Here is a 72,089-nt window from a genome sequence, read left to right on the forward strand (position 1 = left end):
ATTATCTCGAGTTGGAATGCAATATAATTTAACGTTCACGTTTATTCGTATCACATGTTATCCTCTTAAATAATTGTGGCCAGTGACGTACCTAGGCAAAGTGCCACCCTTAAGCAGACGAAAATTGCCGTCCCCTTTCATTTTTTGTTTCAAATAGTCTGAAAACACACTAGGTACTCTATAATGTTTGAGATTTTCACGGATGTTTTTTTATCGTAATAGATTCTTGAATTGTTGGAAATAGGTGCGAGTCGTGGACGCTAAATATCAAAGCAGCTGAAATGGTAGATTGCTTTGAGAGAAAGATCCTGAGGCGGATATACGGACACATGAATGATGGTAGGGAGTGGAGAATTAGGTACAACACTGAACTATACACCAATCTAATAACATGTCCAGCGCATGGCTGAGTCACGGATACCGAAGAAGATCCTCGAAGGAAACCCAGGGGGGAAAAAGCCGGTGGGAAAGCCACGTACACGATGGGGTGATAACGTTACAAAAGATGCCAACCAGCTTCTAAAAATCAGGAACTGGAAAAGACGTGCGGAGGACCGTACCGGCTGGAGGACGTTAGTGGAGGAGGCCAGGGCTCGACTTGAGCTGTAGCGCCATCGAAGAAGAAGAAGAAGTGTGTTCTATACATTTCGGATTTTAAAAGCCTTCCTCCGCCCTTCGTCACTGCTATCTTCAACATACACCTTTCGCCACTGGTTTCTTCTCATCATCTCCGTCAAAGAAAATCGCTGCTGACTGGCTGGTGCAGAACTTACCTGAATATTATCAAAAATCATAGCCTGAGTATAATAACTGACGATGATGTATTGTGAATATTTTTCTTTAAAACGTCTCCCTTTAAAGATCGTTAAAAAGCTGTAGGAGGCACTTCTATTCAACGAACATTGAATATTTATTTTACTAAAAAAAAACAAATTGAAAAACTCGATCTTTTCAATTTTCTCACTCGCAATATTGAAGTAGTGTTCATTCCGTTGACACCTGTGCCATTAATCATCCAGTATAATCCTCTAAGAAAATTGAAACAATTCATAATACATAATATACAAAATAAAGATTCTAAATTTAATATTAGGTATCCTAAAAACATACCCTACACTAGGGAATCCAATCCCGAGCAGAGTTTTCGATCCCGGGATGTCGGGATTACGATTTGACGATCCGTCAGATGTCCCGGGATTGGCATTAATTTTTATATATACAAATAACGTTGATAAAATCGGTCAAAAATAAATCTAGTATAATTTATACTATTTAAGACATTTATTGTTAATATTGTATACGTTCAATCTTTGAAATACATAATTTTAATGGAGTAAATAATATTGTAATATAAATAATAATATGAAAGTAAAAAAGTTTTATTTATTTATGAAAAGATGACAAATACAAGTTCAATTAAAATAAAAAATGACAAATGCATTAAAAACCTGGTGGAATCAATTTGTTAAAAATGCGAAACATTGTTTTTTCCAATCTTTCTCATTTTTATTAATTTATGTGAAAAAATAAAATGAATTGGCGACACATGGGCAATAAATCAAACACCATTCAAACTCAGTTTATTTCTAATGTAGTTGTATGTTATTAAAAGTATTTTTTCTGTTATAGTTTTGTTTTTATTTTATTTTCCATAAAAATTGATAAAAAAACTCAATCCCGAAAGTTTCGGGATTATGTTTACCAATCCCGGGATTCATATATATCGAAAACAGTTCGGGATCTCGGGATTGGAATCCCTACTCTACACCAGTACTTCCCAAACACATGGGGAAATGTTTCAGCAGCAAATATTTCATCAGCATCATCATCAGCCTGAATTTATCCACTGCTAGATGAAAGACTCTCCAAGCTGAATCCACTTCTCTCGGTCCTGTGCGTTGCGTTGCCACGTACTTCCGAAGAACTTAATCATTTCATCGATCCAGCGGTCTCTAAGTCTACCATATCTATAGCTATCTGTATATCGTACGCAGAATATCTGTAGCTATTAGAGAAGGGTGCAAGGCGAAACTCTGGCGCCGAAAAACGAGAGACCGTTTGGCTACGGGAAGGAACACCCATACAATCCGTTTGTACAGCGTGGTGTGTTATGTCCAAAATATTTAAACGAAATGAAATATTCTAAAACCCGGCCCTCATTCTCCGGAGGCCAACCTGACACTGGTCACGGCAGCTATCGGCGAAGGATGGCAGAGGGTGCTTACATAATATATTTATTTACGAATATTATAATATAAGAGTGTATTTATTATATTTAAAATTTTCAGATGAAAACACGATCATTTATTACATGGGTAGCTGAAGAAGAATAATTTTTGGTCGATAACAGATCGGAGAATTTGTTTTACGTGGAATTAAATACTGAAAAGTATTTTATAATTTCATATAGGGCGATAATAAGAATTTATTCATCTATTTCAAAAGCAACATTGGTAACACGATTTCTTTTGCGATATTATATCTATACAAAACATCATGACTAGGGCCCGGATTTGTATGCGCCAAAAAACATGAATATATGCATGCACATAATGCGCTTAAAATCATTAAAATATGCACTAAAAACTAAAAAATATGCACTTAAAAATTGACAGTTTTTTATGGAAAAAAAATCTAGATACCCTCTATACATATCATGACTCATGACTCATAATAGAGAATACACACAGGTCATGCCTTTCAACACCGGATACTTTGGAAGATTCGCTTGTGAATTACAATTTCTAGCATTGAACCCGATACGTAAAAACATGCAACCGCATCCCTCCCATTAAACTGTTTTATAGGCTTCACGTATAATTTATTTTTCGGTGGAGAAAGGGGGGGGGGGGCGTAATATGAAAAAGTTTGGGAAGCACTGCAATACACCAATGTTTCCCAACTACAGGTCTGCGGAAATTTTCTAGCGGTCCGCAAATAATGTAATATAAATAATAAAACTAAATAATATTACTAGCTTAAATTTCAAAGGTTCTATTATCAACAATTTATTTATTGATCTCTAATTATTACTTCTCTTAACAATATAATTTTGATGGTGTTAATTAATTGAATGATCTTTACAATCATCACTGCTGGATGAAGGCCTCCCGATGCTCTCTTCTCTGTCCGTAGATCTTTGCTGCCTCTTAAATCCATCGAACTTTATAAACTCATCATTCAGCTGGCTTTAGGACGTCCCTGTCAACGTTTGGCGGCATTTGTCCAGCGATTATACACTCCCCGAGCGACATGTCCAGCCCATTTCTAGCATGCACCTTTCCATGCCACATTGCGCTACTCGTAATTTTTGAATTTCTCTTGCATTGAGAGTTTATATCATTTCACATGCATACGTGAGCGTTGGTAGCACACATTGGTTGAATACTTTACGCTTAAAGCACAATGGGTGGTCAATTTTGAAGATACTATTCAGGGACCAAATGCACTCTATGGTAGTTTGGTTCTGCATCTCGTCATATATATTATTATATACCACCGTCAATTGGCATTTGTTGCCCAAGATAGACGTAGTTGTTGACTCGTTCGATTTGAGTGCCATTAATGAGGATTGGTTTTGATTCAGCAAAGCAGTTTATCTTTACCTTTGTCTCTGAGACATTAATCTTTAAACCTGCTTTGCGGCTAAATACTATGTAAATAATACTTTTTATTTTGCGCCAGCGGTCCACGAAACATTTGTCGTATTTTCACCGATCTGCAGGTATAAAACGGTTGGAAAACACTGGTTTAGACAACATCATACCTAAGATGACGTTTATAATAAATGTTGGAATTGTTGACATGTGTATTTCGTGCGACAACGAATTGCTGTAGATAACTGCAATCTGCAAGTGGATAATATTAATATTCGCTTACAAGATGTTAGTTTCCAGTTTCGTGAAAGCTGTGAAAAAACGTTACCTAATATTTATTATGTTAAAGTTTTTTTCCAGATCTACGATATACATGCAAATATTCAGATTTACTCAAGGTATAGTCAAAACTCTTTAATAATTATATGCTTATTCTTCTTATTGTGCCATCCCCTAGCGGAGGTCGGCCACCATCAATTCGATCTTATCTTTGTCGAATGCTACCCGAAACAGTTCAGTGGAGCTGCACTCGTACCAATCACGGAGGTTCTTAAGCCACAAAATGCGGCGCCGTCCTCTGCTACGCTTCTCATTGATCGTTCCTTGAATGACAAGTTGGGGAATGCTGTATGTTTGTCCTCTCATAATGTGGCCGAGGTACTGTAGTTTCCTGGTTTTGATACTACGTAGAACTTCTCGGTCCTTCCCCATTCGATTGAGAACTTAAATAATTGTCACTCGGTCAGTCCAAGGAATTTTGGGGATGCGTCTATACAGTCACATTTCGAAAGCTTCAAGTCTCCGTGACGCCGAGACGTGGCCCGAGGTCCTTTCTGCTTTCACCGGAGAATCTCCACTGCCCAACCATTATCTAAATCACAGATCTAAGGGATGGGCGCACTTTCACGCTCGGAAGGCGCGGTATGCAAGAGGTGTGGGGCGGGTTATTTGTCGCAGCTTCGAACTGTAAATTTGGGCGCGAATAAGCCGGAGGCCCTTCTTAGAAATCATCGGTCAAGCGATAACACCTTCTCGCGCGGCAGGGAAACCAAACATTTGGTCGGGGCCCTCTTAGTGAGGACTTTGATTAGATTGTGGATTTGGAATTTGAAACTGTCGCGGGCCAGGGATTTTTTCGTTTGGCAAAAGTACACTGTTAATGACAAAATTTGTGTTGGTGTCTGGTGTCGCTATTTTTGATACTAGTAATAGTTTTATTTTCTTGAGGTTCATTTTTAAACCATGAGAATTACTGACGTTATTAACATTTTCTACTAGTTTATGTAAACTCTTAAGCCTTAAATGGAGATGGGCTGGACACATAGCTCGAAGAAGAGACAATCGTTGGACAAATCTAGTCATCCAGTGGTATCCAAGAAGTACAAAACGTCCACAAGGTAGACCTAGAGGCCGCTGGATCGATGAAATGATAAAGTTCTGCGGAAGTACGTGGCAACGCAATGCACAGGACCGAGAGAAGTGGAAGCAACTTGAAGAGGCCTTCATCCAGCAGTGGATAGATTCAGGCTGATGATGATGATGATGTAAACTCTTAAAACTATCATCAATCAGCACAGTATCATCGGCATATCGTATATTGTTAATATGTTTGCCATTAACCAAAATACCCACCGATTCACCTTGTTTGGCTTCCTTGAAAATAGCTTCTGAGTACATGTTAAATAGCAAAGGTGACAATATACACCCCTGTCTTACACCGCGAAGAATTTTTACCTCTCCACTGATTTCATTTTCTATCTTAATTATCGCTGATCGCTATCAGTTGAATGTCTCTTGCATCGATGCCTTTCTCCTGTAAGAGTTCGAGAAGTGTAGGATGCCTAACAGTATCGAACGCTTTCACCTAATCGATGAAACACAATATATAAAAATCAACATTAACATCTAGGCATCTTTGCACTAGAACATTCAAGCTGAAAAGTGCTTTGCGAGTGCTCAAATCAATTTTGAAGCCAAATTGTGTTTCATCCATGCCTTCTTGTTCTTGTCTTGTTCACGTTCATTAAAAGTATAGCCAATAGGTCCCTTATCATCATCAAACAGATTTTCAATATATGTCTTGAAACGAATCAGCTTCTTTTCTATATCTAATATAATACGCCCATCTTCGTCTTTCAAGATAGTTGATGAGGTTCCTCTCGTAATTCCTAATGTTTCCTTTATCTTCTTTTACATATTAAAGGAATCATATTTTCGTTGGAGATTTTCAATTTCTTTGCATTGGTTAGACATCCAGTCTTCTTTAGCTGTACGAATTTTTCTTTCTATGGTATTATGAATTCTCCTATATTGAGTCATTTTTATTTTTCCATTTTCTTCTTTCGTCCATTAAAGACAGAATCTCATCTGTAATCCATTTTTTGCTTCTTAGCTGTTCTTTTATATTCTAATTGATTATTAGATATGGAGGAGAACACATCTTTTATCCTGTCCCACTTGTCTGTTATGTCAGAGGATGTAATGACTGAAGTTTTTATTTGTTCTATTTTTGTGTTCAGTGCACTTTTCACTTGTAGTTTGACTTCGGGATCTTTAAGTTGATAAATGTCAACACGTTGGGTTGCGCGTGGTTCTCTCAGTAATCTTTTTATTTTTTTAATTGTTTTTAATAATTTTTACTGTGGCTACAACAGGATTGTGATCAGATGAGAATTCAGTTCCTGGATAAGTTTTAGTAGATGTTGCGCTATTTCTGTAACGATTGCGAATTAATATATAGTCTATTTGATTATTGCCATCATCTTGTAGGGATTTTCATATATAATCGCCTTGCTGTAAGTTTGAATAATGTGCTACAAACAACCACACTCTGTTCCTGGCAAAATTGTAGTTATCTTTCTCCTCGATTATTTCTTTGTTCTAGACCAAATTATCCTACTAACTCTCTACTTTTACCTTTACCAATCTTTGCGGTGAAATCTCCTATAATCAAGGTAACTTCATTATCTTTCATCGATTTTAGAATTTCATTTATCTGTTCATAGAATTCTTCTATAACATCGTCATCTTTGTCGGCAGTTAGAGCGTACACCTGTATTATATTAACATTACCCATCCATGATTTGAGTTGTAATAGCATTACTCTGTCAGAGTAGGGAACAAAACTATTGAACGATCTGTTAATTTTATCGGTCACTATGATACCCACTCCATTTCGATGGTGGTTATCATCATTTCCCGAGTAATACAAGGTGCCGTTGTAAGTTTTAAATCTGCCATTTCCCTTCCACTTCACTTCGCTGTTACCAAGGATATCAACCGATTCATTTCCATAATAACGTTTTGCAATTTTCCACTTTTAAACATTGATCGCACATTCCAGGTCGCAATCTTCATAGCCGGCCCGGGGATTCTTAGCACCCTTTGACCATTTGAGGCCTGCCGGGGACTGAGGGCCATGCAATTTGATTTTCCAGCCATGATGGTTACTAGGGATATAGTTAATGTGGTAGTTTCCCGTTGCTTTCCACATCGCAGTGTCAAAGCCATTAAAGCCGTTGCGACCATGCCTTCAGTTATCTAAATGTAATCTGTACCGAAGTCCATCCTCTCCACCTTACATCAGTACTGGTAATTGCTGCTACCCAATACCAGGGATATTTATTGACTTCCCAGTCTAGATCCGCTGTGTTCTGCGATACCAGGGTCACCTCTAGGAGAATGTGGTGCTGGCACCACGCATAGACGGTCTCGGTAAGGGAGAGGCTAATGATCTGCTTTAGATCTATATTACGCATCCACTTGCCTTGTGGGACAGCGAGGACCAGTGTCTGGTTAACTCAGAACAAAGGTACTACCTCTGCAGTCCAACTTAACCCTATACTTACTATATAATATATAGTAGTAAAATTAATATAACCAATATATACAAATAGCAGTAAATGGTATGTATACTATATTATAAAAATATACATACCTACATGTTTTAAAAAGAATACAATTTAATTTAAATAGCGTTATTAAAAAGTATTAGCAATAACGTTATATGCAAACATTTAACATAAATTGTGTGAATCACCTTGTGGTTTTACTATTATTTAAATAAATTATATTGAGCAAAATTCATAACAAAAATAATTCACAATAATATTAAACAATGTCCTTCATTCATTTAGCTACTTATCAATATTTGAGCTTAAAATATATTATATTATTTGGTACATAGTATAAATAATTATACATATCCACTAGCTTATATTATTATAATCGTCACTAAAAATACGATTAGAAAAATCGAGCTGCATTGTGTAATATCTAAAAGACAAAAAAATAATGTACATAAGCACATTTTTTTATAACATTGTTTATGTAATATGCTTCCAAAAAATTCCAATTTGACTGAATGTTCTGTTTCCACTCACTCACCGCTGGTTCTTTGTTCAAAATATGTTTTTTGTCAAGAAATAACGTGAAATTTTATTAACATAATTATTACGAGTATTATATAGGTATAATTTATTATATGCACGTTTGTATATAATTTATTATATGCACGTTTGTATATAATTTATTATATGCACGTTTGTATATAATTTATTATATGCACGTTTGTATATAATAGTTGACCAATTTAATCCCGGCATTGTTCCATGACGAGCGCATGACGCGTTCTGCAACCTCCAAGATGGATGACAAATGGGCGCGAAATTTAATATCTCACTGATTGATGTGAAATCGAGACGGACATTTCGATTCGAGTTCGCGAGGCAAGTGATTCGTATGTAGGTATCGACTGTCAACAGAAATCAATAAAAAATAATGTGACTTAGATTTTAATACAATTTACGTACTGTGAACAAAAATTATGACGTATGCTATTTGTTTGATTCAGTGCTCGAAACATAATAAATTACAAACCGGAGCGCTCAAACGTATGTCATTTTTTTCTTGTTATAGGTATAGATACCTACCAACCTTGGATCTATAAAAACAGAAACTAAAAACCTGACACAAAAATATACTGAAAATATGGAGAGCCAACGGCATCCAGCGCAGCACCGCAGGCGAAAAAGGTCTACGACTGTCAAAATTTGGTTAACACGCGTTCATGTAACAACATCTGTTCGCTCAATACTATTGATTGTAAAAATGGGGCATATAAAATGATATATATTTTCTACCGTGCGTCCGACAGTTTTCGGATTTAATTTGTAAATAAACATGTGTTGTTTCCTTAAGTCCATTCCGGTTAGTTTTGACTTGAGTAACTAGGTTTAAACATAATATTTGCGTATTTTAAATTCTGTAAGGGTATGATTGTCCTTACAGAATAACCTACATGTACTCAGCATAACATTTCAAAATTGCAATCATACCCTTACAGAATAAGAAATATTCAAATATGATGTTTGAACCTAGTTTACTGAAAACTAACTACCCAGAATGGACTTGGGTTACTTGGTTTGTGTAACTTTTATTTGTAACTTTTAGACGATACGGAACGGCAGTTTCGATGATTTCGAAACCGAAAGTGTGATCTGGTGCGCTCCGGTTCATTTCAAACGTTGGTTTGATAATTGATCGCAGTGGCGAAGGGTGGAGGTAGGCTGTTAAGATCCGCCATAAATAGTGCACTCTAAACTTTGTCAGTCATACGTATTTTCATTGAAATAAGACTACAATTTACGATGGTGTTGGGTAGTTTTTAAAATTCAATAAAACCCTGCAAAACCAAGCCAAAATAGATAATAGTAAGAAATACTCGTCTATCTACAGATAATGTATCTTAAATTATGCAATTAAATCTACATAACTTTGAATATTTTATAGATAGAATAATATTTTTTATCTATTATAATTATATTATAGTGTGGTTTAGGCAGAGCTTAGTGAATTTAAAAAAAATGAACAAATAATATTATGTATACTATGTATTCTTAATCCAGCGAAAATAAATAAATATGAATGAAAAAGTATGCATAAATTTGTTGTATCGCCTAAAATATACAAAAACTATCATGGGTTGGTTTAGGCAGGGCTTAATTGATTTTTAAAAACTAACCAATATCATCTGTAAATTGTAGTCATAGTTCAATAAAAACAAATACGTAAGACTAACAAAGTTTAATGTGCACTATTTATGGCGGATCTTAACAGCCTACCTCCACCCTTCGTTACTGATTGATCGCATTATATATTAGCCGAATTTAGGTTGGCGGAATGTGGCTCCATCTGAAAGAAAATTCAACATTGTTCATTATAATAAAGTGTTGATAATACTATTTTGAAATAACTTTATATTATTATAAAATATTTAGGGGTATAAATAATCCGGCTAAAGCATAAGTTTGCGATTTGTTATTGGAAATACGTCGGAAGCTGTCTATAGTTGTATACCCGATTCTTGAATAAACAAAGCGTGGTTTTTCCGGAAACGAGAAACAAATAAACAGGGAAAACCCTTACTAAAATGGTATTTACTCTCTTCCCGTATTATTGAGGAATCCGTCTAAAGAATTTGAGCTTATTGTGCCAATAAATGATTATTATGTCAAAGGATCACGTTGATAAATTAATGCCTTGTGAAAATATTGCACAGTCCTCGTGACAACATCATGCGTAGTTTTTGAAGTTATATTTCTTTTGGCGCGTTTTGGAAAACAGATCAGAGTGTATTTTTGGCGTGTGACGAAGTTGCGCGCGCCGATGTAACACGTTTGGCGTGTGACGGAAGATGCGCGCGCCGTTGCAACACATAATTTATTTTTATGATTATATTCATTTCGGTCTCAGGGGTACATGCGCATGCGCATAGTGTCATTTAGTTAGTCGTTCAATACAACCAAGTAAACAGCACGTGTTGAAAATATAACCAATATTGTGTCATAATAAATATATATGTTTATAAACAAATTTATGGAGACTAACATTCTACACTGTTAATTTATATTCATAAAACTGTATTTATATTGGAGTGTATATTTATTTTTCATTGTAAAGACTGTGTATCAAGATTTGAGGCTATGTTTACGTAAGTATTATTTATGAATAAAATTATATATCAATAAATAAATAAATTTTGTTAATGTTGAGTTGGTAAAAAATTCAAAAAATATATTAAAATTTGATTTTTTATTAATTCATCATGGGCACTTCAGAATCGATTATAACCGCTGTATGGCAAAGATGAGTTTTGGTCCAATACAATAATTAAATTACAATTATCATGTGCTATATGAGACACAGATGAATCGCGTACGTTTTCATCAACCTAATCCACTGTAGTATTAATAGACTCAGGTAACGGCTTATTTTGTTTGGTTACGCCAAATAAGTATAACTTCTATCGCGCCATGGTCCTCGAAAGATTTCGACAACCCGTGCACATTTCAGGCCTTATTTTTTGAAATATCTAGAGTTAATTATTATAATATTGTTACTATTTTTTCGGAATCTCGACTTCAATATTTAGTATATTGCAGTCAGATAAACAGTAAGCTGCGATCTAAAAATATGCCCACTTGAAAGCGATACCATCTCACTTTCAACACAACGGGGAGTCTGCTGAAAAGGAGTATTTTACAGATCAATATGTTTCTTGAAGCCTGGTCGGCTAACAAAGGCCTGATTTATTCCTCCTTGGGCATCCCGCAAACAATGAAACTGTCGGATTTGTTGAAATTTCGCATCAACGAACATTTCTTTTGGATAACCGATCTGCGGGCGAATATTATGAATAGGATATGAGGGGGACTCCGCTGAAATTTCTCACTCCGGCGGGTATTTACCGGAAACGGAAATGTCGTTTTATATTGTAGGTTTGACGCGGATTTAAATGATAAAACCTGAACAAAAATGATTCGCACTTAGTGAATGTACGTTCTGACACCAAAAGATGTCTTCAAGAATCCTTGTTACTCGGTCTTGAGGAAGCTGACAATACGTCTTATGAAGCAGCGTCAAAGACCTGGAAACGAAAGTGGGATGCATCCTCAGAGCAATAACACCAAGGGCCGTATGTATGCGATTCCCAAATTATTTATAAGCTTTTTAACCGATTTTCCACCATATAGCGTATAGCATTGTTTGTGATGTAAGCAATCTGACGTCACACGCCATTCAAAATGGCTGTTTCATCTGTCACTTTCAAACGTCATTTTAATAATGCATTCATTACAACAAACGTTTGCTTGAGGCCCTCGTTCATTTTGTAGACTCTGTAAAACATTTGCGAACTTTAAAAACAGTTCCTAGTCGTGCTGTTTACAAAATACGTATAGTTTCGATCTATAGTCTATAATCTAGATAGTAGGATGGTAGATAGATAGATAGTAGGATAACATGGATTAACATAAGATTAAGATAAAATACCTCCGCTAAACGACCGCAAAGATAGGTACCTACTGGTGTATCTGTATAATATTATACAGAGATCATTACATTACATTCTAAACTAAATCCATTTTCATTTTTGTCATTACTTATTCCGTTTTGACATCTCATAATAATATAAGTGATTGAAGTGAAGTTAGTCATAATATAATTGTATGTATTGCCGGGAATACTTTATCCTTTCTTACTGTATAATGTTATAAAATAAATGTGATAACAAAACTGATAAATTATTTAAAGTTCATAATAATTATTCATGTATAATTATTAAATTTATATGGTACCGTTCGCACACTTTCAGACACATTTACAATTTCAAAATTTTAAATTAATGGTTGGGGAATGAAATTTTATAAGTTTGTCATTATTTGCACGCTATGGCACATTATGACGTCACATCGTGACGTCGCTAAACGACGAATTACATCTGCACTCATGCATACAAATGGGTAGTATAATATTATATAGCCTATAAAGTATTTGTGAATCTCATGTATACGACCCTAAAGAGATAGGGTATAGTCCGGCGTATCAAGCCGTTTTTGGCGCATATTATCTCAACTTTATTATTATGAAACATTATACGAACATCGTGTATATCAGTACAGCTACCAAAAATAAATATATTACAGTTATTACGAGTACCTTCTATTACCTATTACATTCTAAATTCATTAAAAATATTGACCTATATATTATTTTGTATTCCTGGTTTTGTCGTAAGCACATTGGTCAAACCAGTATTTACCGGCGTCATGTCTAGTATCACTAAATCATTTATTCATATATCTCCTATCGTACTCTAACATATATTGCGGATATTATAAGTATGCCGAATGCTTTCTCGCTTGTGGTGATTTTTTTTAAGCCTTAGATGCATCAAACATGCGCAGGTACACAATTGTTTTTCCCTAATGTTCAATGGCGATTGGCGATAACCGCTTTGACCATGGTGGATTTGTTGCCAAGCTTGGAATTGTTACTCGACCAACATTGGATGCACACCACATCATTTAAGAATAAGCTGAAATGTGTATTGCAAGGGAAGGGATGCTCAAGTTGGTCCAACCAGCTATTAGGCTCATTGGGCTATGCTATCCGAATCGGTCACCACAAATGCCAATTTTATTTTTTGATCAATTATTTGCCAATTTTATTGCTTAAAAATGCAGCTCGTCAGCAGGAAGACATGAATATCTCTTTACCTAGAATATTCGTCAAAGTTGAATAGTTATGTTTGTATTCCCTTATTTATATAATTATTTATAAGTTGTATTTTTGTTAGTTCATCTCTCACATGGGCACATTTTGATAAATAAGTCAATTTAAGCTCAGTCAAAGCACATTTAAGTACGTGGAGACCTTAGCCTTGTGTAACTAGTCCTGAGATATTACCAAGCGTAAAAAAACTGTTGATAATTCACATTCATTCGGAGCAATTCCATTAACAATGCGGTCATCTACAATAATTGATAGCACAGTTAAAGAGATAAAAAAGTCCAATTGGAGATTCTAATATGATGTATTTGAAATCAAGTAACACGTGTTAACTGTGTTACTAAACGTGGGCGGCTGCGTTAAAAAATATCACGCGTTAACTTCCCGGGATAATTAATTGCCTGCATACAACGTATCCAGGTAACACAAAATTTATGGAAACTGGCATACCCTACTGGGTGTGGTATAACCAGGGGGATGAAAGTTCCATACAGCGAACGTGACCACCTAATACTCAGTTTTCAGAATAGATGGTAGCACGGTCACACACGAAGTCGCATGATACAAGGCCATTTCAATGACCAATCAGAGCTCACCCATGGTCCAGCCAATCAACATTCGAGCTTTCGATCAGTCTTTTCAAATTTCATGTCAATTCTACATGATATTTTCAAAACAAAAGCAGTCGTCCAAGTGTCAAGTGTCAGAATAATATTGCTGTTCGGCGTTTTTAAACCATATTGATAAAAGGTTTTGCAATCCGATAGCTGATAAAATAAGTTAATGGGTAAGTCTACTTTTATTATATTATGTTTATAGGTATAATTGTATGCCCCTTGAAATTTCTTTGCAGTCGTGGTATCGAAATAATGATAGTACCTTCCTATTGTAACTTTCACGTTTGCAAATCTACCAAGGCAAACATAAAAAATAGGTAGGTATATAAAGAAGATTATGTTTGAGTAAATTACGTACCTACCTATATAAAATGTCTATATTATATTTGCGCATTCTTACAAAAGTGTAAATGGCGACCATTGTCATTTTATATTTTGAGATTAAGTAGATTTTAAAATTATTGTTTCAGAATCTACATCAATATGTTGTTGATCGTCAAGCGATGAAAATTTATAAAGAAATCTTCAATCTACACAATATATGAAATAATTAATGAAGTCATCAATCTGACAGGAAGTGCTGACAAATAATTTCCATGATGGGAGTGCATTACTATTATTATTATTACATAATTATGTCCTCATAAATTTATATTGTTACTCATAATTTGTCAATATGATTATCATTGCAATAAAGTGTACCTATCTAAATTGAAATATCGACTTTTTATTCATTTTTGTCACAATTTCGTTTTTATAATTATAAATACTTTTTTGGGTTCGGATCTATGGTTCTGTCACAGTCAAAACTTCGAGTCACGCCAATAGATGGTACAAATTACAAGGGGCATCTTCTTGTATGGAACTTACGAATCTATATATATATATATATATATATACGTCTGTTATCTATGGGTATAACAGACTAGATATTTAGAGTATGGAAAAATATGGGATAAACTTAAACAAGTGTGAAAGAATGTGCTATTTTCAGAACCTCGTTATGTCTGTATCATAATATGCATTTCACAACGTTTTTATTAGCTCGTATTCTTGTTTGTCCGGTGGTTGTTTATCCAGTACAAATCTTGCAATCAATTTTTAACTAACTTCCCGACTAGCAAGACATTTGAAACTTTTAGAATATATCAGAACACGATGCCAATGCATTCTTTTAATACTTTTAGCCATATTTAAGTAGAATTGAATTCGTTTTAAGTTAATTCTGCTTTGTATGAAAAGTTATTTCGAAAGAAATCCGTAATCCAATCCACTATCATTGGTCGATAAGGGGGTGGTCCTAGCAAATAAATTATTAATATATATGTGCGTTACTATGGAAATCAAAATGACATTTTAGTATTATACATTTGTTTGTTTGTTTGTTTTTTATTTACTTCATATCATAGCATAGCATTCATAGCATTCATAGCATATTGAGCATAATAATTCAACAGAAAATTTAAAAACGAAGTTCTTTTTATCTTGTAATTATTAGTTTGTTACCTTAATGTAACGTAATAGTAGAAACAGTCAAGCCATAAACTACTTTGCTTCAGAATTTCGCTCTATGGCGATGGCTTTTACATTTCTACTTATTAATCTGTTCTGTGGACGTATCATATTAATTATCACTTTTTTTTTTACTGATTTTGGAGTTAAGCATTTTGGTTTTTATTTGTGTGTAACTTGTAAGTACTCATTTTATCCCCAGTGAGTGAATTGGTTCAGTGTCTCATACGTATTCATTTTTAATTTACATATTTAAGTATTCTTTCAATTTAATGTAGTCTGAAAATCATAATATATTTAAATTGAAGAAAATACGCTCGCGATTTTGCAAAAAGAAAAACAATTGAATAATACAAGAACTTTTCGTAAATTCTTTGCAGTTAGTTTTGAAATTCAATTATTGCCAATATTCCATTTGGATTTCGTTCACGATTTCATTGTAAACGTCCTTACGACCGGATCGTGACGTAATAATGGCTTCCGGCATGCTTCCGGTAGCATTTCCGGTTTTATAATAGCAGCAATTATTGTTCCTGCGATTACGTTAGTGTTGGCTGGAAACAAGACCTTTTTAAGGCTGTATTAACTACGCCTAGGCTTTCAAAGGTCTTAAAAATATTAGTCTTTATTATTGCGTAGCAGTTTATACAAATACAATAAACAAAATCGGTTCGTGTACTTATGTACGCACGTTAGAAGTAGGCGTAGGTAACAAAACAAAAACAAAACTTGTGATAACCTAGATTCTTCGACTAGCTCTTAATTATCTTGTTAAATTACACACTCAAGGAAAAGGTCCGCTAATTGGTTTCTATACACTTTAACTTATATAACTAAATTATATAATTATTTCTCGTTGTTTTTATTTTTAAAGTAACTCACTCTGACGTTTAATCGTTTGTTTACGTAAGGAATTGCTAATGGCCGACAATAATAAATCGGTTGCCTAAGCAACGGAACAATTCTACTATCAAACTTGCGTGTGTATACAGTTGACTGATTGGCAGCTAACTTCTGGTCAATTCCGATAAGGCAGGCTATTGAACGCCGCCATCGGTTAATACATTCCAGAAACTTATCGTCAGGTATTTGGAGTGGGACATTCGGACTTTAATTCTCGATCTGTGGATACCTAATACTATTAATTTCAACTGTATCATGCTATAATCGTCGTTTTTATAATTAAATATCTCTCTCTCTCTCTTCGTAACAATTTCTTGATTATTGGAACCCTCCAATATGCTCTAATGGCAAAGGCTCTTGTTCTAAGACTAATTGTCGAAGGGTACGTCCTTATACAATGATAAACATTTTTTTATATTCCCGTGTTATACAAAGTGGTTATGAAAATATAAATTATGTGGCGAATTGCAGGATGTCGATCACATCCTCTGGGACCCAATAAGTCGGTTGAAAGATAAGAGCTTCTCAAGTCGGTCCGACCCTTAGGTGAACCAGTTGGCCATTGCGACTTGGTATCTACAAAATTTCTCAGTTTTTACAAAAGTTTGCGGCGTTTTAAGGCGAGCGAGAAGGTTTTTTCTCATCGAGAAATTACCGTAATCAAAGTAGGAATCACGCACACTCTTGTGCATGCTAACTTAACGCCCGCATAACGGATGTGGATAAGTGTTAACGAAGTTATGAAAATAAAGTTACTAATGCTAATTATTTTTGTTAGTTACATTTTATTTACAGTATTTTGTAGCAAATAACTCACTGACTTGTTAAAATGATAATTATAAATAAAATGTATTAAATTGCAGCTTTCGTAGATACAATTGTATTACTCGTGGACCAACGAATCGAATTCAGATGAGAAGAGGTGATGTGACACCAGGTTGCCGTCAGAACCTTGGTATAATTATGAATCATATAAACTTGACTTGACTTAAACGATAAAAAAAAAGTACTTGGTAGAAATAATACTGAAATGTCATCTTGACATGTCATATTAATTTCCATAGTAACGCACGTATATATTAATAATTTAGTTGCTAGGACCCCAGACCCCTAGCAACCAATAATGGTGTCGAAATAACTTTCCATACAAAACAGTGTGCGCTTTATAATCTTCTTCTTTCTGTTACATATCTGTTCTCGGATGTCGGGAAGGATTTTGGGCATAAACTGTCTCTATCTGTCACCGATCTAAACAAAGATGGAGTTCTGAACTCAAAATAATTACAAGATAAAAAGACCTTTTTATAAACAACGTTTTTAAATTTTCTGTTGAATCATAATATAAACTTGACAATTCTATGTATTAATAAAAACTTTTTATTGTACTTGATAGAAATATTGAATACATATAGAATACTTAAATGTCAAAATGACATTTCATATTGGTTTCCTCAGTAAAGCACGTATATATTAATAATTTAGTTGCTAGGACCCCCTTAGCAACCGACAATAATAACTTTCCATACAAAACAGAATTAACTGAAAATGAATTCAATTCTACTTAAAGATGGCTAAAAGTATTGAAAAATGCATTGGCATCATGTTCTGATATATTCTAAAAGTTTTAAATGTCCAGCCAGTCGGGAAGTTAGTTAAAAATCGATTGCAAGATTTGTACCGGACAAAGAACCACCGGGCAAATAAGAATACGAGCTAAGAAAAACGTTGTAAAAAATACGACTCTCCACGACAAAGTTACCTGACAATACAGTTGAACAAACAAACAATTAATATGGAAAACCTGCACTAATACAATGATTACTGTCAACATAAACAATTGTTTTAAAAATACCTGTAAGTATAGAAAAATGTATCTATACAAATACAGGTAAACACTCAAACAGTCAAACTGAGAATCTTGGCCGCCTCTTGAGGAGTATTCTTCACGGAATTATGTTTTACAACAAATGATAGTAAACGATCAAGTATTTATATGTGGTAGTGGTCCCTCAACACGAGAGATGTCCAAAGACTAAGAGTCGCACAGCGAGGCATGGAGAGGTGTATGTTGGGCGTCACGCGAAAGGACCGTAAGAGAAACGAATGGGTTAGGAAGCAGACAGGAGTACGCGATGTATTAGACGTTGCCAAACAGCTGAAATGGAGATGGGCGCGGCACATTGCTCGCTGAAAGGACGGCCGCTGGACAAATGCTGTCATCCAGTGGTACCCAAGAAGCACGAAATGGCCACAAGGTCGCCCTAAAAGCCGCTGGATTGACGAACTGATGTTCGGCCTGTTAAGACCTGGTAGCGAAAGTGGGACGAATCGACCAAGGGCTGGCACACATATACGTTTTTTCCAGACATACAGTGGCGAATGGAGATAACCAAATATCTGACTCCAGACCATTACATCAGTCAATTTGTGACTGGTAATGGTGGATTCGCTGGCAAGCTCTTCGAGCTTGGACTTGCAAGCCGTCCGACATGTCCATGCAGAGGGGAAATACAGGATGCCAACCACATCCTATGGGAATGTCTGAGTATGTGCTCCGAACGGGAGGAAATGCTCAGGTCGGTCCAACCAGCTGTTGGACCCTTCGGCCCGTCCGACCTGGTTGCTACTAAGGCCAATTATCTTGCTTTCAAAAAATTTGCGGCGTCTTACTACGGGCGTGGAGATCTCTTCACATACATTTTGCTGCCTGTATGATTAACTTCGTTCTTTAATTTAATAAACTAGTAGCTTCATTTTCTTTTTAGTAATTTACATGTGCTTTTTCTCTCCCTGGTACTTTACATTAGAGTAAACTCAGTAAACTCAGTCAGAGCTCACTTTGAGCTTAGCAATCTAAGTCTTGGGCATCTTCTCCCAGGACACTCCCAGGCCAATTCTTAGATGCTTCACATCACCAATTGACGGGTCCCGTAATACTCTCGATTAAGACCGAGGGTGGTACGGGGCGGGTTTGGTGGAGGGACTTCAACTTCAATGATGTTCGGCGGAAATACGTGGCAGCGAACGACACAGGAGTGAGAGGTGGAGCTTGGAGAGCTTGGAGAGGCCTTCATCCAGCAGTGGATTGACCCCGGCTGATGATGATATGTTTTGCAGTGACGTCCCGTGGGGGTAGGCAGATCATGCGTTACTTAGGAGAGTCCGGAGTAAATGTCATAGCCACGTGAACTGACTCTACGTGATCAGATCCGAGGATTGGCACATCAGCTCACGAATTCTTGAGTGTATGTGACGTGTTTGCACGAATGTACCCTTAATATATTAAAATTAAATAGTTGAGATTCTTGTGCTTTGGTTTGATGCTACAGGGATACAGATAACATGAGATACATGAAGAATTTTGAATGATTCAAAAGTAGGATACGTTAGTACGTAGTAGCCATAGATAGTGTACATTAAACTTTTTCAGTCTTGCCTATTTGTTTTCATTGAAATAAGACTACGATTTACAGATGGTGCTGGTTAGTTTTTAAAATTAAATTAAACCCTGCGATACCAAGCCATAATAGATAATAGTCAAAAAATACTCATCTATCTATAAATATATAAAACTATGCACTTAAATCATACATAACTTTGGATATTTTATAGATTGAATAATATTTTTTATCTATTATAGTTTGTTTTAGGTAGGGCGTAATGAATTTAAAAAAATTAACCAACAATATGTGTAATAATATGTATTCCTTAATCCAACGAAAACAAATAAGTATGAATGAAAAAGTGTGCACAAATTTATCGTATCGCCCAAAATATACCAAAGCTATTATAATTTGGCATAGGCAGGGTTGATTGATTGATTTTAAAAATCTAACCAAAACCATCTGTAAATAAATTTGTAGTCTTAGTCCAATAAAAATAAATACGTAGGTATGGCTAACAAAGTTTAATGTACACTATTTATTGCGGATTTTAACAGCCTACTTCCACTCTTCGCTACTGATAGGTACTTATTTATCATTATTATCAGATATTTGATACGAATCAATGTCAAATGGTTCAATTCAATATAATTGGAATTAATTGACTGCAGAAATAAACGTCGCATCTCAATTGCAGATATTTTTTTATACCGCTCGGTGAAATGCCGGACTAAAAACATGTCATCCGGTCTTAATGCTACTCGGCCAACTATAACGTGAATAAAATAATGCATGCGGCTATTATGTATACGTACACGTTAGATGTGACCGCAGACCTTCATTCATTCACAAAAATATGCCAGTGGGTATATTCTATACACAAAGCGGATATTGGCGGCTATCGACGGTATTTTATCATATTTATGTATTGAGCCAACTATAACGTGAATAAAATAATGCATGCGGCTGTCAAAACATTTTGAAGGTTTAGACGGTTAACTTATTATAAGAATTAACCGCCTCACTACATAAATATAATAAACTAGCGTTGGTGGCCGCCGATGGCCGTCCTTTGTATGGAATATACCTACGGATAGGGTAAAAAATCTAGATTTTAACAAAAATAAAATCTTAAAGGTAAAAAAAGCTATATCTAGAAACAAGTATTAAAAAAAATGTCATAATAATTACAAGAAAAAAGATCGAAGGAGAATTTTTTATTTCGTAAACCAGTAAAATATTAATAAGTTCCTAATACAATTAATGAACAGTAATTATCGCAGATAAGAAATTTAGTCTACATTTTGTATGCTATATTTATTTAATTTATGTGTATACGTTGCAAAATTCCGGTAAATTGATTTTCAAGCAAATCTTGTATCAGTCTAGTTTTACGATGATACCTAAGTTTTAAGCTGATTGCGGTTGCGAAAACGCCATATTTAAAGCCATGCGCCAAATGTATTTTATTACAACGCTTTTCATAGCTCGTATTCTTATTTGTCCGGTGGTTCTTTGTCCGGTACAAATCTTGCAATCGATTTTTAACAAACTTCCCGACTAGCTAGACATTTGAAACTTATAGAATATATCAGAACACGATGCCAATGCATTTTTTAAAAAATACTTTTGGCCATCTTTATGTAGAAATGAATTCATTTTCAGTTATTTCTGTTTTGTATGAAAAGTTATTTCGACACCATTTAACCAAATTATAAATATATACGTGCGTTACTATGGAAATAATATGACATTTCTGCATTATTTCTATCAAATACAATTTTTTTGAACGTTTAAGCTAGTCAAGTCATGTTTGTATGATTCAACAGAAAATTTAAAAACGTTGTGTATAAAAAAATATTTTGATCTTGTAATTATTTTGTAAGTAAATGAATAATAAATTAAATACTAGATCTGGGAAGAAAATCACTAAGTTGGCAGCGCTGATTCCGTGCTCATGCCTATTAATAATTATATATTTGTAAATTATTACCATTACGGCTCTGACCTTTTAAATACTGCATATATATGTAATTGGATATTATATTAATACGCAAAGAAAATAAATAATAATTGATTGTTTACTATTCTTCGCGATTGCACAAGTGTCTATTGAAATCTTATAAAAATCCATTTTAAAAGGCGATGTCAATTAGTGAAGCAAATCTACCGATCGCAAAAATGTTTTCTCGGTTATTATTTTTTCTTCTTTCGGTTTTGGCGACAGTGTTTGCGACGATTCCTCCGGATCCTGGTAAAAACAAATTGATCTTGATTAATAATTGTTTTCTCACTTAACGTTGGTGTTTTTTTAAAGCAATAAAGCTCCGGCTACACGCTCATGCTTTACTGCGAGCTTACCTGCGCAGACCGGATTGTATCGGGAAGCTGAAACCGAAAAGCGCTGTAAAAGTGTTAAAAAACAAACTACACCGCACAGACAAGTCGCTGCCGTCTAGCCGACGCATTACAACATACTATTTACATTTACGATAAAGGCACGGCCTTGCTTGATTGACTTTATGATTGAATTATAAAATTTATTGTGATGGCAGTTTTTATTACGTTTATTTCTAGAATTAATATATGAAAAAAAATGCAGGAATTTATTTATAAATTAATGGCTAAGCGGTTCTACTCAACTTTGATGTCAAAAGCTAGCAAAGGTTGACTATACAATTATTGTCTTTTATTCTATAAATTTCCATGTCTTGTAATCAGCACTGCTCATATTTATATGATTCAGTCCGATAATGGTTACCGTATCCGGAAATTTGTACGTAAACAGTTCACCGCAGGACACTTATTCGTGCGCCGCAGTACGTGAAACATGAGTTCGTGTAACATTTAATCAAATGACGAGTTCTTCGTTGAACATTTCACCGTGGAGTATATTTGCAGGTATGCTACAACATGTGGCGAATATTATGAGATGTCTTTACTAGGTTAGGTTAGGTTAGGTTAGGGTTAATCTAATTGGAACAATACTATTTGCAAACTATCGCCGCAGTTTGTAAGATACGTACAAATGTATTCCACGGTGAAATGTTCAACACAGAACTAGTCATTTGTTAAAATGTTATATGAACTCATGTTTCACGTACTGCGGCGCACGAATAAGATAAGTATCCTACGATGAATTTCATACGTACAACTTACATGCAACCAATGGTTACAGGCTCTTTACGGTTACAACGGTTACATGGAATTAGATCTGTCAGAATTAGACATAAAAATACACCTGACTAAGCAACGAAAACTCAAACATGCATTTCATTGTCATTGCAAAATGTACATACGTAGAAAATTTGTAGTCAATAAATAATGCACTCATAGACTCTCAAAACTACTTTCTACGAGCATTTCAGTAGAGTAGCATCGATGTCACGTCAGCATTTTTTATTCTTACTATTTATCCTAGTAGTATTTTCTTATTTACGAAATTTAATCGGCTGTCATATTCATACTAACTTTGTATTACATAATATTTGTATTTATTATATTGTGAAAGAATAAACTGAGTCTTATCATTATAACCTCACCTACCCTCGTTCTTATCCTTGTCCCCATAGATGCTAAGGGAATGACACCGTTAGTAAGTGTTAATTCGGTACTGTTCGGTTATACCGGAGCCAGCGGAAAACGCATTTTGAAAATAGTCGATAAACTGGATTATTTGTTAGTTTGGGTTAGTTTAGGTTCGGTTAGGTTGGGTTAGGTTAGGTTAGGTTAGGTTAGGTTAGGTTTGGTTAGGTTAACCTAACAAATAATCCAGTTTATCGGCTATTTTCAAAATGCGTTTTCCGCTGGCTCCGGTATAACCGAACAGTACCGTTAATTCTTATAAAATTCTTATTCAACATTCAACACAAAATCGACATCGGAAAAAAAATCGACACGTGACAACGTGACATTACATTCATATCGACTGTGCTTAGGGAAAAGGGCGTAACCCTCGATTTTTCTAAAAGTGCTTTTATTAGATATTAACAATGCATACAACTAAATACACGTTCTGTAAAAATGTAGTAAGCCGCAAATGCCGAATTATTATCTAAATTCAGGTTTTAATTGAGCTTTAACTAGGTTTTAATTTAAAGAAAAAGCATTTATCCTGAATTTTATTGATTTTTCTGTAATAACTTCTTATTATTACTTCTTACTTATTATTAGACACAACAAGATATTACACCAAATCATTAATCATCATGCACCCAATGTTTGTGCTTATTTTTTTTTAATGTTGAACCAAAATCATTCAAAAAACGTTTTTTGCCTCTCCTGTAAAATTTGTTCTGTGAGGGTTGCGCCCTTTTTTTATAAATACGGTCGGTATATGCAGCGCCGAGATATCCGTCGTCTAGTTTTCCTGTCGTTCAGTCGGTGTCGTTCAATTGGCAGCGCCGAGTCGTCCAAGTCCCTTGCTTACGTCATGCTATCAGCATCGTGAATTAATAATAATTTGTAGTAAAGTGTATGATATATTAACAAAAATTAAATTGAATCCGGATGTCATGTACCTACCATCTTTGCTATTTTAGCATGGATACATGCTTTTGTCTTGACCTCCCGGGCGGATTCGTTACGAAAAATTGCACCGGCGTAACGAAAAAATAATAATGTCAAAAAAGTTGCGGGGCCGCTAGAGACTCCAGTCGGCCGCGAGCGGCGTTTTAGGGATGACGTGTAAACCCGCGTCCCGCAATTTATTTTGATAATAATTCTATGAGCATTAACAAATTTCAAGCTGTTCTATAATTTTTCTTTAATACTTAAGCAGAGACAAGTCGTTTATTTTGTAGTCTTGATAATGTGCATGAGCAGTTTTTATTAGGTATGTAAGGTAAGTTCTCTTCGTCAAGATGGTTTTCCGATACTCTTTCTGAGAATAATGTACTCTTACAATTAATAGTTTAAAAAATATATTTCCACCTTCAACACCGTTTTAGAACATTTTATATGATAAATGTAGAGTTGTCACTTCATAACTTTGCACTCCGTAATATATTTTATTAAATATATTACCTATTTATTTATTACTAAATATTATATTAGTACGTGAATATCATTTGATGTAATTTAATGCGAGGTAATCAGTCGAAGAGTTCAAAAATGTACAACAGTTTCGTTCTTCTCATTATTTTTTTTGTAATGTTTATTTTTCGTGATAATAAAATAGTGTATATCTAAAAATGGTATTTTACTTGCGGCCCGCCGCTCATTTTGAATTCTTGAATTTGGTCCTCCATCCAAAAAGTTAGCCCCCCTCTATGAATAAGTAAATAGCCGTATATAATTCGTTAGCAACAGAGATTGGCATTTTTTTCTTTCGAATTTGGACATTGAAGTTAAATTCCCTCCACCAAAACCCGCCCCGTACCACCCTCGGTCTTAATCGAGAGTATCACGGGACCCATCAATTGGTGATGTGAAGCATCTAAAAATTGGCCTGGGAGTGTCCTGGGAGAAGATGCCCAAGACTTAGGTTGCTACGCTCAAAGTGAGCTCTGACTGAGTTTACTGAGTTTACTCTAATGCAAAGTGCCAGGGAGAGAAAAAGCACATGGAATTTACTTTAAAGAAAAAGAAGCTACTATTTTAATATAACAAAGAACGAAGCTAATCATACAGGCAGCAAAATTTATGTGAAGAGATCTTCACGCCCGTAGTAAGACGCCGCAAATTTTTTGAATGCAAGATAGTTGGCCTTAGTAGCAACCAGGTCGGACGGGCCGATGGGTCCAACAGCTGGTTGGACCGACCTGAGCATTTCCTCCCGTTCGGAGCACATACTCAGACACTCCCATAGGATGTGATTGGCATCCTGTACCTCCCATCCGCATGGACATGTCGGATGGCTTACAAGTCCAAGCTCAAAGAGCCTGCCAGCGAAACCACCATGACCAGTCACAAATTGACTGGTGTAATGGTCTGGAGTCAAATACTTGGTTATCTCCATTCGCCACTGAATGTCTGGAAAAAAGCTGTATGTGTGCCGGCCCTTGGTGGATTCGTCCCACTTTCGCTGCCAGGTCTTAATGGCCGCATCTAGCGACATGAGTCTAATTTTGCGCTTCAGTAGTGCTAATCCCTCGCCGGCTCGTCGAGGGGGGGGGGACGAGATGAAAATCACCAACGTCGGCCTCCTCACCTTTGAGGAGCAACACTGAAGCGCCGCTGACCTGAATGTGCAGGTCAAGTGGGAGAATACCGGCCAGGACCGGGAGCGCGTCGGTTGATGTCGTACGGTAGGCCTTGGTAATGGACAGGAGCGCGCTGCGCTGTCCTCTTAAAAGAGAGATTCTAAGTTTGACACTCTTGGGAATGCGCGGGCACCAGGCACTGGCGCCATAAGCCGCTATTCCCATAAAAATGGCGCCGTAGGCGATCTTGAGCGCCCTTACTTTTAAGCCCCATCCTTCACCAGCCATGCGGCCGATCCTCTGGAAGGCCGCCCCAGCCTTGTGGACTTGGGTTTCGGCATGTTGGACAACTAGCATTCAGATGTATCCATGTTTAATAATTTTAGCCGTTAGGGTTTAAATAACCATCATCTGAGGGGCCCAGGGAGGGCGGAGCCCCCCCCGCGAGGCGCAAAGCAGTTTTTATCGTTACTTTGTGGTGTAGGCATGTAACGCCTTGAATTTACTAGGGGACAAATCGTGCAACATGACGAACAACATCTACGTCGATGTTTCGGGAACGAAGCCGCGGAACATGTTTCTTGTTCAAAATACGTACACACTACGCAACGTCGCAGAATATGTTGTACTTGTCGCAGAAATGCGATAGCCGCCAAAGTGACTCTTATTGCAATATCATTAGAGCACATTTTTGTCTTTCAGGCCTTGTCATGTGATGGTGTCTAGACAATTTTTATTATTCTTTTTATCAACAAGCCGTTGGAGCCAGTGGCACTTCACCTTTTTAAATGTATATATTGTAATATATTTAATGAAATTGAGAACCTGCACAGAGTTGTTTGGATTATAACTAGAAGATATTATTGTATGATCTTTTTGTAGAATACCCACTCCATAATAAGATAATCTGCTCGCAAATAAGTTATATAATTGTTTGTAAACTTATATCACTTCACAAATGCACGTTTCAAACATTTGAAACTCTACGCACGTCCTGAACTGCAAACATTGTCATCAATTTAAATGTAGTCTAAGCAGTCCATATCATACAAATTTGCGAGATTTAATCAAAACAACATTCGCCGAGACCACACGGCGTTACTTTTAGTGAAACAAAATATTTGTAAACACGTCCACACGTGCGTTTTCATACGTTTTCCAACCGTCAGAAACACAAAAAATGTGCACATTTGTTTAAAATACTTAGTATGATTTTTTTTTTTACAAATATTCGCAAAGAATTGATATGTAACTTTAAAACAGTGTTTAAAATGTTTATTTATTAACGAGAAGACTTATCTTAATTTGGGACTTGGCATAACACTTGATGGCGATTCCACAACGTTTTTAGTGTAAGTGAATTGACATGATGTATGCATGTTGAAAGATCTTGACTACACATGCCTACGTAAACGAGTGTAAATTTATAAACTGTTCATTTTATTATAGGTACACGCGAAGTTAAATATCAAAAATATTATGCAGTTGAACATAAATAAGACGTAGCCTGACAAATAAGATCTATATAATTGCCTACCCAGACGCCGGATTTTTTTTTTCATTTTACAATATGTAAAAATCCCGTATTTCACAAAAACAGTGAATTTTTAACATAAGAAATTAACCTTCAAAAAATGCTGAACTACTCAAAAACAATAATCGAAAACTTTTAAATGTTTAGTAACGAACAACCACATTTTTTTTGAAATGTTAATTATAATATTATATACATCCACGTATTAAAAAATATGATAAAAAATTATTATATATTATTTTTTTCAGAATTCGCTGAATATTTCATGAGTACACAAGGAAGTGTTTCGTGGCAGAATAATTTAGCTTAGAAATGAACAACGGCACCACAATGTCATACGCCGGCGCTATTTCTTATTTTTATTTACTGTTTTTTATATAATAACATAACACTATCACCAATTTATTTTCTAATCATTAACCTTCCTTGAATATCAATAATTTTTAAAGTGAAAGCCGCATCGAAATCAATGCAGCGGTTGTCGAGATATTGATTTACATAGCCACATACAAACATACATACAGCGTAGAGATTGCAATACCTGTTTTTAGAAACCGGTATACCGGTATTTTTCGATATCAAAATACCACTTTTAAAAATCAGACAATACCGATATATTCGGTATTGAACGTGGATATAGAAATAAATTAATTAATATAAAAGGTTAAACAGGACTGTAATTTTTCGTCCGTCTGGTCTTCCCCGTTTCGATTTTTGTGGCCGGTGAGACACGTGCAGGTTTGCAAAATACATACCTGTCTACTTCCGTCAGGTCTATTTTTAGATGTAGGTATCTGAAATTGCGCTCAAATACAATACAATAATACATGCTCGAACTAGCTCGTGTAGGTAGGCGCCGTAATAACATATATGAAGTAAGCTATTGTCGAGCAGCCGCGAATCTGGATTGTATTATTTATTGACGACAACATAATTTTGTCGAAAATAGAATAATATTAATAATATTTAATTACGATATTCAAAATTATAGTAGGTATTTTGGATGTGCTATGCCATACCTACCAATATACATTTTTTATATCGTACATAGTACGCGGACCACGTATTGCCACATATTAATATATTATATAGATTATATTAAGAAACTCGGTTATCTACGAGGAATGGTTATCAGCCATTCGCCGAATTCATTGGAACCTTGCTGTGCTACATGTTTTACCTTGTTATAAATATTTAAGTTACGAGGGTGGGTCAATAAGTCCTTAGAAAAGCCGACAGGTGGCGCGACTAGTACTGTAAGCGGTTTGTTTTCATGCAGCGGCACTACCGATTCAGTATGCTGCGAAGTTTCAATCAGATTGGTCGGGTTGTTGTGTGTTTCTCGTACATTTAAAAAAAAAATTTGCTTGTGGAAAATGGAAAAATGGAAAATGGAGAAAATTGAGGTTAGAGCTGTTATTAAACATTTTAATATAAAAGGGTTAACAGCAAAGGAAATAAAAAATGAGTTGGATTTAGTTCACGGCATATCTGCTCCTTCACTTGCAACTATTTATAACTGGTTAAATGAATTTAAACGTGGTCGTATATCAACAAAGGATGAACCACGCTCAGGACGTCCTGTAGAGGTGACTACACCAGAAATGATCAATAAAATCCACGATATGGTGTTAAGTGACCAAAGATTAAAGTTGAGTGAGATAATTGAGGTTACAGGGATCTCAAAAGGTAGCGTCATTTCTATTTTACATGACAAATTGGGCATGAAAAATATTTCTGCAAGATGGGTGCCGCGTTTGCTCACAGTCGACAATAAACGCAATAGGGTGGTGGCCTCTAAAGCCCTGTTGTCGCTCATGCAACGCAATCCGGATGAATTTTTTCGTCGCTTTGTGACTGTAGATGAAACATGGATACACCACTATACTCCCGAGACGAAAGAACAGTCAAAGCAGTGGATTGCGAAGGCAAACCATGTCCAAAGAAGGCGAAAACCGTAAAATCAGCTGGTAAGGTTATGGCTACTGTATTTTGGGATGCACGTAAAATTATTTTCGTTGACTATTTGGAAAAAGGAAAAAAAATAACAGGGGATTATTATGCATCTTTATTGGACCAGCTAAAAAACAAAATTGAAGAAAAACGGCCTCATTTAAACAGGAAAAAAATCCTCTTTCATCAGGACAATGCCCGTGTTCACACATGTTTACGATCAATGGCTAAAATTGAAGAATTGAAGTTCGAATTGGTCGACCACCCACCGTATTCGCCAGATTTATCCCCCAGTGACTTTTTCCTTTTCCCAAACTTAAAAAAATGGCTAAGTGGACAACGTTTTTTTTCAAATGAAGAAGTCATCGATCGGACAAATGCTTATTTTGAGGACCTTCCGAAAACTCATTTTTCTGACGGTTTAAAAAAAATTGAGAAACGTCTAACCAAGTGTATTGAGCTCCAAGGAGATTATGTTGAGAAATAAAAAAAAAATACAAAAATAAAAACTGTTTTAATGCTTTTTTCTAAGGAATTATTGACCCACCCTCGTATTAGCAGTCAATTATTTTTCGTTTTATTTCTCTCGGAATAAGTAATGTTTTCGGAGATGTGAACGAACGAAAACTATTTTAAATTTACCACCAATTTCACCCGATATTTGAAAACGGGTCTCATATTAACATTTTCTATTGTTGTTTTTCAAGAAAATATTTATAAGTTTTAATACTTTGGTCCTTGATATTATCGACACTTGCAAGTATCGATATAGATACCAAGCAATAAGCATCTATATTCTATACCTACTTGATATATGTTTTTCTTTCTAATGTTGGATGACGTCCCTGTTATGTATGTATCTATGTACCTATTTAAAGAAAGTGAGTTAGTATTTAACAGACACTGTACAAAATATTGAAGTTAATATTACGAGAAATGGTTGTTAGCCATTCGCCTAATCTACTAGATCCTTGCACTTGATCAAACATTGAAAAAACACAATGCTATGCCAGCCGCGGGATTGAACCCGTATCCTACCAGAGACAGGTGCTATACTAACTAGGCCATGGTGGGTGATATATATAAATATATGGGTTGGTGTCTATATAAGAATGGAAATTACCATTTCCACCCCTACGCATATGGGCTTCCACAGAGGTGTAATTATATAGATAGTTAATAACAGATAAACAACGGTTTTTAAGAGGAATGGTTAGCCATTCACCCATCTCATTCCGTTCAACGGTGAAGCTGAGTTGTGTATGTAACGTTGTCATTACCATAGAAAATAGTAAGCTTATGAAAATTGGTGTTTTAATTTCTTTATTTTACGGAGATAAAAATAACATCGCAAGTTATTGCAATCCAACTAATTATAGGTACCTACCTAACGATGGTGTTATCACTCTGAAATGAATAAAGAAGTTAGACTTTCACTAGAGTATCACGGAGTTATGTTGATCACTATGTTCTAAAATTAAAATAGTAGATTTTATTTATTTTTCTGTAATGGATAGAAGAAAAAATATTAAATTAAATAATGGATATATTTATTTTCGAATATACAGGTCGATAATATTTTCTTTATTAACAAATATGAATCAAAATAATTCATAAAAAATCGAAATAAAAATAAACGGTTTTTGCATTGATTTTTTTTCTCGGCAACCAAAATAATATAATTAACGATTTTCGATATATTTTAATACTGTTATTAAATTAATTTTATTATTTCACTGTTTGTGTGAAAATTCATAAAAATTCCCTATCACGCAGTTTGGACCATACCATCGCACTTGCCAATTCCTACGCACGAATGGCGATGGGTTGCCCCCTTGCGCTCGCTCGTGGAGCGTACATATGCAACATGTCGCGGATCACGTAGAAAAGCCCCGTACAACGTACGGAACAGTTCGCAACGTTGGGGCAGCTCGTAGACTCAATGCTGCGCGCCATGTTGCCAGACATTTTGTCCAGTGAGTACAAGGCACAAGCGAAGCGACATCGTAAAACATGTCTCGCGTCACGTAGAAAAGCCGCATATGTTGCGTGCAACGATGGGCGACAGAGCGCAACGTTGCGCCGGCACGTAGACTCAATGTTGGGCGTCATGTTGCGATACATTTTGTACCCTAGTGAATTCAAGGTTTAACTGTCAACAATCAGTTTAAACTCTATGAAGAATAATTATACAATATATAAATCATTGCAATTGTTTTTACATTTGATAGGTTTTGAATGCTCCGGAGACCAAGTCTACGATCCGTGTCCATCTGGTAGGCCGATATACTGTGATGATTTAGAGAACCCACCTGACTGCTATGATGATGAGCCATGCAAGCCGAGATGTCGATGCGCTGATGGCCAACTTATCAATAACGACCAAAAGTGTGTACCTGAAGAGTATTGCTGTGAGTACCTAAACCTTTATGATATTTCAAACTAAAATGTTTCATTCCAGCAGTATGCGAAGATAACGTGTGTTTTTTGAATAAGGTTTACGTCATACAGACGTATTCGACACGTTGCAGACGAGACGAGTTTAGCTGTGCTAAGGCGGTTAAGTGTAAACATATTGAAGTTAAGTGTAATGCTAGATGCGGCCTCTCGTGACGGTTTCATTGGCAGTAATTTTCTGAATGAAATCGTAGGTCATACTATTCTCCAACTAGCCACAGTGCCCAATTTTATTCAAACATCAATGTTTATAATGTATTATTTATATAAATAAAATGATTCCATGACAAAATAGAACAACGACAAATATAGCTATGACCTTTCAGGAAAAATATTAATTTAATATTGAAATTGTCCTATCTCTATTATGTTGATAGATTTTTAATAGCACAGTTTTCAATACGCCATAATAAATCAAATTATATAGTTAATTTCTGCATTCCTAATCGCTAGAAAGCCTCAAATAAACAGGACTTAACTCGGTGTTGCCGGCAAGTTTAGGATATCTCATCTTAATCAATATAATATGTTCAAAATGATTGGGCGACTAGTTACAACGAAATAATGACCTAACCTAACCTTAATAGATTCCACACAAATTAATGTTTGTAGCGCGGGACTTTCGAATACTTTCTCACTCGCACAGCGGCCATCGCCTACAGTCAACGCGGGTGCCCCCACCACAGCGCCTTCCCACTATTGGGTCGTTCCCCACCGAAGCACACCGGCGTTATCAGCTGGACGTCGAGGAAGGGGTCGCCTAGTTGGCAATATAAGGCGACACACAGCCTAAAAACATCAGTTATACTTGAGCTAGCTTGGCCCTGACTCAGCATAGTAGTCTTGCTTACACTGACAACGGTACACACGGCTTTCCGTGACTCTATCAGTGTACAGTGAGCTATTGTGGTGAGCCAGGTACGAGCTCAGGTTTCGCCATAAGGCAGCCACAGACGGACAGTTTTCGTAAGAGGTTTAACATGCCAGTTAATACGTAATGGCGGCCATACAGTTATCTTTGGTAGATAATCTGCTGCGCCCATAGACGGACACTTTTCGACCTGTCAGATGTGTGCCATGTTCAAATTGCCAGCGACCCCCCACTCCCGTGTTTTTGTAAAACTGTTGGAATTTCAACTAGCCAAAAGTTTTCGAGTGACATTAGATGTTGGTAACGTAAAGTAGAATATATAACGCGCGATACAACTACGGCTGGTGTTGCTTGTTATAAAATACAAATTCATTTATTATTAAAAATATAATAATATTATGTACGCGGAGATCGTAAATATTATATTTTATTTATTTTTACGAGAGTAAAACAAAGTAGGTAATAGTTATTTATGTAAACATATTATTTTATACAATATAATATTAATGTTAAAATTTTAGAGAGCATTATAAATATAAAGTTATTGTGAAAATATAGACTTATAACTCAGTACTCAAATTTTATTTATTTTATGTAGTGAATATTACAAATTATTAATTTAAGACGTTCACAACATAAACTAATATACCTAATTGTGAATGACAATGTCGGTAAATCTAAATAAAATTTAAGTATATATATTTTAATAATATCATAGTAATTAATTATTATACTGATGATTGATGTAAATATAATTTTGTGGCATGTTTAAATTTATTGTATATAACATCAATACCTTTATAAATATGACCGTTTTCTTACTAAATTATTACTGTCCATTAAAGCAGCGGTTTCCAACCTGGGAGGCGCGCCTCCCAGGGGAGGCGCGATCTATTGCCAGGGGAGGCGCCAAAATTTTTGAATAAATTATTTTTTATACCATAATATCTACAAATAAATAAAAGTTCATATCTTAACGTAACAGTGAAAATTCAGTGCATGAATGTTTATTTTAATATATAATACATATATTTAAATCCTATTAAAAAAATATTTGGAGCGGAGAAATTTAAAAATGGCGCTTTTGCAAACGCTCTGTTTCGGTAATGCACAAAACGACCGCTGGTTGCATGAAAACAATAACCTCAAATTTAAATGTCACTCGTAGCTAAAGTGTCAACTGAAGCGTGTAGGCAGGGTGTGATATTTTTTTTTTTTAATTGTTTTTGACGTGATTTCTTTAATATAATATAACAATAATACATGTCTCCACTTTTAAATGATTTCTACGCCAGATATATTGAAGCAAACCAAAATCTATTTCCTGAGTTCTTGGTTAGTTTGCTAATGCATTTTTCATATAATTTGTTGTGGGTGGGCCCTATTCACTATGTGGAGCTCATGATAGAATCCATTAATTTTTGTCAATGAATGATGATGAATTTGGTTGACTTCTTTTAAAATTGATTGTGGTAATAAACAAGCTCATTCGTCGCATGAAAAAAAAATTAATTAAAAAATGAATTTGATATAAGTAAGTAGTAAAAACTTGTGTGTTAAAAAAGTGTCTGTATTATTTAATGAAATAAAGGGGGGGAGGCGCCAAGATTAGATTTTTTTTAAAGGGAGGCGTAGTAACATAAAGGTTGGAGACCACTGCATTAAAGGGAATAATTTATTCAAAATAAAAGATTATATTTTATATTTACACGAATGTGTATAATATTGTTTCGGTGAATCGATAAAATACACAATCCACTAGCGAAATCATGATTTATTTTACCAACGTCATAGGTGTGTATTTTATGTCAATTTGTTTCTAATAAAAACAATTATAACCATAATAAATTCAAAGTAAAAAAAAATATTCGTGCTTCAATATCGTTCAAGTATACTCTACCTAAAACTAATTGAAACAATACCCCTGTGTAATATCTCCGCGAACCTAACCTCCATAGTTTTTGACACTTGCTCTGCCACAGACAATAACTGTACGTATATGGGCACGTCTGTTGACAGTTCGACAGATTTAAATGGGGTAGTTAAACTGATCTGTGGTGTGGCCACTAACGTACAGTTTTTGAACAGTTATTGTCTGTGCCATGTTCAACCTGTTACGAGAACTATCCATCTGTGGCCGCCTAATAGTTTCGCCTTCAACAACACAACGAACCCTTACGAATTTATTTATTAAGGAAGTACCTACTTTTACCCTTATATTATGTTTCATTTTTCCCCTGGTTGGTCTGTTTTGTCCCTGTTCTGTTTTATCATGTTCTGTTTTAGCATTTTCTGTTTTGTCGTGTTCTGTTTTGGCATGTTCTGTTTTGTCACTGTTCTGTTTTGTCATATTCTGTTTTGTCCGGTTACCAAATAAAATATAAACTTTTGATATGGCCCACTTCGCCACAGCGACAACTGAAAAAAATAATGGATTTTACTTCACTAAGGACGGTGAATTCGCTCACGATCCATATGAAAAAAAGGTATGTAAGAAAAGGTCTCAAAAATATATGATTTTTGATCGACTTATCCTGTAATATAGTATACTCATTTTCTAACCAAATCGCGTATCCGGAAATTTGTACGTAAACAGTTCACCGCAGGACACTTATTCGTGCGCCGCAGTATGTGAAACATGAGTTCGTGTAACATTTAATCAAATAATGACGAGTTCTTCGATCCGTGGAGTATATTTGTACGTATGCTACAACATGTGGCGAATTTTATGAGATGTCTTTACTAGATTAGGTTAGGTTAGGGTTAATCTAATTGGAACAGTACTATTTGCAAACTATCGCCGCATTTTGTAAGATACGTACAAATGTATTCCACGGTGAAATGTTCAACGAAAAACTCGTCATTTGATAAAATGTTATACGCCCTCTTGTTTCACGTACTGCGGCGCACGAATAAGTGTCTCACGATGAACTGCATACGTATTTACATGTAACCGCATACCGCTACGCATTTGAATCCATTTCCAGGTTTTTTAAATTTTTTAAATGTAGGTGGTCTGCCACTAGTATCAGTGTAGTTAGATACAGCAAAAATAGTATTTATACTAGCATAGACGCAAGCCTAAATAATTGTTATCATAAAATAAAACACGTAGGTATTCGACAAACGATGTTTTCGTGACAACTGTATAATTTAAATTAAATCTCTTCTTTCCAGTAAAATGCCCAGGACCAAATGAATTCTTCAGCTGTGGGATTCCTGACGACAGAACATGTGATAATTTGATAATCAGGAGCGATATAATAAATGATGTCTGCACTGAGAGGTGCTATTGCAAAGATGGTTATGCCAGAGACGAACATGATATTTGTATTCCAATAAAAGAGTGTAAACGTAAGTATATGTGGGAGTCATGTATGGTGTGGATGAAGAAGTCGAGATGTGGTGGTTGCTCTGATGGATGGAGGAGCGAGTTTTATTTGCAGCATAAACAGTCGGTACAAGAGTATGTTACAGTAGTTATGTTACAATACTTATGATACTGTTCCGAGGTCCGAATCTCGGTAGAATGAGATGCTGCAAAACAGAGACTGAGTTACTAACAGACCAGGAACTTATTTTCGAGTGACATGTCCAATGATCTGACCGCAACTTATTGAAGTACTCACAATAAAAATAATATCTTGTAAAGAATATTTAGGAAATAATTATTATAATTGAGTCAGCTCCATGGAGTTTGCGTCATCGGATATAGCTGACTATGTGGAAAACTGGATATCGTTGGAATAATAATTGCGGTAAGCTATTTACTGAGTTTGCCATAATTGGACACTGCGGGGAATGGATGTTAAATAATTTGTAATTGCGGTAATGTATTTAATATCACCGACCAATAAGCTGACAAGGATTGACTTGTTTATCCCCGTATATATCTTGTTACGGCTGGGAGATAGAAATCCATTAAAAAATAACTAAGAAAGAGCACGGTTTATCTTTTAAAGATCAAGACAAACAGTGTAGAGATTACAATAATTATTTTATAAATTAGAGAATTAAAATGAAGCGGCTTACACGGCGGCAATAATTGCGTGAAATTTCAGAAGCTTCTGAACTTTTTTAATCCATGTATGCAATCTTGCAACTTGCGCGTGCATTTTTTTGTTATGGCCGCGATAATACGTACTGTCAGCAGTAAATCCATGCACGTGTAAACGGGGTACCACGATTGGGAAATCCCACAGAGGGTTTAAAAATAGAATCTGGTTATTTTTTTGCAGTTCCAAGTTGTAAGGACCCTAACGCTATCTATCGGCTGTGCAAGACATGTCCAGGGACTTGTGAAAAGCCAAATAGTCTAGGATGTGCCACTCAGGCGTGTGTTCCTGGATGCTCATGCAAGGATGGATATGTCCACACCAGTTCTACAGACAATACATGTGTAAAGCTCTCAGAATGTAGTAAGTATTTTATAAATTTGTAATTATGAAATTAAACTATCTTCTCGATTGTTTACAAATTTCAGCGCGACATAGTATGGAGAGATGAAGATTTTATAATCTATTTCGGATTTAATTACCATATTTATTTTGTAGCTACGTATTTTTTTCGACTTATACGAGGTACACCTAAATTAGAACTCTGCCATTCTGGGCAGTGTTGACCCGTGTGTCCCTGATAACTATCTTAGAAAAAGAGAGCATCAGTTGTTTATTCTCCCAAGGTGCAGAACCAACCTTCCATGGTAATGCCAATTGGGAGGTCGATAACTATGTTCAATCAAATTGCTTCGGTTGTTGATATATTCCACTTACGTGAGGGTGAGCTTAGGTGGACGCGATTTTATAAATTCTTAAGATAGGGCCTCTTTAGCAAACTCGGTGTACTTATTTGAACTTCTATAGATGTATAATTGTATTTTCACTGCTTATGTATGTTTATATCATGTTCTTTATTTTATATTTTCATTTTTATCGTTTTTATTAAGTACCCATTTCTTCTTCTTTATAATAATGATTTATGTCACATTGTGAACGCCTTAAACTTATAATTTGTAATGTCCACAATATGCTAAAAATAAATAAATTGAAATAAATAAAAAATAGCGGTCATATTAAAAGGTTGGCATTTTGCTAAATAACTTTATTTTTTTATAGGTTAAATACATGATTTTTTCATTAAGTCGAAGAGTTTTGCAGATTATTTATATAGTTTCAAAAATACATTATTACGGAAGGCACTGCATTGTTCTTATATTTGGAAATGGAATATAGAATTTAGATTTTTCATCGTGGGCGAGTCTAGTATATATGTCCACGTAAGATGGCTGGTGACTAAAAAGAGAGGGAATATTATTTGGTAAATGAGCAAGAAAAGTTTGACGTCGTACATACAGTATTATTTATGTTTTTAAGTAACGGGTGCGGTATAAAAAAGATGGATATGATAAGCAGTAGATATTTCGGAAAGTTTTCGGAAAGAAGAATGTACATGGGAAGGCATCGATCAATATGATAAAAATATCGATAAAGTAGAACTTCGATATATTGGACTAATGTGGGTGTAGGGGTGTCAGTTAAAGCCGAAAGTCCGTTATATAAAAACACAAACAAAATCCTGTTTCTTCGTCTTCGGAAGATATTTCTAGACACCCGTTGTGGAGTGACGTTAAAGCCTAGTACCCACGCACATTTTGCTCGATCAAGCATGTTGACTTAGAGGCATGCTCGTTGTTGCGTCCACACAAGCGAGCAACTCGACACAAGACGCTGTGAGGCCACCGTCGCACCGCCACGACTTCGACCACGAGTGAGAGCGAGCCCACTCCTAGCCTTGCCGGTGCGTCCTCACTTCCTCACTCAAATTAGATTACGCAAGAATTACAGACCTTCAATCTTTTTCGAATAGCGCAATTTGTTCGATGTCGAACAAAAAACCATCGAGCCAGATGGTACACACGTTGATACATGTTGGTATCGGCGTAAAACCATCGAACAAGAACGTGCGTGTGTACTTACTATAATGTTCGATGTCAACGCGGTTGCTTTCGGTAATCCTGCTTCAAAAAAAGTATCAAGATTTGTTTGCACGTTTGAATTCCGCTGTTTTTTTATAATCAACTCTCTAAAATTATAAAAATGCGTGTAATATAGTTGAATAATTGTAATATATTATTTGAATTTCAAATCCCAGATTTTCCGCCAATGATGATTATTTTGAATATATTCATATATGTTATTGTTTAAATACAGAATGTCCACCGAATGAATATTTCTTCTGTGGCGGCGTCTGTGACAAATCCTGTGACAATTTACTAGCTTCGTGTGACGATAACAACAATGGATTCTGCAAAGAAAGATGCTATTGTATAGACGGTTATGTGAGAAACAAAAAAAACGTCTGTATACCCGTCGAAAAATGCATATGTGAGGATATTTTTACATTATTTGTATACTTACGGTAATATTATGAATTTTTTGTACCCTCGATATATGAGTGGTATCAGTGATGAAGACTTTACAAAAGGGTTGTATTTAAAGCCTACATTCTTCAAAAAAATATAGTTTTTAACGTATTTAAACAATAACTTCTTGTGGGGCCAATTATGGTCGCATTCATACCAATATTTCCCTCCTACCTTTAATCTTAATTATAGTCGCAAGTCCAGGCGCTAAGTGTACCGTGCGAGTGATAAAAAGAACCATTTGCAAACTAGTGCATGAGTGCATGGCTCGGGACCTGCTCTAGCCATAGAGGCAAACAACATAGTCAAGGTTAGTGTCTGGATCGACTCCTGTTCGAGCCACTTTCCCCCGTCATCCACATCCACAATCATCTCAAATTACAGTTCACTAAAAAGCGCAGCCAACTTCATTATGACAACGTTTTTATTAGCTCGTATTCTTATTTGTCCGGTGGTTGTTTATCCAGTACAAATCTTGCAATCGATTTTTAACTAACTTCCCGACTAGCTAGACATTTTTTTTAGAATATATCAGAACACGATGCCAATGCATTCTTTCAATAATTTTAGCCATCTTTAAGTAGAATTGAATTCATTTTCAGTTAATTCTGTTTTGTATGAAAAATTATTTCGGAAGAAGTCCGTAATCAAATCCACTACGATTGGTTGCTAAGGGGGTGGTCCTGGAAACTAAATTATTAATATATACGTGCGTTACTATGGAAATCAAAATGACATTTCAGTATTCTATATTTGTTTGTTTGTTTGTTTTTTATTTACTTCATATCAAGTATAATAATTCAACAGAAAATTAAAAAACGATGTATATAAAAAGTTATTTTTATATTGTAATTATTTTATATTTATATTATACAAAAATGATACAATTTGCCAAAACATCTTTCTATAGGTATTAATACCTCAAAAAGAAAAAGACTCACGTGTCGGCTGGTGAAATCCTTCTTTCGGCATTACTTATGTTTGGGAAGTGTAGACATCATAGGGGCACAATTAGTTATATAACACAGAAATTTAATTTATAATTCCGTGCGGAATCAGATTTATTTACACTAAAAAATTTAAGTCATACATGAAGGCATACATAGATTCAGCATGACTGAGATAAATCGTAGTTATTATAGGGCGCACGATCGGTGATAAAACACATCAATACGGCGGGGGCTATGCATGTCGGTTACTTAAGGGTGCGCAACATTTAATTGGTTTGTACTACACTTTATATTATTACCACGTAGTCGCGTTTACACATTATTTATTAAATTTCACGGGCACTTCTTATTTATTAATTAAGAGGTTTTATTTGCTCTGCGGCGCGATGAATTGAACGCGGGAACGCGGACGTCATAAGAGCGGTTGCCCTAGGTAACGCGTCGGATGTGTTTCCGCAACTTCTATAGAATCGACTCGACTTGCTGCTATTGGGGTGAAATTATCAGGAGCGGCTCGCTCTTAGGAGGGTGAGATAGCAGAAGAGGACATGGGGGGGATTAACTTACTGCAAGCGTATCGTCGGTCGTCACAAAGTCTCGTTAGGTACCCCGGGTGCTTTTTGGGTTGCTCGTAGGACTCTGTACCTGGGGCTTGCTCTTTGCAAAGACCGCTTACGAAAAAATATTTGTAATATTTTTCTGTAAGGCAGGACTTTTCAACCTTTAGTTGGGGGTGTTTCGATATTTTTGGTTAGATTACTGATTTGAAATTTGAAACGTTCTCATGCTAGAGGTTTCGTTTGATAATAGAATGTATTACAAATATTGATTGCCCGCTTGAATGGCCAGACCGTCACGTTAACGGTACTAATACGCTACCAGATATGGCGCGAAAGGACTATTTCAATTAAATAAAAAGCTCCAACTAATTTCGAATATTTCACGAGTACAACACATACATACGATTATACACGTATTGTAAAAACACACACACATAATCTAAAAACCAGCGTCATACTATCGCACAATGGTGAAGGGTGGAGGTAGGCTCTCAATGTCAGACATAAATAGTGCATACTAAATTTTGTCAGTCATACTTATTTGTTTTCATTGAACGAAGACTACAATTTAGAGAATGATGGTGTTGGTTAGTTTTTAAAATTCAATTAAATCCCTCGAAATCCTTGCCACAATAGATAATAGTCAAAAAATATTCGTCTATCTATAAACTATCTAAAATTATGTCATTAAATCATACATACTTATGGATATTTTATACATAAGTACCATAATATTTTTATCTGTTATGGTTGGCTTTAGGCTATACTTTTTTTTAAACGGTCATTTTGCAGTCATCAAATGTTTAAAATAAAAGATAATAAGGCTTCAAAATTATGTAAATAGATTATCTACAACGTTTAAGGAATATCCAGGATGATGCTTTGAAAATAGCATAAAAGCTCCATTTTGACGTACGCTGAGCATGTGGGCCGTTAAGCTAGTCAAGTCAAGTTTATATGATTCAAAAGAAAATTTAAAAAACGTTGTATATAAAAAGTTCTTTTAATCTTGTAATTATTTTGTAAATAATATAATATAAATTCGGTTCCATGAAAAAACAAAACATGACAAAACAGAACAGTGACAAAAAAGAACACCCAGGGGAAAAATATAACTTTCATTTTTGTTTAATCTATTTATTAATTAAATACTTATAAAACCTATGCTTATAAAATAAATATATATGTATAAATAATTAATATTTAAATTTATTTCAATAAGTGAAATCATCAACTGTTTACTAGGTATATAAGCTTGATCCTATAAGGATCGGATATGGTCTGTAAGCTTACATTTATTTTTTTACAAACTTTTGAAAATAATGCATTTTTTAATAGCTTGCCAGCAATTGAGGAGCAAACGTTCAAAAAGTGATTTGTCACACAGATGTTGAGCTGAGATAATCACGAAATACATATTGTTTAATAACCTAGCCTATGTACTCAAAATGTTTTTTTATTATAAAACTATTTAAGAAAGGAACTTTAATCCTCGTATTTTGTATAATCTAAAAGTCATGGAAGTGGTTCATTTTTTGATTTGAAATTTGGACAAAACACGATTTGCATGAAACTTGTGGACAAAACATCATTTGAATGAAAATCAAGGCATTTCATTTATATCATATATTATTTTAATAAAATGTATTAGGGAGCATATTGTATAATATTATGTACAGATTGTTAAATAGTAAAATGTTTTGGCTCCACACAGTCACATATGACCTCTTGCTCTTCTATATTGACCGATGGTTCATCAAAAAGTATTTTTTGTACCATTCTAGTCCTCCATCTCCGAGATTCTTCCATTCGCCAAACATTACTTTTACGTTATTTTTCTTCTCTTGGGATATGAAATATGATAAGGGCAACGTGTCCGGTTGCACTTATTGCAAATGTGAATAAAATATACTTTTCTTCACCAAGTAACTGCATTCTTCCGGGCTATCGCTAATATAATGAAAATGTGTATTTTCTTTGACCAGTACACGTTTTTGGCCACGTGGTATTATTTCTACTTTTAGTGATAATCGTTTTAAAACACTAATGCATGAGAAGTCTTTATACAGTTTATTCAAGGAGTTAGTGTCCACTATGGTCCAGTCTTCACCCAGCACATTTACTGGGCCGATTCGTTTACACACTTCTTGGTAGGTATTCCTCCGGTGTCAAAATAGTTTGCTTTTTTCTTAGTATTTGTGCAATACAACCATCACAAAACAGTCGAAGTAATATTTTCCCTTGGAAATCCATATTTCTTAAATGGTAAAGCTGAAGATATTGTGTTGACTACCTTTCCCAGCTTTTTCTTCTGTCCAGGTATAAAAATGTGGTATAGAATATCTTTTTTTTGCTTCAGATTGTTTTCCACTTATAGAAATTCTTTTTCTAGAGCCAATATTGGCTTGGCCAACTTTGATATGGTCCACACTATCTTCTTGCATCGTAAATTGTTATAGTAAATTAAATTTTATTAACATCTTGTTGAAAACACAACATCTTTAAACAATACTGTCACTGAAGTAACAGCTCATAGCTACCGTGCAAAATGTGATTAGTCACATTTGTAATATGGCGGCTCCTACGCTGTGATTGGTTAATAGGACAAAACATCGTATGATTGAAATCGAGTGCTAGAGAAATCATGGTTTGCTTGAATGTGTCATTTTTAGGATTAATTTTTTATAAGATAAAACGTTCTTTGAACACTGATTCTGGTCTCCTTTCATAGATTTCAATATGGACTATCAGAATTGACAATAAACAGCATTTTTCAAAATGTGTGACAAATCACTTCTTAAATGTTTGCTCCTCAATTATTATTAGCCAATGCTCATTTAGGTCTCCTTGAAGTTGTAAAGAAAAAGTGCCAATAGGTATATATTTTTTTTGTTATTATTTAGTTCCTAAATGCAAAGACCCTAACGCTGAGTACCTGGTATGTAAACGATGCATAGGATCCTGTGAAAACAGGGACATTTTCTGCCCCCTTTCTTGCATGCCTGGATGTTCCTGCAAAGAAGGATTCATACGGACGAGCAAAAAAAATGACACATGCATCAAAGAATCATTATGCAGTGAGTGATACTTATTTTTTGTACCTAAATTTTAATGCTATTAAAATAATGCACACAAAAATTTCAAGGTCAAATTTTTTTCATAAATTACGATATAATGCAGGGGTAGTCAACAGGGTCCCTACCGCCCCCTACTGGGCGTTCCAGCTTTCATGGTGGGCGGTAGGGGTTTCAAAAGCATTTTCATTATTTTTCATAAAATTCCCCGTGACAATTTAAATTTAAGAATTTAAAAAAAAATGTAATTTCATTATAAGATTCTAATGCGCCGCTAGACGGCAGCGACTTGCTTGCCCAGCTTGTACAAAAAATATGGAACACTTCTCGGTTTGCGCGAGCTACAGTTTTCCCATCCATACACACGGACCATCCATAAAAAACGGTTTGCGCAGGTAAGCTTGTGGTAAAGCATGAAAGTCGGCGCTTAAGCCTATCCTATATAAATCATATTTAATAAAACATTAATTCCAAAAATCATTTCACAAGACAATAGTTTTAATAAAAAAAAACTTAAAATAATCTTACAGAGGACAAGCGGTGTCCTGGAAAGTATCAGTATTACACGACCTGCAGGGAGCAATGCCCAGCGATATGTCCAGATCAGCATGGTGGAAGAAAGTGTGCCGCAGTGGTTTTACCGTGCCAAGCTGGATGCCAATGTATCCATGGATATTTAACATCTAAAATTGGATGTGTGGAACCAAAAGATTGTCGTAAGTAAATTATTGTATCATCAATTATTATTGAAACTGTTGCATTTCTGGATTATAGGTCACCAGTTCGAATTCCGGTGGCTGTTTATTTTTAAAATCTTGAAGATGTAGTTATCTATCTAGCTAGTAGCTAGTAACTTTTCCGGCATTGTGTGTGAGACCGAAGTGGCGCAGTCTTGCATTTTTATGTCACGTGATCTATTATTATCTTTTTAAATGCAATTTTTGGTCCTCAACATTATTAATTAACACAGATTCATCATCATCAAGTCAATCAAGTACAAGAACCCGGGGATGGGTCTTCCTACAACAATTTTTTCCACTATCCTTATCGTGTTTAGCGACAATGCTCATTTTTGATTAAACGGCTTCGTCGACCAACAAAATTATCAAGAGACCCAAGAGCGTCCATTGCATTCTGAAACAGCAACTGTCTAGTGTTGGATTTGGTCGGGTAGAAACCACATTTCAACAAAGTTGATCAAGTTTCAAGTTTCATTTTATGAAGTTGAGGTACTTTCTACTTTTAGTCATCTAACATTACAGTCAACTGGTTGCATATGCAAGTAACCAAGGTGATTACAACAATAATGAAGATCTTGGCATAAAAACAACAAATGACCACTTTTTTCCATTTTCTTATTGCATTTCCATATTCCCTGTGTATGATTACATACAACTGTGCAAAGATATATTTAAAAAAAATCGTAAGTCCCTCAAATCTGCTCTCAAAAATAGGCCACTTTTCTAAAAACCGCAATAGTCCAGGCATTTTTGTATGAAAACAGCAAAGTTCCAGTAGTTCTACATTTTTATCACCAGGCGGCGTTAGTAATGTTAGTATACATTTCATACTATTTAGTGTCTGAGCTGTCAAATTATCTTTGATTCGTTTAATTATTGCTTTTTATAACGTTTTCTTATGATTGTTTTTATATTGTATCATGGATATTACTAGCATAATATATAGACATCTGAAACGTTTCGAAAGAGAAAAATTAACAAAACCAAGCAACGTTTTTACTAAATAACGGTGACTATCATTATTGTTCAGTTGATAGTTCAGTTCAGTTGAATAGGGTGGTATTGGATGCAATAAGGAAAATTTTGGGCCCTTCATTATAAAATCTAAAGAGACCGGAGAATATTTTTTTTAATATCAAAATATAGGTTAAATCTTTGACATTTTTTGGTAAAAATTTGTAGGCTAGTTATAATAATGTAGGTACAAAATAGACCAGGCTAGTAAGGGGGAAGTGCTTTGCAAACATTTCAGGTTCTCTGGGCTGTGGGATAGATTCAATGTAGTGAAGAAAAATCAAATGCCAGTCACGATTGCATTTTAAGCAACATATGATGGATTAATTCCATTGAAAGGAGCTAAAAAAAAGATATTTTTAAATTAGCTAAATATTTACTAAACCCAATAATTGCGTCGTTTAATTTGCTGATAGTGAAAGTGTCAGACGAAGCTAATCGGTTTTATTTTTTCGTGTTAACTATCAATTCATGGTGGAAATCCATTGTATTAATGATTTAATTTAATAAAACACATTTTTTTAGTACTTATTCTACTTTTAATAAATAAATCTGGACAGGCTTCTTCCGCCTTAGAGGGACATTTTCAACAATTGAAAACAGTTGGCAGAAAAACAGAGGCGGACGAAACCGGTCCAGATTTATTTATTAAAAGTGGAATAAGTAAATACTAAAAAATGTGTTTTATTAAATCAAATCAATAGTAATGTGAAACTAATCAGTATTAAAACCCGCACATGATTAAAACATTTTTTTAAATATTTAATTCTTGATTTTTTAGACACATTGAAGTCGTTTGTTAATAGGTAAATAATATGTCCAAACCTTATTAAAAGTTGTATAATAACAGAAATATATATTCTTTACTTTATTTAATAAAATTATAGTTTTAGTCATACTATTTACATTTCAATCTTTTCAATTTTGAAATAAAAACAACAAAGGTCCAAAAATTGTATAAAAACAGCAAATGTCACACTCATTCTTTTTTAAATATCCATTTAACCGAAATAAATTTAATATTGTTTTACATTCATATAGTGCACATAAGATTTTTCTATGATTACTCATTGTCAAATTAATAAAAAAAAAATTGACAACCAAGATATTATGTTTTTACTCTCTCCTGAAAAAAAAGTGTTTTGTGACATTTGCTGTTTTTATGCCATTCCTTACATCATGATTACTAATAATTATTGGTGTAACTTATTTTTCAGTATGTATTGGATTTTGAAAAGACAGAAAAACCATTTTTCTTTGATTTATAAATCTGTCACATGGAAAATATATACGATGCCTGTGTTAATATTCTATTATCTTTTCAACAGCTCCTTTTGTTTGCGACGAAAGACTCAACGAGATGTATTCAAGGTGTGGAGAAAAATGCACAAAGACATGCGACAGCGTCCTAGGTAAGCAGCCTCCATACTGCAGGAATGAAGACAAATGCTATCCGGAGTGCATTTGCAAGAAAGGATACGTGAGGAGTCGGGGTTTCAGATGTGTACCTGAAAAGAAATGTGGTTGGTTTGACTATAATTTAACAAATCATCGTTACTCCTGAAAAACAGACAAAGGATATTGTATCAATATTTATTTTATTTTCCGTTTACACGTGCATGTATTTATTGCTGACAGTTTTTTTCTCTCGCAACAATTGGACTGTATATAATATATGTATATAGTGGCAAGCACTACACCGCGACTCATTTTGAGGTTAACGAATTTTCATGAGCTGTCAAATAGTACCATAAAATGACAACATCGCTAACGCTTGAAGAATGAGATTGGAGAGACACAGTGACGTCCCGTGGGTGTAGGCAGATTGAGCGTCGCTTGGGGGCGGCAGTTATTCGAAGGGTGGCAAATCGAGGAGATTCGTTAGGTATATATATGTAGAAATAACTACCTAAACATAGTAATGACGGAAATATCTTTCCATTAAAAAATCAGCGCACTGGTTGGAAACAAAATGTATTAATTAACATAAAAGGTTTAACAGGACTGTAACTATTTGTCGGGTTCGCGATGTCTAGTTTACTTCCGTTGTCCTTGGACGTAACGTTCTTGATGAAAAGCAATGACACGTGCAGAATTGTATTTGAATTATATGTAGGTACATACTTACGTAATCTAAAATGTATCCAAAGATATTCTTGCCAGTCACTCGCGAGTTTCGGAAGTTATCAGGTGTATTTTTAAATGTATCTGAAACCGCGGACTCGTAATATTGTCTGTTGAAGCAGAGATTGCATTAAACTAAAACTAGATTGAGTGGTAATTATATTAATACATTTCTTAGATATTGGACTCATGAAAGGACGTAAAAGATACTGTATAAAAAAATTGGGCGGCATTTTGGCCCTGCCTAGGGGCGGCATTTTGTATAGGAACGTCACCGGAGAGACAGTCAGCACTTTTACGTGTAAACAGTTATTATCACGATAGTTTAAAATACACACTATTGGTGCAAATAAATCCATGCACGTGTACAGGTGCTATTACGTCAAGTCGTTTTGTTATGCGATTAAGTAACGACTTATACTTACTTACTTATACGCGGTATAAATGAGAATTCTGCTATTCCCATTGACCTGTGTGTTCTTGATAACCATTTTAGAAATCGGGAGCATCAGAAGCTATTGTTTGTTTTCTCAATGTACCTACTTCGACACTATCTACAAAGGAGACTGAAAAAACGTTTTTTTTTTTTATTTTCTTGTAACCCAACAAAGATGTTTATTTAAAATCTAATGTTCATGTTTTATAATTTATTGTGTATTGTACATTTATCTTGCTTATGGTGATGTTAAAATTTATAGGTACCTATGGGTTAAAAATATATATAAACAAGGGGAACTATATGTAGTTAACGTTAATCTTTACTGACGATTCAAGAAGAAACTAGAAGAGATTGATATAAAGTTGTTTGATTATCATCTAAGCAAAAATGTAAAATAACATTATATAAAAGATTATCTAACGTTGTTTGACTTTAAGCACTCGAATTGAGAGGGGAGTAAGTCTCTTCTTAGGCCGTGGCGAGGGCGGACAGCGTTCGGCGGAGCGTTGAGCGGCGTGCGCAACTCAAACGTATAACCGTGCGTAAAAAGGTTCGTACACAATGTCTTTTTTGGTTATACGTTTGAGTTGCGCACGCCGCTCAATGCTCCACTGAAGACTGTTCACCCTGGCCACGGCCTTAGTCTCAGATTGTATCCAAAATCTTGATGAAAAAGAATCTACTGATGATTTAAGCATTTCTACGAAATCTACTCTAAGTCTACAACTGCGATTTTAGTTACGTCTGGGGCGTTGACAAACTTAGAGGACCCCTTGTGATAAAAAAAAACTAAAAAATTTATACTTTTGAAAATTGCCACTGATTTAAAAAATTACAATGATCTTATTTGTTCCTTAATTTGTCCCCCCTAAGAAACGCGTGACCTACCTACCCCCGAGCGATGTAGCATGCGTAGCTCATATAATTAAGATGGCAAATAGAATGCGTTACATAAATCGCAAAGTAATAAATAATTGAATGATCCATGGTTTCTTGTAATTTGTAGGTTCATGTAAAGATCCAAACGAAGAATACTCTGAGTGTGGAACGCATTGCGAGAGAAGTTGCCAAAATCCAAACCTCGTCTGCGATAATACCTCATGCAAGATTGGGTGCTTCTGCCGTCCAGGATATATCAGAAATTATGGAAAATGTATTCCATATACTGATTGTCCAGCCAAATAGATTAGATACTTGACAAACGTGGAATCAAACAGTTGAACCCTTAATTGCATGATGGAAATCCTATAATGTAGGTACTAATAATAAGGTTTAATATTATTATAAATTAACAGTGGCACAATATGTGAATCAAAATTATAACTTGAATATACATAATTTGAAAACATCTCATGCATATACCGACTAGAAAAAAATACGACACCGGATGGGAGTTGAACCTGTAACCGCTGAATTGTGCTTTTCTAAATAAGCTACGGACATCTTACTTAATTACGACGATTTTAACTATAAGTTCTTACATGAAATGCTTATGAAAGTGAGTTATAATGTTAGCTATCGGTTTTTGTACATTAAATCAAGGTAGGTATCAATTAAATGCCTTAATTACTAACCGATATCACGGATTACTCCAATTTTATTAGTTTATAACGTACTTGCATTTGCTGATACTTAAATAAACTATAACTATTTCACCAGCACACTTTGTCAACTGCAGAGAACTGTTGCGCATGTTTTTAAATAAGATTTCATTAAAACAAAAAAAATATATTAATAATAATACAGTTTGTTGATGAACGGTCACACCATGCAATAAATCAGGTATGTTCAACTTTAAGTAGATTGTGTACTATTCATTATCTAAACTTGAAGTGATATACCACACTATTCCATTGTTATTATCAACATGAATAAACGTAGGGCCGTATGTATGAGATTCTGAAATTCTTTGTAAGCTATTTAACCGATTTTCCACCATATAGCGTATAGCACTGTTTGTGACGTAAGCAATCTGATGTCACACGTCATTCAAAATGGCTGCTTTATATGTCACTTTTAAATGTCATTTTAATAATGCATTCATTACAACAAACGTTTACTTGAGGCCCTAGTTGATTTTGTAGACTCTGTAAAACATTTGCGAACTTTAAAAACAGTTCCTAGTCGTGCTGTTTATTCATATCATTTATTCATTTATTATTATTTCGTTTTGACATCTCATAATAGAAGTGATTGAAGTGAAGTTAATCATAATATAACTCTACGTATTGCCACCAAATGGAACTGTTTACTGGGAATACTTTATCCTTTCGTACAGAAGAATTATATAATAAATCTGATAAAATAACTGATAAATTATATAAAGTTCATAATAATTATTCATGTATAATTATTAAATTTATTTGGTACCGTTCGCACACTTTCAGACACATTTACAATTTCAAAATTTTAAATTAATGATTGGGGAATGAAATTTTATAAGTTTGCCATTATATGGACGCCATGATACATTATGACGTCACATCGTGACGTTGCTAACCGACGGATTACATTTGCACTCATGCATACAAACGAGCAGTATTTAGCCTATAAAGTATTTGGGAATCTCATGCATATGACCCGTAGGTATTACGCTAAGGATAGTGAGGCGTTACAAAAAAAAAAAATTATTCACCACCAGAGAGAAATACTGTTCACATATGCGGAGAAAACGATGTGTGTTAGTTTTCTTTTGGGCCTTCATTGCAGTCATCGCCAAGCCAATTTAATATTGTGTAACGAGTCTACTGCAGCGATGCTAAAGGGTCTACGCCTTTCTTTAAAGCGCGGGAAAGCAAACATACCTATCCCAAATTCTTAATTTTTTACCTAGGCCGTGAATTGTTTTGTATTATTTATTACTACCTACATATTTGATTTCCAAATAAATGTATTGTATAACCAAATTGGCTTTTTTTTTAATTATAGGGCTTGTGATTTCCATACTTTTCGATGAAAATATTTGGCCATGTATTTTTCCGATTTTCGTAGTTTTCTGTCTATTGCAGATAAACACAGAATGCGAGGAACGATTATTCAATTGAGAGATTATATTTGTGAACTGCTTGATTGAAAGTTTTGATGTCGACTACACGTTATATATAATACAATATAATATATATTTGGCCACGTATTTTTTCCAACTTATACGCGCTGTTAGTGAGAATTATGCCATTCTTTGTAGTATTGACTTGTATGTCTCTGATAACCAGTTACGTCCATAGACAAAATGCCACCCCTAGCCAGCGCTAAATCGCTGGCCCATTTTTATACGGTATATTATATCATCCTTTTATGACTTTAATATATAATAAATGAATTGTATGGATACATTACTAACAAAATATATACCACTAAAACATACAAAATTGAATTTAGTTATAAAAAGCGAATGAATATAATATAGGTAATTACCTATGTCAGACACTTACCCAAATCATCAGAGTCTGAGGTTCTATTTGGTGGATATTTCTGACACATTTGGTTTGTACGTACCATTAAGCAATACACAGATTGAACATTATATAATTTAGAAAAACACTTTCTGAGAGAGTATATTATAACCAATAGAAAAAAATCTTTTTTTGAAAAAAGTAAGCCACCCGGCCGGGAATCGAGCCCTACATCTCCACGGGCAAACGCCCCAATCGTCGCATTTATCCAATATGCTACGGTGTGACATACTAATAGCGACAAATTTTAGCTATTGGTCATTTTAATACCTACTCATCGGCGCTCTTCGAAATCAAGCTACTTTGGCAATCGATTTTTGTTTATTAAATCAAAGTAGGTAACTATTTACTATTACTTTTGATTTCTCCAATATTTTTTAGAAGTAACTACTTGCACTTGCTAATAATTTATAATTAACTATTTCTTTTATTCAAACGAATAATTCACAAGATTTAAGAATATATCATTCTAATTATTGAACATTATATAATTTAGAAAAACAATTTCTGAGAGAGTATATTATAACCAATAGTAGACCAAAGTAAATCCCCCTTGATGCCCTGCATTTTTTTTTATCGCGTCGCTATTTCTCGTAAGTTGTCGGCTATTGTTGGCTTGCTTCATTCAGTTGTATGAGAAAGCCGATTCCTTGCCCCTCTTTTTATTTAATACCTCTATAGTCTATGGTTTATAGTATATACTCTTTGTACTCTTTTTATACTATTTTTTTTTAATAATGTTTCTATTTATTTGTTCCCCTCCCAAGTCATGTTGTAAACGTCTTGAATTTGTAATTAGTGAAGTTCACTATATGTAAAAAATATTATATATATGTACATATAAATGAAATCATTATGCAGTGGCGCCATAGGTACCGCAAAAGCGGCTATTTTACATATAGTGAACATTACAAATTATAAATTTAAGAAGTTGACAACATTATATTACAAAAAAACAAAGAAATGATAATATTAAAACATTATAAATAGAAAAAAAATATATATAATATATTAATACTTTGGACGCGGAAGACGCACACGGTGCGTAATGACCAGGCGGCCAATCGATGTAATTAACGTGCATTTTAAAGGGGGCAATTAAAATCTCATTATCTATTCAGCAGCGAAAGCGTTAAGTAATAAAAAACAGTACAAAGAGTAAATACCAAAATTATAAAGCAGATACAAGCAAGTGCACCGAATGAGCTAAGTGGACCCTATTTTAAGAATTTATAAAACGACGTCTACCTAAACTTATACTCACGTAGGTGGAATATATCAACTTCCGAAACGTTTTGGTTAAACAGAGTTATTGCACTCCCAATTGGCATCACCAATGGCAGGTTAGTTCTGAACCTTGAGAAAACAAAAAACTGATGAAAGACTGCCAATAATGGCAGAGTTCTCATTTACACCGCGTATAAGTCGCATTGAAGCAACCAATGATTCCAATATACCCGCGAATCACCTATAGTGCCACTGAATAATGATTCGTCTCCGGAATTTTGTACGTATGCAGTTGTATCACACATCACCGCAAAATTTTGGATCGAAAATATTTTATGATTGGATATTAAAGACCGCCTAACATTTTTGGGTCATCTAGTACTGAATTATTTGATTAATTATTTGTAATTAAATAAAACACAGTATTTAAATATATTTTCTTCCACTTTTTAATTACATTTTTGTACGGGTTTCCTCCTCTTTAAGGGGACATCAAAGGGGCGTTGATAATGTCCCCTTGAAGAGGACGATACCGGTACAAAAATTTAATTAAAAAGTGGAGCAAGTAATAAAAAAAATCGTATTTAGTTACAAATAATTAATCAAATAATACAATGCAGTTCCACCATGAATTGACATTGAAGTTAAATTCCCTCCACCAAACCCGCCCCATACCACCCTCGGTCTTAATCGAGAGTATCACGGGACCCGTCAATTGGTGATGTGAAGCATCTAAGAATTGGCCTGGGAGTGTCCTGGGAGAAAGTGCCCAAGACTTAGGTTGCTACGCTCAAAGTGAGCTCTGACTGAGTTTACTGAGTTTAATCTAATGCAAAGTGCCAGGTAGAGAAAAAGCACATGGAAATTACTAAAAAGAAAGTGAAGCTACTTGTTTATTAAATCAAAGAACGAAGCTAATCATACAGGCAGCAATATTTATGTGAATAGATCTTCACGCCCGTAGTAAGACGCCGCAAATTTTTTGAAAGCAAGATAATTGGCCTTAGTAGCAACCAGGTCGGACGAACAGCTAGTTGGACCGACCTGAGCATTTCTTCCCGTTCGGAGCACATACTCAGATACTCCCATAGGATGTGGTTGGCATCCTGTATTTCCCCTCCGCATGGACATGTCGGACGGCTTGCAAGTCCAAGCTCGGAGAGCTTGCCAGCGAATCCACCATGACCAGTCACAAATTAACTGGTGTAATGGTCTGGAGTTTGGTTATCTCCATTCGCCACTGTTAACACTATAAAAGTTATAGTTAACACTATAGTTATATTATATTATAGTATATATTATAGTTAACACTATAAAAAAAAGTATAGTATTGAGATAAAATTCATGTCTAATAAAACACGGTTCTTGTCGATTTACAGGAAGCCAGCGCCAAACAAATTTTTAAAATAGTCGATATACTGGATTATTTGTTAGGTTAGGTTAGGTATTGGAATAAATATGTCTCGATTAAGACTATAAAAAAAATTTAAATATATTTTTTTTAACCTTCAAAGATATTTGACTATTAATTATTGTAACATCGTAAAAAATATAAAAAAGCTCACGGTGAACTGTGCTACGGTGAAATGTAATACGCACAATTTACATGTAAGGATTATGATTTACATACTAAATATAACTTTACTATGTAAGTGTATGCTAACTGTTCCTTTAGATTTAGAATCAATCTACCGAGATGTAGTCTGCTAATGCCATTGAAGAATATTATCTAATCAATGTTTCTAGTCGATGCATTCTCTACACATAATATACTAGCGGGTACATTCCCTGCAGTTAGACCATAAGGGTTTACACGAGTTAGTGGCATTTACGACAAAGCAATCCTTTCAAAGTAGATTGAAAAGGATTTATTGAGGAGAATGATGAAATAACCCGTTTGCTGCTATTTATACGCTACTAAGCAACGATTATTTTTTTTCGGTTCGGTACATCTTCAAACACGCGCGTTAACATGATCTTACTCCCTACTTCAGTTATTGTTTGCCAATTTATGGCTGCGGCCGTATGTTGTAGCTTAACCACTGGACTCCAGCAACAGAAATGGCGTATTTATAAAAAATACTACCTTATTCTTAGGTCAATAATTATTATAAAACAATCATAATTCGTAGGATGTTTAACACATTTGAATGGTCAAAGGCATAGCTTATAATCAGTATCTTTAGAATTATCTTTAAATGTGGTAGACAATCTTGCCCATTTTTTTAATAATAAAATGCCTAATTCTTGTCAAATTTGGGATAACAGAGATTATAATTATAATTTTTTATCGTAAATATTTCACTAAGTATAATAATGTCAACATAAATTTTACTAATGGTTTTATAAATGCGTTTAAAAATTAATAAATCTAAAAAATCTTAACACCACTGCACATGGATGTACTGAAATATGACTATATTCTAAAAAATTAGATCGAGAGCTTAAAAAGAATACTATTTTATGTAATAAAAATACTTTATGCAGTCATCAAATGTTTAAAATAAATATAAAGGATAATAAGGCTTGAAAATTATAGAAAAAGATTATCTACAATGTTTAAAGAATGTTCAAGCTAATGCTTTGAAAATACGATAAAAGCTCCATTTTGACCTACGTTGGGCATGTGGGGCGTTAAAGCGGGAACCACATTGAGGTGCATGTCATGGTGCATGTTGCCTACTATCACCCTGTCGCGGCGAACATTATTTAGTCTATGGTTTCGTCATTTTGCAGAATATTTTGAACGGCAAAGGTCTCCGTAAATTCACTAGAGAATGACACTGATGAATAGTGCTGTATTATTTATTAATTATTCATGCTAATTTTAATTAATTTTAACAGTTTCTACGTATGCGTACGTTAAATTTACGTTTGACATGACATCCACAGATAATATTTTTGATAGAACCCAACTTGCAGACCATAGATAATAGACAACGTTCTCATAGAAAATACATAGTCCCAACCGTTAAAAATAAAAAATCGTAATTTTGACATGACATTCGAAAAATGCAGGCATGTGAAATATGATAAAAACGTTTAAAACGTCATGCAGGTGCCGATGCAGTGCAGTTCAACGTGAAGTGCCCTCATTGTTGTTTTAATGATTACGGCAGATTTTTTCAACTGACAATGAAGGCTCAAAATGTGCTACGGGATGGGAGCATCAGTCTGATAACATTTTAAACACCATAAACAATGACATTACAAACTTTTTTCCCCATAGCGGCAGCCCGTGACAGTAGACGACATGCACTGTGATATGCACCTCAATGTGGGTCGCGCTTAAGAAACAGAGTCGCAAGTCTTGGTTACGCCAACGGACACCTACCTCCGGCCGGTATGTATATAAGAACATGTCAAGAAAAATTATGAACTTAAAAATCTAATTTAATGTACGGGCGCCATCCACTAATTAATGTAGAGGATTAATAAATAAAACAGTGAATAGGAAAGTAATTAAAAAAAAAGCATTGGTTAGTTCAACAGTACTTCTCACAGAAAAACTAAGATCCGGCTTTATAATCCGGATATACCGTCATACGCACAGTCGTTGCATACGGGTGCGAGTCATCGATGCTAAATATGAATGCAGCTGAAACGGTGGACTGCTTTGAGAGAAAGATCCTGAGGCGGATATACGGACCCATGAATGATGGTGGGGAGTGGAGAATTAGGTACAACACGGAACTATACCGGTTATACCAAGATTCAAAACTCTCCACCTTCATGAAACTCCAGAGGCTAAACTGGACAGGCCATGTGTAGCGCATGCCTGAGTCACGGATACCGAAGAAGATCCTCGAAGGAAACCCAGGGGGGAAAAGGCCAGTGGGAAAGCCACGCACACGATGGGGTGATAACGTTACAAAAGATGCCAACCAGCTGCTAAAAATCAGGAACTGGAAAAGACGTGCGGAGGACCGTTCCGGCTCGAAGACGGCGGTGGAAGAGGCCAGGGCTCGACTTGCGCTGTAGCGCCATCGAAGAAGGAGGTTAGTACAATGAAATATTATGTAATCTTAAGTTAACATCATTAACAGAGTAAAATTATTTACGAGTACACAACCTGATTTGATTCAGAATAAAATAAATAACACTAGCCCATAATTACTATAATTTGACGAACGCTAATCTATAGAAATCCTGCAGTCTCAATGAATATAACGTAATTACATTTAGCAATAATTGGAACGAATACCTACGTGAAAGGATCCGGTTGCTCGTCCCACGGCGGCCATCTTGGACATCTTTGCGTCAGGGGGACAACTGTCTTTTTGCTACCATGACTGGACCGTGGTCACAAACGTCTGACTTCTTATACCTTGCCTCAAGACTGATGTGGATCCAAAGCATTTTTTATAAACTTCGTACCGGACATTGCTTACGAACCTAGCGTCAATCAGGTTTAACTGTCAGAACTCTCCATAGATAATTTAGGATTGCCAGGACGAGCGTAGAATTTTGTTGGTTATGATAAAATAATATCCATAACAGGATACAGTAGGTAAATATGAGGAACGATTAAAGGTGAAACTAAGAAAGAAAGACAAACTCTAAGTGCCTGGTATACAGTATACACAAAGTATAGGCAGATTGTTGGCATTATGTAGTTTCAGCAGCAAACAGGTTAACTGCACACTTACCCACGTTATCCCTTTGGATGCGCAATGTGCACTACCTCCGTCGCTTATTGAGAGTGACTTCGCTGTGCGCACGTAATTCTTCTTTACGGAATCTATGCTTTGAAATACATTTGTACTATTCCGCAACAAAATGCTTAAGGGGGAGTATTAATAGGTATTAGAGACGTCATCTAGTGCCGGACATACGATATTAATACAATTATTTATAAAAGAAAAAAATATTATTTCAAATAAACACAATCCACCCTATAATTACCCTACTACCATGTTAAGTAAAAGACAGTGTTTTTGGTTTTAGTGAAATTGATGTAGAACATTTTTAAACTACCCTTTCGCTTATTATTATGTAAAATTACTTGTTTGTTGTACTTGACTGTTTTGACAACATTTTTAAATATAAACTAAAACAAAAAACACTCTTCTCATTCTCAAAACATTCTCAAAATCTTCGGAATTATTCATTGAATAAAATAAATAATTGTTTATTAAAAACTGTCTTTTTATTTAGAAGGCCAAAATTCGAAGCTTGAGTTTTTTTGTTTTGATAATAAACAGTTTAAAGCAGGGGGGGGGGGAACTGTGGCTCGCCGAGTATTTTTTTGCGGCCCGCCATCATTACTTCTGATTACGAATAACTTTTTTATAATTTTTTAAAAAATATTGACAATAGATTAAAATTTGAAGAATTTGTTGTTTCGTAAATGTATTATCTCAGTACGTCTTCCTTGTGTCTCGTCTCACACTATGTAACTACTATTTTCTACGTTGAACATCGTGACACATTTAAATATTTTTAACTCCCCCACTTTCCAAGTTTGAAGTTGCTGAATATATCAGAATTTGGTAAAATTATTAAAGCTCTGAATGACGATTTTTTACAAAGATTTGATGACTTCCGAAAAATTGAGACAAGTTTAGCAATAGTACGCGATCCATTTTCAATATATATTGATAATGTACCGACAGAGCTACAACTTGAGATTATTGATCTGCAGTGTGACACTGATTTAAGAGAATTGCATCGTCGTGAAGAAATCTCCAAATTGTACAATGCCCTTAATTCAGACAAATTCGACCAAGTTAAAGATTATGCAAGAAAAATGTTCGTTATTTTTGGATCAACCTATATATGTGAACAAACATTTTCGATCATGAACTTCAATAAAAATTCTTTAGGATCAAATATCTCCGATGCCCATTTACAAGCAGTTTTGAGAATATCAACTACAAAATTAACACCTGAATAAAAAAAAATGTTTATTTTTCGTGATAATAAATAGTGTACCTATATCTAAAAATGGTATTTTACTTGCGGCCCGCCGCTCATTTTGAATTCTTGAATTTGGCCCTCCATCCAAAAAGTTTGCCCCCCCTGGTTTAAAGTGTTTTAATTATAAAATGGTTAGGTACTTAAAAACTAAACACTAAACGGGGGGACATGCTCAGCGTAGGTCAAAATGAAGCTTTTGTTCTATTTTCAAAGCATGATCCTGGACATACCTTAAACGTTGTAGATAATCTATTTATATAATTTTGAAGCCTTATTATCCTTTATACTTATTTTAAACATTTGATGACTGCATAAAGTATTTACATAAAATAGTATTCTTTTAAACCTCTCGCTCTAATGTTTTAGAATATAGTCATATTTCAGTACATAACTGTGAAGTGGTGTTAAGATTTTTTACCTTTATTAATTTTTAAACGCATTTATAAAACCATCAGTATAATTTATATTGACATTATTATAGTGAAATATTTACGATAAAAAATTATATTGATAATCTCTGTGAATCTAAGTCAAGTGTGATACACATCCTACGAATAATTTTTGAAATACGCCATTTCTTTTGGCATTCCCCAGTGGTTAAGCTACAACATATGGCCGTAGCCATAACACCATCAACAGAAAATTTAAAGACGTTGTATATAAAAAGTTCTTTTTATCTTGTAATTATTTTTCCATTTTATTTTATGGTCATGTTTATTAAACTTTAGTTTATTACGTTTTTTATTTAATATTGTTACTATACTGAAATTATATTCGATATAAATAAAAATGATTTCCAGCTATAAACGTTTTTATTGTGTAGAAAAATCGATGATTGAAAGATTTTCGATTAATTCATCGTTGTTTTTTTTTATATAAAAAAAATAAATTAACATGTGTTGAGAATGACCTCTGCAACGAGGCCGGAATGTTAACGATAGAAGAAAGATGAAGACGCGGTGAAAATCCAACAATGTATTAAAGCGTCAATTACATTGAGCTTCTTTACTTTTTATTTACTACTTCTTTACTTCTTTGATTTTTGTTTTTTAATTTTTTCATGTCATGTTCTAAATGTTCTGAATTTGAAATTAGAATTACACAACTATTGTCCGGCAACTTCATCTTGGCTACGTGGCAAATCTGTGAACTACGTACACCTAATCGAATTTCCGGTTTCAAATTAGGAACGCCCCCAAATTTTTCATTACATTTTTGACACTTCGTATTGGACGCATCTATCAATTTACGTAATTTGAAGCTTTTTATATTCAAAAGATGTCTAAAACAATACGAAATGATATTCGAATTATTATCAGTAAACTTTTGATTTATTGCGAAGAAGAAAAAGAGTCGTATTTAAAAGGCGAGCTTATACAATACTTTCAACAAGCCCATTTTACGGGTTCCTGTCATGTCAGGTATGTCAAAATTCAGTGTTGTAATACTAGAAATATTTCCCCAAATACTGGAAATTATGTTTGTATATTATAGAGTTATGTGTATCGTAATCTATTTTATTAATATTTTTAGACGTATAATAATTAAGTATAAATGATCATTAGTTAGTTAATGAATTGTCCTATTTTTTCCTAATTTTTAAACCGATAAGTAGGTACATATTGTTTTAAAATTTATGTAAGGTGGATATAATTTAATTTATAGAAAATTATTTTCACAGTATGTGTTTCTACAACAGTTTTACTAAAAATACGATATAAAGACATCATTTGTAAATTATAAAACATGTGATTGGGTCATCAATATAATATTGAATATGTTATATCTTTCACTTTTACTTTTTTACTCATAATTTGTGTTCTAGTTATTTAATTAATAAATACCTGCAGCAATATTATCAGTTAATGTGGGTTCAATGATACATTTCCTTCCAAATTCAATAATTACGCTGTATTAATTAACCTAATATAATAGTAATAATTAAGAGGTGAAATTATTTGAAAAAAAAAATTCTATTGATATTTATTGAACAATAATTAGACTTATAAATTAATGTACTTATAAACTTACTGAGAATAGAATTGATATAAACTTAAAACCTAATTTCGCGGGATATGTTTTCTCAAAAAATGACAAAACTGTGAAATATTCTATACGCGATAAGAGCGACTTCCTGTTGTCGCCGAAATAATGTTGTCGTACAGTAGTCGTTAATTAATGTCTGAAGACAAAAATATAATATTGTGAGACGTTTTATTAATATTATTTCATTTTCATTAATTTTATTATAATATACTAAACGTTGATTCAAAAACTACTGTTTCATGATCATTGAATTAATGGGGTTGGTAAAGATATATTAATTTTAGGGATGCCCAACCCCTGATTATAATGCTTGTTTTTAAACAATTTACAATATTATCTCCCCTCATTTATGTTTTACTTCCGCAGAACTTTATCGTTTCATCAATCCAACGGCCTCTAGGCATGGCCCCCTCATCTTGAATCGGGCCCCCGGGCCAGAACCTTTGGCGAAACCCCCACCCTATCGCTAACGTTAATGTCAGTCTGTCGTTCTACAGTGGCGTTTTTAAAATGGTATTCGAGGTCAAATAGCATTCAGTGTATTTTTAGCGATTTTTTAACACATCAAATTTGGAGTTGTCGAGTATACACACAGCAATCAAAAATTGCATTACACACCTATATTTTTTAAAATGGTAATAACCGAAATGAAATAGCACCGCAGGTGACTTTTTTACTATTAGAGCGAATTTGAGATGTGTGTTTATCTCATTTATATGGTCGATCCGCCATGCCAGGCACCGTCTGAGCCCGGGGCCCTAGGCTAGAGCCCTGTCAACCATGGCTAGGTCTACCTTGCGGACTTATTTAGCGGACTTTTTACTTTTTGTATTTATTGGGTACCACTGGATGACTAGATTTGTCCAACGATTGTCCCTTCTTCGAGCTACGTGTCCAGCATATTTCCATTTGACGCCTTTAGCGAACTCTATTACACCGGAAACCCTTATCTGTTTCCTTATCCACTCATTTCTCGTTTGTCCATTCGCGTTATGCTCAGCATAGACCTCTCCGTACCACATTGTGCTACTCTAAGTTTCTGGATCTCTTTTTTACTAAATGTCCATGTTTCACACGCATATGTGATCACGAGAAGCACACACTGGTTGAACACTTTACGCTTTAGGCACAGTAGGAGGTTACGTTTGAAGAAATTATTCAGGCGGCCAAAAGCACTCCAGCCGAGCATTACCTACTCTCCGAACAATTTCATTAAATTAATATACATCCATCTATAGACATTAAGACTTGTTGTCCCAGATAGATGTAGTTTTTCACCTATTCGAACTGAGTGCCATTGATGAGGATCTCTTTTCGGCCCGCAAAGTAGTTGAACATGACTTTCGTCTTTGTTACATTTATTTCCAAGCCTACTTTGTTGCTTAATTCAGCGAGTTCTTGCATTCTGCTTTGTAGGTCTTCTGAGAAGAAAATTACTATTACGTGGCAACGCAATGCACAGGACCGAGAGAAGTGGAATCAGCAGAGGCCGTCATTCAGCAGTGAATAGATATAGGCTGATGATGATTTATGTTGTGCTGAATATATTTTTCAGTATATTTTTTGTATTTAATTGTAGTGCTATTTTTCAATCACAAGATATGGTTTGCCTAAGCATTGTGACTAGGGAATCCAATCCCGAGCCAAAATTCTGATCCCGGGATTGGCATTTTTTTCCAGTTAATATATTTACAAATAACATTGATAAAATCGGTCAAAAATAAATCTAGTATAATTTATACTATTTAAGGCATTTATTGTTAATATTGTATACGTTCAATCTTGGAAATACATAAGTTTAATGGGGTAAATAATATTGTAATATAAATATCTAAGAATGTGAATTTAATATGAGATTACTGTTTTTGATAGTAAAGACTTAATGAATGGGTTAGCGAGATTTAACATAGTAAATCAAATCATGGTGCATGGCCTTTCCGCTTCATACATCTAATTAGTCAGCCAAATATTATGAAACTGCTGTAAAACGTATGAGATCATGGTGGAATGACTTTGTTAAAAGTGCGAAGCATTGTTTTTTTCCAATCTTTCTCATTTTTATTTATGTGAAAAAATAAAATGAATCGGCAACTTACAGATGGGTATAAATCTTCATTCAAACTCAGTTCATTTCTAATGTAGTTATTTGTTATTGAAAGTATTTTTTCCGTTATTATTTTATTTTCCATAAAAAATGATAAAAAAGTCAATCCCGAAAGTTTCGGGATTATGTTTACTAATCCCGGGATTATGTTTACCAATCCCGGGATTCATATGTATCGAAAATAGCTCGGGATGCCGGGATTAGAATCCCTAATTGTGACTACCATTACTCTGGGATTGTGACCGTAAACATAATTTGGCAGTGGCTCTCTAATGTATTTATTTTATATCTGTGTTGGTTTAGGATTTAAGGGTTTTGTGGATTTTCCTATGTTAATGGATTGTTTTATTTATTTCAATGATTATAAAAATTCAATGTGACAGAGAGATATATAAGAACTTTTATATCACCAATAATGACAAGGATAAACGAGGTACAAAATACTACTAAAAAACGATAATAATTGGTTATTGTGACTGTGTCATCCTTGCTATTTGTAATAGTTTTTGTAATAAAATAAAATAAATATTTTGTTTTTTTAAATTTAAATTTTGAATGGGTTGAATAATATAATGTATTCGTGTCCGGAAATTTGTACGTATGCAGTTTGCCGTATCATACTTCACCGTGAAATGTTTTATCGGAAATATATGGTCATATATTAAAGATCGTCCAACCTCTGTGGGTCATTATAGTACTGAGATAAAATTCATGTCTAAATAAAACACGGTTCTTGTCGGTTTACGGGAAGCCACGGGCGAACAAATATTCAAAATAGCCGATATACTAGATTATTTGTTAGGTTAGGTTTGGTAAAGTTAAGTTAGGTTTTTATTGAAGTTATACTTCTTTTGGCGCGTTTGGGAAATCAGATCAGAGTGTATTTTTGGCGTGTGACATGTAACACATAATTTATTTTTTCACACGAAAAAAAAAACGCACTCGATTGGATTCGAACAACCGATTGTTCGGTTATCAGCCGAACGCACTATCTTTACGCCATGGTATGGTACTGCAATCGTGACAATTATACAGTAAAATATTTTAGTATAGAATTGTTCCCTTGCCTAGGCAGCGAATTTATTATTGTCGGCCATTTGCAATTCCTTACGATAACAAATGATTAAACTTCAGAGTGACAGTTGTTACTTTAAAAATAAAAACAACGAGAAACCATTATAATATATCGTGGTAGGTTTTTGGGTTTCTAAGTATTAATATTTCCAAATATTAATAGGGATGATGGATTACGGTTAAAAACGTCATGGCTTCCGGCACTATCAGCAAAATCCAATAATAGTTTGCTCTTAGCTAATCGGATTCCTTTTGACATTATTAGAGTAACGTTTACATTCATATACATCCACTACATTTTCATCATAAAATATATTATCATCTCTTGATAATGGCCTCTGTAACGAGCCTGAAACGTCGAGTGAAGAAGGACACACGATGAAAACCCAAAAATCTACTACGATAAAAAACAACCGTGAAAGCCTCAAACATTATATAACCAACAATTTAGTAATATAAGTTAAAGTGTATAGAAATAAAAGCAACGGCGTTCCAATAAGCGGTCCTTTTTCTTGAGTGTATAATTTAACAATATAATTAAGAGCTAGTCAAATAATCTACTTTATCAATAGTTTTGTTTTTCTTTTGTTACGACAAAGAAGTATTTCTAACGTGCGTACATAAGTACATACACCGATTTTTTTTCTTGAATTCATGAAGAAACTGACTTGTACTTCTTAAAACACTTACGAAATTCGTAATAAAAACAACCACAACACAAGGGAAAGACTGTTTAAAATTTGTGTGTAATTAAATTATAAATACAGGACAATGCGTAATTTTTTCATCTAGGTGCTATAGAGATAGAATATAGTATAGTATCCGATAAGAAAGCTCACGGCGAACTGTGTTACGGTTAAATGAAATACGCACAATTTACATGTTACAATATAATATTTTGGTATTTGATAATATTTGACAGATGCGCTGTGTAATTCTGAATTTAACGATTTTATTTGCAAATTACAAAAACGAAGTTAGTATTTATTCCCAGTAGTAAAGTACCTAACAGGAAGCCATCAAACCAGTGATCTCAGATTGAAAGTTCTGGCACGAATTTACTAGTCTGTAAAGACGGCGTGGGATTCCCGGCTCGTGGGTATAGGATTTTATTCCGGCTGGGATCGTATTTCAAGGAACGAAAGCACTGGGGCTTTCCCCCTATAAAGTGAGACTTCCACGATACGAATAATAAAACTGCTTTCTTGTTCTAAATAATCTACATATAAAGGTCTAATACAGTTCTATATTCCATTGTTATTTTTAGAGCTGCAGCACTGTATCATAAAAAAATATTAAACTATTTATTTCCCCCGATAGTTATTTTATTAGTGGCGAAGAGTGGAGGTATTCTGTTAAGATCTGACATAAATTAATAGTGCACACTAACTTTGTCAATCGTTCGTACTTATTGAAATAAGTTAGTTTTTAAAATTCAACAAACTGAGTAAACCAAGCCACAAAATAGTAAAAAAATATTATCTATAAAATATCTAAAATTATGCCATAAAATCATACATAATTTTAGGTATTTCATATATAGAAGAATATTTTTACATATAGATTGATTAAGGCAGAGTTTAATGAATTTAAAAAAATAACCAACACCATCTGTAATGTGCATTCTTTTTTTTCCCGACCATGTCCGATCCGAATAGGATCATATGGGCCTCCACAGAGTGGAGGTTTGTAATAACAGATTTTATTTTTACGAGAAATGGATGTCAGCCATTTGTTTAACCTATTAGGTCCATACTCTGACTCGTATACAAACCGAAAAACAATTAATTCTACGTTATATAAATAACAAACTAGTTTCTAGTTGGCTAAACCGCTTCCTGCGGTCGTTTCGACCACCCTTATCGTATCCGTGTCCGGAAACTTGTACGTATGCAGTTTGCCGTATCACTCTCTGACTAATACATAAATTGAAAAACAATAGTGTATCAATAGTGTAGTTGACAGACCCAGGATTCGAACATGGGACCCTTGACACTATAGACCGGCGCTTAAGCCACGCGGCCATCGTCAGTGAATCTCGTGGGTATTCTTAATTCAAAGAAAATAATTATGACTGACAAATTATACACTATTTTACCGGATAGCCCATAGCATAATATCTAAGCTAGTATGGTTTGATTCAGGCAGGGTTTAATTGATTTTTAAAACCTAACCAGCACCATCTGCAATTTGTATCATTAGTTCAATGAAAATAAATAAGTATGGCTGACAAAGTTTAGTGGGCACTATTTATGTCGAATCTTAACAGCCTATCTCAACCCCTCGCCACTGTATTATATATACCTACATAACTTTTACTATAAAGAAAATAAATATTTATACACCAATACCCTTCTTAGAAAGTTTATAATTTGATATAGGTAATTTTTCCACTTGAGTAAGGTGAGCTTAAGTGGACGCTGTTGTACTTCCTTGTAGGTATTCTTTATACTTTTAAAATTTGTTATTCAATTTATTCTTCCTATGTTTTTGTTTATACATTATGTTGACATAATGACATCTATTTTCTTAGTATAATAAATGTCATGTTGTGAATGTTTTAAATTTTGATTTATATTTTGATTTTATTCTTAGGGTCTATTTCATAAATCCGAATTCTCCGAATGCAGATTTACGACAGTATCAGGATATTGTCATTCTTTTTTACACACTTTAGTTTTCCTTTATAATAAACATCTACTCAAAATCGAATTAGAGCTTTTTTAAAGTTATCCCGGGTAATCAGTCGTTAGTTTTCTTTTCTAAAACGTATGTGGAAGTTTTTTTATAATGACGTCACATTTTGTATTTATTGTGGAATGTTGGCGGTAGCCTTATCTGAAGTTTGCACCCAGAATATAATTTGGCCAAGATACTGGATAAATACTTCCATTCCGGTACAGTCTGACCCAATCAAAATGGTTGGCAACAAAAATGATAATAATTAGAGTTTATGATTTATTGAATTTGGTTGACAGCTAAAAAAAAATTTGAACAGGAAAGTTTTTTGTTGTTGTATGTATCTTTATCTTTGTTATTTTTTTTCCTAGAGACAAATTCTCGCAAATTATCAAAATTATCCCATTAATAATTTTTTGAAAAGTTAGAATTTATGTTTTTCTTTCTAAAATTCTGGGATATTATGCGTTCCAACTGGGATCCTGGACAAGGTCTTTAATTGCGGATGATCCCGGCCAAACCGCAACAGTTGGCAACCGTGTTTACCGTTAGGCCATTTATATTCGCATTCACCCTTTCTTTTCATCAACTTCAAATCCTCAATTATTGTCACAAGACCACTAGTCATGGATCATGATCGACCGTGATGAAAGTTAAGTTTAGTTAGCTCAAGACAACTAGTGCGTGTAGGCCTGTTAACCGCTAAACGACAGTTTATTGATTAATAATTTAATTATACCTACATACTGATTCAGAAGTTGTTTGTAGGCCACGGGTCAGCTTGCTGAAGCGATATTTCTGAATACCTGAAAGTAATGTACTAGGGAGGAAAGGGCCCAAGGACCGCATCACAATAAATTATTATGTCGTGCTCCAGTGCAACCGGGACACACATAATGGAGCTTTTGGTCATAGGGAAAGCCAGGAATCCTAAGCCATTCAAGAGTATCTGCCTTACTGAACAACTGGTTGTGTCACGTGATTTACTGTTTAATATTTATTTAATAAACTTAGTTTATAAACATGTATAATTTAGTAAATACTTGGGTAATGTTTTTGCCGCTGTATTCCACATAACCGACCAATACTTGATTTTGATTATAAATAAAATCGTAATTTGCTAGCACAAATTTCTCAAAAAAACTATTTTTACGAAATACCTACCTGTTTTAATTTTCACCATATGTTGTATGTATGCACTATAATCCGCTGCTTGTCTGGTTTTTGGGGTGGCGGATTAATGAGAGAGTACTATATACGGGTTGAACAAAATGCAAAACAATAGAATACGTCCGGCTTTATGTTGTTACGTGAGGCATCTCGGCGAAACATTTTTCATTCGTAAAAATCCGGCCGAAACAAAAATGGGGTGAGAGAAAGATGTCGTTGGATGCGCCTCGTAACAGTTCGCTTTGAATTTAATGCCTGCGACATATTACATAAATAAATTTATTCTAACACCATAATATAATACAGTCGAACTTGGTTATTACGATCACGGAAATAGCGAGATCTCAGATATAATGAGGAAACATTCGTTGACATTTTAGTTGATAGTATGATTTTCTCCATACATTTATTCACTTTTATAACGAGCTACTTCTCGGGTATACCGAGCAAAACTGTTCATCGTTTAAAAACAACATTTTCGACCCTAAGCAATAAAATCCGACCGTGCAGTTAACTAGACCGATGCCGCCAGGATCGGATTACGTTTATGACAGTAGTTAAGTAGCTAATTGGTGTTTTCGCCGACAACATTGAAAAATATGGTTGAAATTGCATGTAAAAATTCCAAGCTTTATTAAGTCAGTAGGTACCTACCAGCGCCGGTGGTACAAAAACAACTTGCCATGCTTATTTCGGGGATTTTTATGATGGTTTTCACATTTTTTATGTTCTATGCTTAAGGAGGAGAGGCATGCCAGCTGAGAACCTAGCGGAAAAATACGAAGCTTGCAATTTGAGATTTTTTTTGATAATTTACAATTTAAACTGTATTAATTAATAAATATGTATCTGAAAACCTTAAAAAGCTTTTTTTTTTTTTTTAATTTAAAGATAAACTTACAATTGTAAAAAAATGTAATAAAATGTGAATTCGTTGCAGGGTCACATCTTATTATTACATTATATTTTATGGTCATATTTATTATTAAAATTTAGTCTATTAAGTTTTATTTTTCGTCGTTTAGATTTTTGACTAATTCATCGTTCATTTAATAATATTTTTTATATTTATTTTAAAAAACATCGATTTTTATAAAAATATAAATGTGTATAACTTGAAATCCTTTTTCAGAAGGCAGGGGCTGAGTCACGGATACCGAAGAACATCCTCGAAGGTAACCCGGGGAATGGCCAGTAGGAAAGCCACGCACACGATGGGTTGATAACGTTACAAAAGATGCCAACCAGCTGCTAAAAATCAGGAACTGGAAAAGACGTGCGGAGGACCGTACCGGGTGGAGGAGGCCAGGGCTCAACTTGAGCTGTAGCGCCATCGAAGAAGAATAAAACGATGCATCACTAATCACGCCGAAATTTGATAAACACATTCAACTGACGGTTATTTAAAATTGCATTAATATTACGATCATCTTTTATAATTTTGAATCAAAGTGAGTAAGTATATATTATATTTATTTAAAAATATTAAAATTTGGAAAGACCTGACACCGTTTTTTTTTGGTAAAAGGTATGTTTTTGTGACATGTTCCAGATTATAAACATTCTTAAATTTAGTGTATTATCGATTAAAAAAGTTTTTTTGAAAAATAATTATACTTTTTTTTTCATTCGAAATACCCATACCATGGTCCCCACAAGGGAGCTGACATGTCTCTAGCCTAGGGACCCAAGCATAGGGGGCCGGCGTGGCGGCTCGACCAGCTACGTGAGATAAATACACATCTCAAATTTGCTTTATAAGTACTTCATCAGTATTAACATTTAAAAAATATATGATTGTGCGATGCAATTATTTGATGTGATATTATGATGATTGGATGAAATTTAATGATAATTTACATGAAGAATTTTATTTTATACTTATTTATATTGTGTGAATAATCAATATGATTAATACTTCAATATGGCGAGCAGTCGCATGTTAATTGGCTACCACGATAGATGGTCACAATCAGTGTTTCATATTATGCTGAGTGCAGACAACTTAATAATCCAAGGATTTATTTAAATAATTACAAGATAAAAAGAACTTTTTATATACAACGTTTTTAAATTTTCTTTTCAATCATAATATAAACTTGACTTGACTAGCTTAAACGATCAAAAAAATGTATTTGATAGAAATAATACTGAAATGTCATTGTGACACTCATATTGATTTCCATAGTAATGCACATATATTTTAATAATTTCCTAGCAACCAAAAATAGTGGATTGGATTACGGATTTCTTCCGAAATAACTTTTCATACAAATCAAAATTGACTGAAAATAAATTTAATTCTACTTAAAGATGGCTAAAAGTATTAAAAAAATGCATTGGCATCGTGTTCTGATATATTCTAAAAGTTTCAAATGTCTATCTAGTCGGAAAGTTAATTAAAAATCGATTGCAAGATTTGTAACTGGTCAAGCAACCACTTGATAAATAAGAATACGACCTAATAAAAACGTTGTAAAATAGAAAAAAAATTATACGGAATACCCTAAATTTTACCTCACGAAACTAATGGTTTTCGCAGATTATCATTTGGGTAACGCTGCTGTACTTGACTTGTGATATTCCTCGGATTCAGGGCACCTGAGCTAATCCCGCATCCCATTTATCTGTATTTTTATCTGAAATATAGGTTTGTATGAATTTACGTGTGTGATTTTAGTTTTGTTTTTCCCGGTTCTTGAGGAGGACCGGGAGAAGTTCATACCTCCAAATACAGCGTGAGCGTCACACAACCTTTAACCTTAGTGATGGATGGGGGCCCTCTTTAGGATGTGGGTGACATGCCATAATATTGTCTCATTTACTACATCAGAATAAACTTAGTATTGTCTATCGAAACCAAAGAACACACTTGCGTTTTTAAGTATTTCAATAATTAATTAATTACTAAGGCGTATGGCCTGAGTGGACGGCGTTCGGCGAGCGGCAGCAGCGTGCGGAACTCAAACGTATAACCGTCTATGAAATGTCCAAAACAAGAAATTGTCTACGAACTGTCTTTCCCCTGGGTTTTGAGACATTAGGACTCTGGTGACCGTTTTATTTAAAAACGGTGGCTGAGATTGGTTATTGCTTTACTGATAAAACAGGTGAGTGCCGTTCAAATGAGTACCCGAATGAGCATAGACATCCAAAAAGGTAATGCAGTCGCTTTTGTAGGTACTCTTGAGGTATGCTGGGGACTGGAGGAGGTATTTTATGGTAACTGGACAAAATAGAACATAAATAAACGGAAGATGAAGAAACAGAACAGTGACAAAATAGAACAGCTAGAGTAAAAATAAAACATTCGTTTTTGTCGTATCTATTTAATAATTAAATACTTATAAAATTTAAATTTATAAAATAAGTATTTATAAATATTTAATACATAATATAATCACTACATCTTGGCCATACGGCGTAGAAACCTCAACTTATCTGCTTGATTACTAAAGGATCTCATACACTTTTTTCTGACTTCAGAGCGACCTGTATGGGCATTGGCTAACAATAATCGCTAGCAAATTATATCTCATCTCAATCCATCTAATAGGATCCAATTGCCTATGTGACTACAATAAAACAATGAGTTTAAGGCATTACGAAAATATTCACAAAAAATTGTAGTCTTATTCCTCAAAATGAGTCCATAATCTAATTTGAAAGAGAGGTGATCTTGCAATTCTACAATCTACAATCTACAATTCAACATCTGCAATTCCATCTGTGGTGTTGGATACGTGTGGGTTATCAGGAGGAGCGAATTTTATTAGGCGTAACGGTTGGTACAATAGTATGTTACAGCAGTTATGTTACAATACTAAACTTATGATAGGTACGGATCCGAGGTCCGCATCTCGGTACAATCAGATGTTGGGCGAAGCGATATAGAGACTGCGATGGTAACAGACTGGAAACGTATATTCGAGTGACATTTTCATAAATCATTATTCGTAATTTATACGGTCGAAAGTAATACCTAAACATTATATTCCAGTACATAATTATATTGAACGAGTCAGCGGTTTAAATACGAGTAGCTGGGAATTTTATTTATTATTACAGTCATAATATAATATGATACTATGGGAATAGATATTAGACTAATTTTCCATTGCGATACCGTATTTAATATCGTCAATCAATCTGCTGACACAGGTTTGTTTACCGGTAAATGAGTCCCTGGGAATTTATTATTGCGGTCGAATAATTTGATACACTGAAAATAGATATTTGATTAATAATATACTAACAGCTACCCATCAATTATGAGAAGTTGAGAAGAAATATATGAGAACTTCATTGCAGTTATCCTCATCCGGAAATGTGGCTGCTAGTTGACCAAAGACAGTTCTTAGATTTAGTATATGTACAGAGGAAAGAAGAAAGGAGATTGATATTACATTGATTAAGACAATATATAGCTTGTCAGTTACACCGAGTTGAATCTTGTTTATTTGAGGTTAACAATGCAGAAACTATATAAATTGTTTTGTTTCAGCAGCAGCTTCAAAATGATTCCATGTTATAATTGGAAAGAGAGGTGATATTCCT

General features: G+C 34.6%; 1 protein-coding gene across 2 annotated transcripts; it reads left to right on the forward strand.

The window, feature by feature from the left end:
- Positions 1 to 21,735: 21,735 nt before the first annotated feature.
- LOC147072659 (zonadhesin-like) lies at positions 21,736 to 50,476 on the forward strand. Of its 2 annotated transcripts, XM_085946141.1 has the most exons (9): positions 21,736 to 21,835; positions 31,443 to 31,622; positions 35,717 to 35,893; positions 36,778 to 36,957; positions 38,749 to 38,922; positions 43,374 to 43,547; positions 44,075 to 44,260; positions 46,627 to 46,821; positions 48,868 to 50,476. In XM_085946141.1, exons 1-9 carry the CDS (start codon positions 21,763 to 21,765, stop codon positions 49,044 to 49,046), a joined length of 1,518 nt encoding a protein of 505 aa, XP_085802267.1. In that variant the 5' UTR covers positions 21,736 to 21,762; the 3' UTR covers positions 49,047 to 50,476. The 2 variants fall into 2 exon arrangements, with proteins under 2 accessions (XP_085802267.1, XP_085802268.1); XM_085946142.1 differs by lacking the exon at positions 38,749 to 38,922.
- Positions 50,477 to 72,089: the final 21,613 nt, after the last annotated feature.

The sequence above is a fragment of the Rhyacophila brunnea genome, unplaced genomic scaffold (assembly GCF_057557595.1).
Source record: "Rhyacophila brunnea isolate RB1 unplaced genomic scaffold, BYU_Rbru_1.0 scaffold_19, whole genome shotgun sequence".
Lineage (NCBI taxonomy): Eukaryota > Metazoa > Arthropoda > Insecta > Trichoptera > Rhyacophilidae > Rhyacophila > Rhyacophila brunnea.

Coding starts and splice junctions, on each gene's coding strand:
- LOC147072659 (XM_085946141.1), top strand. CDS start 21,763: ATGTTTTCTCGGTTATTATTTTTTCTTCTTTCGGTTTTGGCGACAGTG. Junction 31,623..35,716: donor TGTACCTGAAGAGTATTGCT/GTGAGTACCTAA, acceptor TCTTCTTTCCAG/TAAAATGCCCAGGACCAAAT. Junction 36,958..38,748: donor TGTAAAGCTCTCAGAATGTA/GTAAGTATTTTA, acceptor GTTTAAATACAG/AATGTCCACCGAATGAATAT.